This window comes from Nuphar pumila, chromosome 1 (assembly GCF_984573655.1).
Source record: "Nuphar pumila chromosome 1, dmNupPumi1.hap1.1, whole genome shotgun sequence".
In the NCBI taxonomy this organism is placed as follows: domain Eukaryota; kingdom Viridiplantae; phylum Streptophyta; class Magnoliopsida; order Nymphaeales; family Nymphaeaceae; genus Nuphar; species Nuphar pumila.
In genome coordinates, this window is record NC_143249.1 from 36,504,466 (window position 1) to 36,576,554 (window position 72,089).

Below are 72,089 nucleotides of genomic sequence, written 5' to 3' on the forward strand. Positions count from 1 at the left end.
GCTTAATGCATAGGTGCTGAACCTGCGCCTAATTATGCTGACCATCTATAGCGCGGGTTGATAAATGGTCAGTGCACAAAAGATAAAAAAAAAATGCTAATCAATGGCAAAATATGCAAAAAAACCCTTTTAGTGATACTTTTGAAAAAGGTCACTTGGATGCATGCCACATTACAAATTTTTAATGCCACACGTGTCCTTGTGAACCTTTAGCAGTGCTTTTTAAAGCGCCACTAAAAGATTTTTTGCATGTTTTGGTGTTGTTTAGCATTTTTTGATGCTATTTTTTTTGCTCGATCAATGTGCATGATGAACGGTGAACAGGATTAAGCATGAGTTCAGCACCTATGCATTAAGCACCTACCCATCACTCTAAAAAAGTTATGTTACACATTAAATGAGTGTCAATCTCATGATTTTTTTTAATTTATAACCTAAAGAAACTGCAACCTACACAAAGACCTGATCGCGCTGGCTCAGCCTGCCATACCTATGGTAGTCGTAAGAGTCTGAGGTTAGGACCCCTGCCCTCAGTACCTATGCTACGTGTTGGATTGGATTGCGCAGAGGGGCGACACCCATAGGAATCGTATCTTGACCGCCCCTCTAGCAGCCAAGGCCCCACCCCACTACACCAACCCCCCAGGGCAGTAATGTTCTGATGTTACCTACGAAAGTTTAGAAAGAGAGAGATGTTTCTAATTTGGATCAGGTCCAGATCAATAGTATGCATTGGGTTTTAATCCTAAAACATTAACAGTTCTATGTAAACTAATTGCGCTAATTTAAGTATATAAATAAGTTGAAACTGGTTTATAATTCTTGAAATTATTAATACATGTTTAACTACAATTTTGAATCTTGTATCATGAATTCACAATCCGTGAAAATATAAAAATGTTATTTTGTACTTTAAACAAATGTTTGAATATAAAGGCAGGTAGTTAAATGTAATATCTCAATTGTTAGCAGCTTTTTGTAAAATAGATGATAAGTTAGACAACTTTTGTAAATTACTCATAGTTTGTGTTTTTCTCAGTTTTTTATTCGATTTATTTTATGATTTTTCTTTTTTTTCCTTAATTTATCTGTTGTTTATTGGTGAAGTTAAGGACAAGAAATTGGGAGGTTGGACTGGGTTGGTGTGGTCTTAGGCTATGTTCAAAAGCCAAAGTGGGCCGAGATATGGTGAAAAGATCAGGTGCAATATGATTTTGTGCATTAAGCACCTGACCACCCTCCATCTTGGGGACAGGGCCTGTCAGGTGTGGGGCCAAGACTTGATGGAGGGCAGTCGGGTGCTTAATGCACATTTTTTGTGCAATCATATTGCACCCAATCCAGACTTGGAGATATGGGACTAGTGTGGTTGTTGGCAGCCACGTACATCAAACTTTTTGTGGCCATTGTGATTGCACCTGATCCTTGCACCAATGGGGGGTTGCTGTGCACATATAAAACATAAGAATTAGGTTTGCAAACGGATTGGACATGGATTATATATTTTGCTCCCTTCAATTTCAAATTCAAATTCTGAGCGGTGAATTGGGATCCAAGTTCAAATCCTAATATGATCCAATGAAGTAGGTTCGCAAATTTCAAATATATATAGTATTATTGGATCTAGTAGTAAAAAACCCAAAACAGGGCTTTTGCAGAAAAAATGTGCAAAAATCCAAACATAGATCCTATACTAAACGTTGATGACCTCCATCTATTTTTATCCAAATCTGATATGAATACCCTTCACTATGAAATAAAGTGTTGGGTTTACATTGGAGGTACAACTAAACTTGATCCATTTGCATCCCCAATTGGAAGTGTGTTCTTCCTCAATTGTGAAGCCTGCTTTCATAAGCATGAAACTACACACATTTAAGCTTATCTAGTAGGAGCAGCTAGTGCAAGTTGTTGGCATATTCTCAAATACAGAACCAAAATGTAAATGTGTACATGAAGATGCCATGAAAATGATATGTGGGTGCTCGGCATTCTCCTCAGTCGATCGACGCCCACGATGAGCCTAGGCCTTAGGTCAACGATGAGCAGGACCCTGAACCCAAAAATTTTGTATGTGGGCATTGTGGGGAGTTAGAGGAGCTGAATGCTCTCATCACACGTACAACCCTCTTCCCTTTTTATAAGGAGAACAATGGACAGTTACATGAATGTGGTCTTTCCACATTCACGTAACCTCCACCCACCTCATGCTACTTAATTTTTCACTATTAGCCCACTAACCCACCACTTTTAATGTGTCAAACCAGGTCACATATGGGTTGGACCCAAACCCGAAATGTTCAACATTCTCTCACTTAACCCATTAACACTAAAAGTGCTATAAATCAAGGTTCATACCATTATCTCAATTTTAATGAGTTCGCCTGATATCCTGTATCACAAGAGTGAATCATATGAGTTATGGAGATGAACACCTCTTTATGAAATGTCATATTTTCATATATTATAATACAATTCATTATCAGTGCTTTAGCATGTTAAGATTACCTTTATGAATAGGTTAGTCTCTAACCCATTATATTGGTCATTTAATATTATTATTATACTATTATCTCTAACCAAATGAGAGATCCTTTATACAAAATCAACAATACACAATCTCACTAATATTGTTATTCTGTTATTCTCTCTAACCAAATGAGAGATCATTTATGCAAAATCAATAATACACAAAGCCATAGAAAATCAATTCATTTTCACAAATGTGATTACATATAATGTATTGTCATATATCAGAAGAAATAAAAAAGACTCATCTCCTTTACATGTTGGGAATATAATCTCGATGCTAGCCCTTTAGTAAGGGGATCCACAGTCATTTTCTTCGTCTCAATTGTATCAATACATATCAGATGATTCTCAATCCTTTCTTTAACAACAAAATATTTTAACTCCATGTGTCAACACGAGGTTGAAATCTTGTTGTTATTTGAAAAGGACACGGCTGCTTCATTATCACAAAAGATCTTTAATGGTCTCTCAATAGAGTCTACAATACCAAGACCCATAATGAAGTTTCTTATCCAAATGGCCTGAGATGAAGTCTCGTATAGAGCAATAAATTTTGCCTCCATGGTATAAGTAACAGTTGTAGACTGCTTTCTACTTCTCCATGAGACGACACTACATGTTATTAGAAAGATATATCCAGTAGTGAATTTTCTACTGTCGAGACATCCTCCTAAGTCTGCATTAGAGTATACAATGACCTTTAGGTGGTCAACTTTTCTTTAGGTCAACATGTAGTCCTTCGTTCTTTGTAGATAGTGCATGACCTTCTTTATTGCTTTCCAGTGTGCTATGCCTGGACTTGACTCATATCTACCAAGCATTCCCATAGCAAATGCTATATCAGGTCGTGTGTAGGTCTGCGCATACTGCAAACTCCCAACCGCTGAAGCATATGGGACAGTTACCATCTGAGCCTTTTCAATATCATTTTGAGGACAGTTATTTAAGCTCAATTTATGCCCTTTCACTATGGGTGATGAACAAGAAGAACAATTCTTCATCCTATATCTTTTAAGAACCTTAAGGATATAGGATTTCTGAGAGAGGCCAATGACACCTTTAGTTTTGTCATGGCGAATCTCGATTCTAAGGACATAAGTAGCCCCACCCATGTCCTTCATATCAAAATGAGAGGAAAGAAAATCCTTTGTCTTATGTAATAAACTCAAATCATTAGTTGCAAGAAGAATATTGTCAACATATAAAACCAAAATTATGAACTTACTCCCACTAGTGTTTATGTAAATGCACTGATCAACAATGTTTTCAGTGAATCTAAAGTTTATAATTACCTTATTAAACTTTTTATACCACTGGCGGAAGGCCTATTTAAGTTCATAAATTGACTTCTTCAATTTGCAAACCAAATTATTTAAGTTATCTACACTGAAACCAGAAGGTTGTTGCATGTATACCTCCTCTTTCAGATCCCCATTAAGGAAGGCAGTTTTTACATCTATTTGATGTAGCTCTAAATCAAAATGAGCGAGGGTCATGATTATCCTCAACGGTTCTTTAGTTGAGACAGAAGAAAAAGTTTCATTATAATCAATGTTCTCTATCTGTGTGAAATATTTTATAACAAGCCTAGCCTTGTACCTCTCAACATGACCTTTAGGGTCTATTTTTGGTCTTATTAACCCACTTACAACCAAATGGTCTAACTCCGTCAGGTCGAGGTACAAGATCTCACACTTGGTTCTTTGTCATAGAGTCAAGCTCTTCTTTCATAGCATTGATCTAATATGTTGATCTTTCACTTTTAATGGCTTCTATAAAGGTGAAGGAATCATCTCCAATATTTATGAAATTATTGAATTCTTACAAATACACCATATAGTTCAGATAGATAGTAGATTTTTTTATCCTCTTGGACCTCCATACAGGTGCTACAAGTGGTTTAAAACGAATTTCTATATCCTTATCAACAACTAAATCTATTTGGGATTGATGTTCATTGACCGAACTTTCCCTAACTTTATCCAAAGGGACAATGACAGGAAAAACTAGGTCATTCTTCTTTGCAGGTATGAAACCTGAATCCTGCATTTCTTCAAAATCAATATTTCAATATGCATCTATCATATTTTCAAGAAATCTCGCTTTATCTGTTTCCATTATTTGTGGTGTACGAGATAAACAATAAAACCTAAAGCCCTTTGATCTTTCTGGATAACCAATAAAAAATCTACTAGTCGTCCTAGGATCAAAGACTTTTATATATGGGTTATATAATTTAGCTTCAGCTGGACATCTCCATATGCGCATATATAACAAAGAAGGTTGTCTACATGTCTATAACTCGTAAGAAGTCTTTTGAACAACCTTTGTAGAAACCTTATTCAAAATATGCACTATTGTCGTAAAAGCTTTACCCTACAAGATCAAGGAAAGATTTGAGTAATTCAACATCGCTTGAACCATTTCTTTAAGCGTACGATTTTTTCTTTTAGCTACATCATTCTTGTAAACACTATCAAGCATGGTATACTAAGGTACAATGCCTTCTTTTTTTAGAAATTTCATTAATGATTTTTTTTTTATCACATCTTAGTAAAATGACCATAATATTTGCCACATCTATCAGACCTAACAACCTTAATAACTTCACTCGTTTGTTTCTCTACTTCTTTCTTAAAGTCCTTAAAAAATTGAAAGATTTTTTATTTTTTATTTTTTATTTTTTAAATAATAAGTAGAAATACATATACCATGAGTAATTGTCTATAAATGTGACAAAATATTTTTCACCCGTATAACATAGTGAAAAAGAGCCGCAAACATTTGTATGCACTATCTCCAACTTTTTATTATTGTGTTTAGCATCTTTCTTATATGTGTTAGAACATGACTCTATATCTGTGAAATCAAGGGATACAAGAATTCCTTCTTTCACAAGTCTTTGGACTTTCTCTTTCGAGATATGTCCTAACCTTCGATGCCAAAGTAAGTATGATTGATCTTCTTTTAGACCACGTTTATTGTCAATTAATGTGTTCTCAACAGAATGAGATTCCAGAATTTGGACTTCGGTTTTTAACTGATACAAACCATCACACACATATGCAAAACCTACATTAATAAAAATTTTAATAATCACAAGTTTAGAGTTTTCAAATTTAAAACTAAAACCAAACTTATCAAGTTTCGAAATTGAAATCATGTTCCGACTATAGGATGAAATATAAAATGTATTAAACAAATCCAAAATAAATCCTGATTCTAATGTTCTTGACATGCGAACGCATCTTATTTCTTGAGAATATGCTTATTTCATGCTCTGTTGGTTCCCTTTTATTCAAAAATGCCTGCAAAGAGTTGACAATGTTCACAGTGACACCAGAATCAATCCATCAACTATGCAATTGAACATGAATCAAGTTGCACTCATGAGAAACAAATAACTTAATACCTTTATTTTTAAGTCATTTCTTATGTTTCAAGCAGTCCACGAAGAAACACTTTATAGAAAAGCCTTCTGCCTGGTATTTGACTTTCGCTTGAGAGTTAGAACTCTCCCTAGAGGCCTTCTTGTTCTTTCTTTTGAAGAAGCCTTTCTTTGGCCCCAACCTCTGTTTTTCCTTATAATAGGTCATATGTGCGCTTGACACCCTCTTACCCTTTACTCTCTCTTTTTCCTTAACACACTTGGACAAGAGGTCATTAAAAGACCACTCATCGTTATGTGTGTTGTAGGAAATTTTGAAAGGTCTATATTTAGTAGGCAACGAGGTCAAAATCAGATGGACCAAGAAAGAAGAGAACTTCATGTCATTCAATTGAGATGTAATATTCTTTATTTCCAGAATGTGCTGTCGGATGTGACTGTCACTGATATATTTCAGAGATACTAATTTGGACATGACTAGCCATTGCCTTATTAGAACTGATAAATTGAGTCTCAATGGCTCCCATAAATTCTTTCATTGTCCTGTAATAAGGAATGACGTCTCGAATATTCTTAGCCACTCGAGATTACAAAAGCAATAGGCTAAGTTTGTTCGAGCTCTCCCACTTCTCAGAGGCAGCCTTCTGTTCAGTTGTGCTCTACTATGTAAGAGCAAGAGGTTTCTCAATTTTAAGGATCAAGTCTAGGTCCATATATCTCAAAGTGAATAACATAATTTCTTTCTAATCTGAAAAGTTAGATCCATCTAAAAGAGAAATACTATTAGAACCTTCGATAAAGAAAGAATCTGATACAAGGAACAAAAGATAAAACTTTATTATTGCTCAGACGAGACTTATGATGAAAAGGTAAAAGTGAGACCCTTTATTTTCATATTTTTTGAGACAAGCATAGTTGAGTCATTATTGTTCTACTTTGGTGAAAACGACAATACTCATAGTTGTTTCGTCTCTTCAATTCACAAGGAATTGACTTCAGTTGGTGAAATTAGCAGATCATGTAACTAGAGGCAATTTAACACTGTACCTTTGGGTACGAACATGCTTCATGGGTTGAAAAACACATATACTATTACACCTTGTGTGAATTTGAAACACAATAACCTACCTTTGGGTAGAATCATTATTTCATAAAGTCACACACAATCATAATAATGAATCTTAATATGGTTCAAAGAATCTTCAATCAACATAACTCAGATCACTTTGGTGATTACATAAATCTATCAATAAAGATTTTTTACCGAAAACATATTCATATTATGGAGCATGCTCATGCACACATGTTGATGCATGTATATTCATGACAAAATATACTTTATATCGTCAAAATACAAGTTTGTACTTTAACTTATATGAATAAACCAATTTTGATGATAAAATGTTATGAATTTAGTCATAATTCATGCTTAAAAACATCATGCATAACTTAACTAACATAAAACAGATAAATTAATATGCATACATCATGCTTTCTTAACAATGAACACTTATACGGCATGAAAAATAACAAAAGCAAGCTCATACAGGTAAAACCCAAGGTCCTCAAGTTGAATCTAGTTTTAAAGCACCCCGAACCGGTCTGAAACAACTCTGAACCGGTCATCTAAGGGTCTCAACAGGTTCTGAACCTAATGAACTGGTGCAAAACATGAACAAAAGCTTATAAAACCCTATAACCGAATGAGAAAATCCTTGTATTTTCATGGATTCATGAAAAACAGGGTCTCTACATCTTGAAACTGGTGAAAAACTGTAAGGAATCGATCAAAAATGGCTTTGAACTTGTCGTAGAAAGAGTGTATCGGTCACTGATCTGGTTCAGGTGTAAATAGTATATGGACCCTGTTACGAATCCAATATGATTCAATTCGGATCTAAATTTGATCCATGACTGTATGTGAATCTAACCCGATCCAAATACGTTCTGGGTCTGAACCGATCCAAACAGAATCTGGGTCTGAACCGATCCAAACAGGATTTGGGTCTGACCCGATCCAAAACTAGATTTGGGTCATTTGGATTAGATCCAGACCCGAATACATTATGGGTTTGAATCTAGACACAATCTCATATGGATCTGGATCAAACCCAAAATCCATATAGGTCCATATAAGGACAGTTATGATCCATTTGGATTTGGACTAGTCAATAACATGTTGATCGAATCAGACCCAAACTCAAAAACTTAATGGGTCTGAGTCTGATCCTAGAACATGGTGATTATATGGATCCGGGCAGACCCGATCCACCCAACTAGGTTTGGATCGGGTCTGCCATCGGGTCAGAATACCCTTACCCGGGTCACCACTTAATAAGAAACATGCATTCGGCTTCTTAGAAACCGATTGCGAAAACTAAATGCATGTGATTCTTTCAACCGTGACCCACGTCGCAGCACAACGACAGTCACTGACGGCCAGCCGTTTGCCAGTGATGATCAACGCTTTCAGCTCCCCAGCGATGGCCACCGTCTGAAACCCTAGCCCGACGACTGTAGAAAATGGGGGTTTTCAAAACCCTGGTTGACGCACGTCGACGATCCAACGAAAACATCTCTCCCCCCCCCCCCCCCCCTGTTGATGTTTTGCGATGACCCCAGCACCGATCGACCACCCTGCAACCCGACGGCGCAGGTAAAACAATCTGATCCTCTATTTTTTTGTTGGATCTACTGTCACTACCAGCTATAGTTTGTCGGGTATCGACAAGCCACATCGCCCCACAGCGACAGCTATCGGGAAACAATGTCGCGCATTCAGTTTCTTAGAAATTGAACGACAACAAACACATGTGACTAGCTTCAGGGTTCAATCAATAATCTGTTGTCGCTACCTTCCGCTAGCGGCATCGGCGAAGTCGTCGTCGGCCACTAGCCTCCACATGTCACCTCGGCGGCACTCAATCAACAGATAAAAGAATAGAATCGAGAATGTTGTCGGTCACCTAGTAGCAGAACAGGCATACACATATGTTGGCCCTGATTCTGCTATCCGCCTGGTGACCGCAACGAGAATGCAACAGCAGGGCAAGGACGGATACGTCGACATCAGCGAGCATAAACTGAATGCTCTCGATGCACCCTCACACGAAATGGAATGCGTGATATGTGGGCCCATAATCCAATGTTGGTGTATTCACAAATACAGAACCGAAATGTAAATACGTACCTGAAGATGTTATGAAAATGACGTGCGGGTGTCCGGCGTTCTCATCAGCCGGTCGATGCCCACGAATAAACCCAGGCCTTAGGTCGATGGTGAGCAAGACCCTCAACCCAGAAATTTTGTATGTGGGGGAGTTAGAGGGGCTGAATGCTCTTATCACACTTACAACCCTCTTCCCTTTTTATAAGAGGAACAATGGGCAGTTAGGTGAATGTGGTCTCTCTCTATTCACGTAACCTTCACCCACTTATGCTACTTAATTACTCCACTAACCCACCACTTTTAATGTGTCAAACCAGATCACATATGGGTTGGACCCAAACCCGAAACGTCCAACACAAGTCACCTTATTCTGGGGCGTTGCAAGTTCAAAACCCAATGGTACAGTTGTATAACTAGTGGGAGTCTGCTTGCCTATCAAAAAAGAAAGAAACTATACACTTTCAAGTTTTATGAGAAGCTCGCTCACGAAAATAAAAATGCTTTACTTCTCTAAGCACAAAAACTTTCATGATATTAGAATTATCCTTCTGATATTAAAAGTTTTTTTTTTTATATTTATACCGAAAAACTGTCCCCGGATCCAAGACCTAGCCGCATTGGTTTTGCCTGCAGTACTTATGGTCTCTCCGTGGGCATACCCCTGGATCCCAGGGAGTCGGCACGCTTAGACTTGCGCAATGGGTGACGCTCATCTGATATTAAAAGCTTGTACTAGTTTTTCTGATATTTATGTTTAGATTATAAAGTGTGTATATAGTGAACATTGCTTTTTTTGGATAGGATAAAAAGGCTTAAAATTCATTTTAAACAAAGAGGAAAAAAAAATGTTTTAACTACGTCTATATATGGTTTCCTGTTTCGTTATTCCTTACTCTCTTTCCCTTATGTCACATTTCTTAAATACTCGCTTCTCATTTCATGTTTTGTACCATTGTGCATGGCTTCCATATCTGCTTCTTACTAGGCTAAGCATGGGTTCATGTATGTTCAGGGTCCATATCCGGATCCAGGGCATGACCTGTATTGAGGCTGGATTCGGCCTAAAGAAACATTTGAATTATTGGAACTCATGTTCAGGTTAGGAGGACCCGGATCCGGGTACCACCCAATGAGCATGGACTTGATCCATTTAAAATCGAAATGCTTTGATTATATAATTAAAAGTAAACAAATATGATGCTGATAATAAAAAACCTAAACGTGTTCTTCAGATCAGGTGCAGAGATCTGAACCATACCGATATTTACACGGTCTCAATCTGGATATGTACAAGATCCAAATTAGGTCACTTAATTCTTTCTGCCACAAGTATAGTCAAGAAAAAAAACATGGTTAGATCACACTATCATAATCAAGGGCTATCCGGTTTATCTCCTCGGGATTACACCCAGCTTGCCTATCGAAAGAAAAAAAAAAGATTATCAAAGGATGTGATCGTTTAAGAGTGCGCATCAGGTCAGAGTGACCTCTGATGGTAATCCGTCAGAGATCACCTTGTTGCTGTTCATCCATGTGATGAACAAAAATGTCATGGTTGGACTCCACATATCTTAGAAGGGTTCCACGTTTTATTTATTTTTGTTTTTTTTTTCAGAGCCATTGATGCCTTAGATGAACGGCATTTAGAGCTTGCAAAATGAACGGCTGAAAACATGGACTTCAACCATGGTGTTTGAGATGCAGTTCATGGCATGGATGAACGGTGCTAGGATGACCTCTGATATATGACCCTTAGAGGCACTCTGACCATCTGATACCCACTCATCTTTTAATACCATGACAAAGTCCAGATCCGTATTGCACGGACATGTGATTCGATGCATAGGGTCCTGTATGATATCATCTCAATGGAAATATGTACTTGAATTTGTTGAGTAAAGTTTCTTTACTCAGACTTGTGTAGGAGCTTTGCATTACCCTACATGACCAAAGCAGATATTTTTTTACGGTCAACAAAGTCTGTCGATTCATGCAGGATCTTATAGATGCATTGGAGGGTTGTCAAGCGTATTTATAGATGCATTGAGGGGGGCTGATAGATAGCAAATCGGGTCATGTGAAGGTGGTGGATCCAATTCGATAGAGTCCAGCTCGTCCAATGTGCAGGATGAAGTGTCGTGCAAGGCAAGATCAAAGCAAGGATCTGATCGAGATGCATTGATCCCGGAAACTAGTCTTAATCAAGGAATGAAAGCCTTAGAGTCCAAGTTTAAGCCTATCAACAATGATGAACAATTTAGGCTATTAAATGCAATTTGAAATAAAATTTATTAGAATATCATACCATAAACCGTTATTGTTTTAACCATCATTTCATTGGCCACTTCATCGACGAATAGCAATATGCAGGTTGAGAAAAGAGGTGATCCCAATATTCCTCAAAAAATTAATGGATCGCCAATAAAGCAGCTTGGTTCTTTCTGATTTATGGTCTTTTACACTCTCCGTGCGTGTTTGCGTGTAAATAAGAGAGAGAGAGAGTTCATAACCCATGAGATATTTAAAAAAAGAAAAGAAAATCATTAACCCTTTGTTGCAGTGATTTCTCGTTTGTATTTATAATTTATCAATCGAATTTATAATCAAAGTCGGTACGATAGAATGGAAAAGAAAAAGATAAAAGGCAAGCAATAAGTCTATGATTCTGGGGGTGGTTTTTCAGTGTAAATATCAGCTACAAAAAAATTTGACTTTTTTTTTATTAACTTTAGTTTTTTTATCTTCTCATATGTACATGTGTTAGGATCTTGGGGGTTAAAGGGCTTGACTTTACGCACCTTAATCACTTTAAGATATTCGGTAGTTTCTTGGCTGTTAATGTGTTGTGATATTTCAAAATTTTTATTTTCTCGGATTTGTATCAGTAAAATCTTGGCAAAAAATAAAAGCCAAATAATATTATATCAAAATCTTGGAAAGTTTTAAAAAGTAAATAAAAAATAGTTAATTATAAAAGTACCGCATTTACACAATTAAAATTGCACATGCAGAAAAATTATAAACAGTTTATTTAAAGATGGCTTTATAATTCAAAACCCACGGAGGACAGTTAGGGAAATATCGGTAGGCGCTCATGACTAACCTGATATTGAATCCAAATTTTGCATAATGGATCTGGTTCCAAGTCTGCATTCAACCCAAATCTCAAAATTAACAAAGTCATTCCTGACTTTAACTTCGTCTGTAAACATAGTGGAACAAGTTGGAAAGTTGCACTTTTGAGCACAAAGCACCTTCCAAAGCTATCCCATTTATGTGGATAAGTAGGTTGACATAATATCAAAAAAAATTAGTGCCCCATTAATCACAAGAACTACTGTCCCTATTGGTTGATGACTGTCTTATTGGTGGGAGGGGGGCGTTGATCACTCAACAATCATATCACCAGCACTTGTTTCTCTGCATCTTTAGTAAAACATAACTACTGTAAAGAAAAAAATCAATTGGATGCTGCACGTTGGTCCATATTCAAATTCTGAAGTCTTCAAAAGTACCAAATCTGTTGGATACACCTTTTGAGCACAAGAACAGACGATTCAGATGGCTATAAAAAAGAGGTAATTCTCATTTTTTCCACTTTGTTTTAAAGAGAATTAAGAATTGCAGATTCAAGAAAGATACCTGTCTCTACACTCACCTGCAAAATTAACATGACATCCAGAAAGTTATCCCTTCAATGTTTCACAAATAACGGCTTCACCTTCCATCTATGAGATACATTTTCTACATCATCAAGTCTTATCCCAACTATATGGGGAAATAGTTTTTTTTAAATTTTGAATCGAAAAGAGGGAAAGGGATTTGAACCCGCCACCTCTTTGAGGTGAGACATCATAGCCACTTGGGACTTCAGTTGATTTCTTTTAGGAATGAGCATCCAAAATTATGCACACTGCTGGAAAGCAACTGTTGAGAGAGAACACTATTGATTTTTCTGTCAACTGCCCATTATCTCAAATTGACAAATGAACACATCAAGTTCAACATGTGAACCAAAACATCTCAGAGAAAGGAAAGCATAGCGTACATACATGAATAACTGAAACATTGTGAGTACATGAGATATTTGATATACAGTAAACATTGATATCATACATGACAAATTTTCTCAATTTCAAAAAATTTTAGTTGAGAACCTACAAAATTGACCGTGTTGCTGAATGTTACCCTTAGCACCAGACAATCTTCAAAGATGCACAAGCACATTGTTCAGTCATCCCAAGTTGAAGGTCCACCAGTTCCAACCTCTATTATCTGTAAGGCATTCAAGGAGGGTTTAGGTACATTTTTTGAGAGTTTGAGCTTCTTACCAGGGATGGCGACCAAGCTGTTATCTGGTCTCCCAGTATCAGCATTTCCACTCTGTTCGTCATTGTCTTTCTGATTAGCAATACTTACTGAGAAAATATGATCTATAAATGGTTTGTTTTTATCATCAATATCATCAAGTTTGGTTTCTTCTTTCTTATTGGACTTTTTTCTCTTCAGTTTCTTATCTACAGATTTGATTTCAGTATCAGGAGACTCATAACCAGCAACCATTTCCTTGGCTGGGTTCGGATTCATGTTCTCTCCTTTTGTCCGATAGTTGAAAACCTGCAAGTTAGGAAGCATTCCTCTGACCTGCAACAAGCAAAATTGGAGGCGCACAATTATATATCATGACTGGATCAAACTGGTTTCTCTCAAGAAACATGAAAAAATAGAACCACCTTTTCACCCAGCTTGTCCTTCTCAGCAATAGGATTTCCTTTTAGGTTCAAATTTTTCAAGTTATGTAAAGAGGAAAGTACCTGCAGTTTTCATTGAGTCAATTGCATGCAAATACAATTGTAAAAAACTTCGGACTATGCTGATTTCAATACTGTGAAATCTGATATTTTCTGCAGAACCAAAAGATGCAGTAAACAAAATAATGACCTTCAAGCCTGACCATTTTCTTATTGAATTGTTACCAAGGTCCAAGATTTGCAGCTGTTTATTATGTGATAACTCGGTAGGGAGCGCCTAGAAAAAGATCAGGAAATCTGTGAATTATAAACAACCAAAAGGGACGAATTTGGAATGATAATTCACAGTTGATAAGGAAATCAACATAGAACCAACATAACAAGAGAAATCTATAGATTTGAGCTTCCACATAGATCAAAGCAGGAGTCAAGACTTGTTTAAAAGAAGAATACAGAACTCATCACTGCAGCTCCATTGCATCCTTTGTCAGAGTTAAAACCAGTTGGGAATGCACTTTTTTTTAAAACAAAACAATATAATTTTTGTCATGGTTTAGAAAAGGAATGCAAGAGACAAAAAAAAGGGTCCGGTGGCTTACTCTGTGCACGTGTGTGTGTGTGTGTATATATATATATATATGTATATATATATATATAGAGAGAGAGAGAAGGATTATGATCTGTCAATCTTAACTTGTAGACACTGAAAGCATAATCTTCCAAGAATTTAGATCACATGAAGATAAAGCTGTGAAAATCGGCCAGCTTACTGGATGTCTATGTTGAATTAAAACTAAAACCATTGCAACATTGCTTATATTGAAAGTATTACTCATAGAATAAATGTACCCTTCGTAAAGGGTTAATATTTGGTGCTATTGAAAGCACCAAAATATTGAGCTGGAAATCATAGGTTCAAGCTTTTTATCAACTCAATCTGACCACATCGATATGTTCAGCATGGTTTGTTTACTAAGGATCAAACTTTGGATCATGTTATTTGGATCTAAAAATATGATTATTTGAGTTGTAAAATTTTAGCGCATTGTGGGCCATTTATTTTTGAAGCCTTTAAAAAACCTGGTTACTTGCTAAGTCACACGGACTCGGCTATAAGGTCGACGCACCCGCGTCGACACGATCCGACATGGGTGCGGACACGAGTGCGGCTTTGGACACGGTCAACCAAGTGCCAGACTCGGTCAACGCACCAGGGCTGAGTCCGTCCACATTTTGGACTCGGTTAACTTTGACCGAGTCTATTTTTGTCCATTTTTAAGGCAAAAGACGTATAAAAAAATTTAATCTTTTTACATATTTTTTAATATATATAGCCATGTCCCCTAATGGGCACAACTTTGACCAAGTCTTATTATTGTTATATATATATATATATATATATTTAAAAATATATGTACATATATATAGCCGTGTCTCCGTGTCCAAAATTTTTGAAATTGCTCCTCACCCGTACCCACACCCATGTGACATAGGTTACTTGTCATAATCACATGATTCAAAACTCATTTTCTACTAAACAAACCTCGTAGATCACATCCATAAGGTCCAATTAACCAAGAAAAAATATACAAAAATATGAAAAGAAGGTGATTTATACTCAACAGTTCCATGCTTTTAATAGCGCCAAATGTTAACCCCTTTGTAAATTTACATATAGAAGTACAGTTTTTGAATATTGAGGTCAGAGGTTGCAAGATTCATGGCATGACCACAAGCAGTTCACTAGAAGCCCACAACTGAGAATGCAAGGTCAGAGGATGTGAACTGAAGTCAAGAACCTGGTAAGAACAATCATAACGGAACAAAAACCCCTTCTAGAAACACAACATTTAAAATCATTCAATACAAATTTGACTGAACAGTTAGACATGGTCAACCAAGGCAGTTTAAGAAGCCTATTGCAGGAATAATTTATATAAATATGGACTTCACAAAGACCATTATATAGATACATTATCATCAGCAAATGAAAAGTACATCAGAAATTCAGAATCCAAATCATGGAACAAGAGGTGAACAAGCTATAAATAATCTCCCTATGAAAAAAACATCTAAGAAAAAACATTCCCATGCAAAAGAACATACCTTCATATTATTGTGTGCAAGACGTAACTCCTTCAAACCCACACAAGACATGAGAGATGATCCAATTGTTTCTAATTGACATTCAGAGATAGAAAGCTGAAACAGCAGAGCTCCCAAACTAAAATCCCCAAAAGGATGAAAAAAAAACTCAAAATGGAGAAAACAAAACTGACAAGGGATACAATAATAGATCTTACTTTAGTTAATGATTTTGCCTTCCTCAATGAGTTATGGATATCACTGATTGGGTTTCGAGAGAGAACTATTAAAAATTCAAAAAAAGTTTCATCAGAACTTTATACAGCAAGAGCAGTTAATTAGAGCCAAAATGAAGGAAATGAAAACAATAGACTGCATAGATGAGAATGAGACAATATGCAACTAATCATGCAAGAAAATCCAACTCATACACTGCAACAAGTTATTCAACAATATGTGAGCCAATCCAACTCATAAGCATACACTTTCTTAAGTTAAAGAGCATGAATAATAAATCTAATATGCATATACAAGTTGACACGATAAATAATCAGACTCAAGTTGATAATCAAAGTCATCCCAACTCAAGCCCAACTCCAGTTGTGGAATAGGAAAACCTACAGAAGACCAAAAGTGCAAATGAAATGGACAGAATGCAGCTTGATTTAGTTAGGTTGAAGACCCAGTCTTTCATAGATTTCTCAGATCAAGTGAAAATGAATAGTCTTGGCAAAGTAACTTAGCCTGTGGTGACATGGCCTTGAGTCAAGAAAAGGTGGAATAATAGACACAAGATTCTATTGATTCATCTCAGTGTAGACTCCAGCCTATGCATTGCTGGATAACTTAACAAGCCATGTAAGAGAGGGTGACTACAAGTACAAAGTCTGCCATAGTTGGAAAGATTGAACCATTACTTGAAACACTAGCATGAGAAAATGAAGTCTTCATGGAATCAGCCAAGTGAGAATCAAGCCTAAGGTTGAATTCCAAGTCAACAACTAACCTTTGATTAGAAATCAGCAAGTTCAATTCAGGTCTCAGAAGCACCATCAAGTCATGTCACGAAACAAGCAATTATGTCATACAAATGAAAACTATCCAGTTACATTTGGACAACACTAAAGCTAAAGTATTTGGATGTTTTCAAATTCTACTCTTTCTATTACTAACATGAAAACACTGTGAAATTTATTTATTATAAGGTGATAATATAATGAAATATTAGAAGTTCCTTGTTTTTAGGAGAAGGCTCAACTATGTCACATGGGTGCGGGTGCGGGTGCGGGTGCTGGTGCGACATGGGTGCGGCGCAATTTTAAAAATTTTGGACACAGGGACTCGGCTATATATATATATATATATATATATATATATATATATATATATATATATATATATATATATATATATATATATATAGTGTGTGTGTGTGTGTGTGTGTGTGTGTGTGCATATATCTATATAAATTTTGGACACAGGGACTCGGCTCGTGACTCTTCCGAGTTGTCTAAGATCCAGAACTAACCAAGTTAAAATAGTAGTATAACTGGGTTAGAACCAAACTCGGCTGAGTTTATCATTGACTTGGTCGAGTCTTAGCTACCATGGGAATAAAACATCATCAAGGTATTAATTAAAAGCATTAACTAAAAGCATGTTCTGGTAAATTCATTAAACATCTTTTGCAGTTTTGCTAAAACTTATAACATTAATTAAAAGCATTAAAAGCTTTTAATTTTTCAAAGCTAGATTTGAAAAAGAGAGAGAGAGAGAGATCTCGGTGGATGAGAAAGTGTTGCTACTCCTGGATGAGAATTTATTAGCTTTTATAAGAGAGAGAACTGGGTGGATGAAAAGTGTTGGTACTCGTGGATGAGAATTTATTAGCTTTTAAGATTGAGAGAGAGAATTAAATGATAATATTTAAGAATAAAAATTTTTTTGGGGCTTATGTTTGAGACTCATGCTATATATATATATATATATATATATATATATATATATATATATATATATATATATATATATATATATATATATATATATATATATATATATTTTTTTTTTTTTTTTTTTTTAAATATATATAAAAAGATCATTTTTTGCCCTAAAAATGGACATTTTTGGACTCAGTCAACGTTGACCGAGTCCAAAACAAGGACGGACTTGGCCTCAACTCGTTGACCGAGTCCGGGCCGTGTCTGAGTCCGCACCCGTGTCGGGGTGTGTCGACTCGGGTGCGGCACCTCCCTAGCCGAGTCCGTGTGACATAGAGGCTCAACTACCTTTTTATTTTCAAGGAAGAGAAAGCAAAATGGAGCGAAGTAATTTCCTACCATGAAGGTTTTTCCTGGATTGTAGCCTTGGATTTCAAATATTAGGTTTTAATAGTCACTTATCAAACTGTTTTGTTTTTTACATAATTTTACCCTTGAATTTAGGTATCGAAACATGCTAAAAGTTAGGTGAAATGGATAATGTTGCAATATCATTCAATATTGCAAAATGTTGAAATATTAGGCTATTTCACAATGCACCCTTAGTTAAGTTTCATATTACTTTGCATTGAAGATACTCTGATTTCCAGGACAGGACTCAGCATTAGGAGATTTAGACATTAAGTCAACTATCCTACTTCTATTCCATTTATCTCAATCCTAACATTTGTTTTTTGTGCTCATCTATTACTATAGCATGTCATCTCAACAGATACCAAGGGCCGATTGTGAGTGAAAGGGGCCAAAATCCTTTGAACCAAGTATAGAAAATAGATTGGGCACACATGACCCATCAACCGGACAAGACATAAATACACAGAGCTCGAATCTGTTATAGGTTAAGGCACTCCGTAGCCATCACTGTATCACGGTATAGAAAAGATTTCTAAGAATGCTATTCAATTAACCATGAAGAGGCTTTATATTTTACTTCGGTTTAGGCCATTTAATGCCACTGGATTAAAGGAAGAAAGAGGGTATATGTTTAAATTTGGCACTTCACCACATTCTTGGACCTTGACTATTGTTTTGTAACACTATAAAATATATGCAGTGATCTTTGTTTATTGGTACCATGCCGATCAGCTTGAGCAACTAAACCAAAGAAAAATTAAACTTTATAAAAGGTAGAAAAAGCTAGAAAAACCTTACCAAGCGCATTGAGAGAGGTAAGCTTATCCAATTGACAAACTGAGGATATGTCATTATCTGAAGAATCCAAATAAAAACCAGTTGGAGACAAAGCAGTAAAATATTCCATGAACAAAATTGAATCCCTTGACTATATTAAAAACTGCAATACGCTTGTGCAAATAAAATGCCTATAAAAGCATAGCAAGTATCGTAAAGATCATGAAACTTACCATTTAGGATCAGTGCCCGTAAACTTTTCAATGAACGAACTTCATCAATTGAGTCAATCATATTTCCGCCAGCATTTAGGACCTAAAGAAACAAAGGAGGAAATCAGAAGCATGTCTTTTAGCCTGGATCAATAGAAGATTAAACAGAATTATGCAACAGGAGAGAGAGAGAGAAATAAGAAGGAAAGAACAAAGAAACAAGCATCACTCAGAACACAGTGCCAAAAATAAATCATTCACTAACCCAACTTAGCACATATTATAATTCATATAGTGGTATTGTAATATCAATCCCTTCTATACCAAAAACTAAATCATTCACTAACCCTATTTAGCAAAAATATAATCTATCTCCAGTTTTTCTATCCTTTGTTTCGTAAGCTTTGGACCCACTTCACTGAAGAAATTTGTGCTTGCAAGAGGAGAACAGATGATAAGGTTTATTAAGGTGAAGTTGTTTTCCAAAAAAAGAAACTTCATTCCTTTGATAGATGCATTTGTTTTCAGAACATTGTTTAGAGATGAGTTGGTGTAGCTACTTTCCATTTCATTTTTATCCAAAATTGATCAACCAATCATTAAAAAGAAGCCAATGAGAAAAGCATATCTTTTAGGCCCATTTATCGATTATTGTTAAGGCCTAAACGACTTGCACTCATTTCAAGATTTTAAAGAAAAAATGCAACTGAAATTAAAATGTGGAAGGCAAGCAGAATAAGATATATAGCCACCCAACTGTAAGCTTTGAAAGGCCTCCAATCCCAGCTAAGCTTTGAAGTCTATTTTCTACCACTGAAAGCCACTTCAAATTGACGCAAGCACTTAATCCCTGCACAAGTGTGAGTATGCAACTACTTTAAAAATAGAGACACTCCAAGAAACGAATTCTAGGTCTAACAAAAGAAAAGATGTACCAGGGCAAAGCAAGATCAAGTAATACCAACAGCAAGATGAACACTTTATATAATCATGACAGAAGTATTTACAAGTAATGCAATATATATATATAGTGCATGTGTTTGTGTGCCTGTGGGCGGTACTGCATGCACTTGGTTAACATAGATTTAACCTTCCAAAAAAACTAGGCTTTGGATCATGTTTACCGTGCTCTAATTACTGTTTTATTGCTTAAAGTTAACTTTAAGAAGACATTTTAGGCCATTTCTAAACCATGTTTATCTTCATGAATTGTAAGCCATTGATTTTACACCATATTGAAAAGCTGAATTTTACATGGCGAGTATTAAAGTCATTAAACCTGCTAGCAATTGTGACAAACCACACCTGTAAAGTAAGATCAAACATTTGGCGGCTAATTTAGTTAAACAAAAGATGACACCACCATGGTGTATCATGGTTCAGAACCATAATAGCTTTTCTCACATATGTATACATGTATGTAAAAGAATAGAATGATAAGATTTATGATAAGTGCCCACAGTCATGAGTCAAGAAAAGCGGAAATCACATTATACAAAGAGCCATAAACAAGTACTAAATGAACATGAAACGGAGACATGCTTTAGACCTTACTGTTAGGAACATAAAAGCAGAGATTATTCACAGATTGGAAATTTTTTATTGAATTCCTGCCAACAATCATATGTGAAAACACATGATATATAGTGTCTCTTGGACGCAGTAGTTTTAGTGGTCCATAAGGTGAATTTGCTTAGATAATGAAAGCTAACAAAGTTCTCCAATTTTTGTAGTTATATGGCACATCTGCGGCATTTTTGTAGATCATTGGTTCTCCCAATTATATCAGGTCAGATTTATGAGTAAGGTATCTGAAAACCAAATTTAACAGGAAAAAAAATAATATAGAATTCCCGGAAATTGTTTATCAGTGAACACATTTAAAAGAGAGGATAAAAACTTTAATAATTATTCATTAAAGCAAAAAAAAACATCCTTACTATTTTTCAGACTTCCACTAACAAGCCTCATCTCTATATAAGCATAAAATACACTTACATTCTTACCAAAAAACAGAAACCATGTTAGAAATCAATAACGACACATCGGGATAATGCCTGACCTCCAGCGTCGTGAGATTGTTGCAGCTAAGATCAAGTTTCTCCAAGTTCTTGAAATCGCCCAATCCGAGTACCTGAAAAAAAAAGCTTACCCATGATGCAAAATCACACAAGTGCTCGAGTTCTGTATATCATATGCGGGAGCTAGGGAGGAAAGGAGAGCGACCTCCGTGAGTCCTCGGTTGGAAAGCTTCAGAGATTTGAGAGAAGCGGCGTCCTCGCTTCCACCCTTCTCCCTCAGGATCTGATCGGAGCTCAGCCGAGTCATGTCTGACACTGTGAATCAGGAAACCCTAGATTTGTGTGCAAAGGAATGTGGACGTTTTTCTTTGTATTGACCAAGGGCTAGGCAGTAGGGGTGTCAACGGGTCGGATCTGGTTTGGACTCAGGTGGCTATGAACCCGGATCAAACTGGGTACCGGGTTCGTACCTGGATATGATCGAGTCCACCATAAGAAAAACCATACTTGGGTCCTATAAGTAACGATTACATGAACCAGACCCAGTCTATAAGCCTATAAAGTAATGTGTTTTTATCTCATTTACATTGAAAAATCATGGACAACTCGGGTCGAAACCTGGGTTTGGTATAAAATTTCACAAACCATACCTGGCTTCATATACTGATCGGACCCTTCTGGTCCAACCTGAGTTCTAATCAGACTTTTTTATTTATCACCAAACCCTAATCCTATAGGGTTTGGTATGGGTCGAATCCAGGTAAAACCCAACCCATTAACACCCCTAGTAGGCAGGCAGTGCGCAAAAACTACCTGGCCGAAAGCAGATCAGATCATGCTGAAATCGTGGCCATCCGATTTGCATTTTAAAAAGCTAAATCGTGGCCATCCGATAGGCGTGAGTTATTTCGACTCCATATTACTTCATATATGTGATCTACTTGCTTTGTTTAATGTGGATCGACCTTTGGATCATTGTTGGGACTCAGGTCGGTTATGAAATTTCACAAAACATACCTGGCTCCATATGTTAATCGGATCCTTCGGATCTGACTCGAATTCTAATTGAACCTTATAATTTGCCACTTAACCCAGACCCTATAGGGTTTGGTACGGGTTTGGTATGGGTCATACCCAACCCATTGACGCCCCTTAATTCAAAAAGATATATTTACATCTCCAAGGATTGCCAACCATTGCAAACCGAATCCAACCCACCCACCATTTGTATCCTACTTGCTCCTCTTTGCGAGGGAAGTTTTATGGACAAAACGTTTTTATCCGGATTAAACTGGATAAATTAGGATATAACACATCGTACTGCATAATTCATCATCCCAACTTAGGGTTGAACATTTGGCTGGGTACCTGGTCTCGATTAAAGTTGTGTGGAACTCGGCTCAATAAAGTAATTATGATTGAGCTAGACCCAACCCATTTGCAAAATGATCATGGGCTCATCCAAAGATCGATTACAACAGGGTCGGGCAGGGCTTGGGCCTGGGTATGGATTGGGCATGTCGGTGTCAAGCCAGCCCGATATCTCCAAGGTCCAAACGCTCACTACTAGGGGTATCAACGCGTCCTGTTTACCTGAACCCGACCCAGACCAAACCCTATAGGTCTGGGTATGGTGACAAATAAGAAGACCAGATTAAGACCCGGGTAAAGCTTGTGAAATTTTATACCAGACTCGAGCCCCGGCCCGAGTTTCGATTAAGACCCGCAAATTTTCAATGTAAAAATAATAAAAAATTTATTATTTTATAGGATATGGTGTGGGTCTGGTTCATGTAGTTTTTATTGGGTCTGGGTCTGGGGTCTGGTTCATGTATTTTTATTGGGTCTGGGTCTGGTTCATGTAGTTCTTATCGGTCCCAGTATGGTTTCTCTTATAGTAGACTCGATTAAACCTGGGTCTGAACCCGATACCATATCAGAAAATCTGGTCCAAAGTCTTGTTTCACCTGGGTCCAAACCAAACCCGACCCGTTGATACCCATACTCACTACCATTCAAAGACACCAACCCTTCAACTCAAAGAATATTGATACATCGTGACTCAGGAAAGAACCCAAGAGTCAAGTTCTGTAACTCATACCACCATGCCGCCAGTTTTACCCTTTTTTAAATAGAAGTCCCACTTTTTTGGTTACGTGGAAGCAAATAACACGTAAAACTTACTTTTCAGATTAACATCATCAGACACTCTTTTTCCAAAGAAGCTCTCCGGGTCTCTCCTCCTCCTCGATACCATCGACGCCGTCGCCGGTCCCTCCGTCGCCGTTGCTCTACCGCGCCACCTCCCACGTGCGGAAACGCAAGGGCCGTACATCCCGCGATCGGAGGGCCAGCGAGTGGTGTCATAAACGCTTCCAACGAGAGCCGGCATTTTTTTACTATCGATCCTTAACACTTCCCCGCTTCAGATCTCTCTCTCTCTCTCTCTCTCTCTCTCTCTGCGACCATCGGTTCCAAACCCTAGAATCCCATATTCTCATCCCTCTTTCATTCTCTCTTCTGCTACATTCCGACGAGCGCTTCGTATCTCTGACAATGGCAGTGGGCGGGGCGAGGGGGCGGGAGGGGGACGTCCTGGAGTCCATCTGCTCCGTGTTCGCCATGGCGCTCGTCCTCCTCGCCTGCGTCGAGCTCTGCGGGGCCGCCGCCGTCGTCGACGTCTACCGCCTCATCCAGTACGACCTCTCAGGCGCGCCCTTTGGATCCCGCCGCGCCGCCCTCAACCATCACGCCGGCTCCTCGCTCGACGCCTCTGGCGTCGATCTCTCTCGCACCGTCGTCATCATCCCCGTCCGTGATCTCAATCTCACTTTCTTGCAAGGCGAGCCTCGGTCCTCTCTCTCTCTCTGTTCTGTTCTAATTGAGTGTCGTTGTTGAGTTCGCGTTCCGTAGTTCGAAATTCGGGTAGTTTTCGGTTTGTTTACTTCGTTTGTTTGAATTCCTTGATTTCGCCCTCTTTTTCGTCGTTTAGGTACTGGATCGCGCTTTAGAGCTCAGTTTGTAGCATTTTTGTAATTTATTTCCTTTCGAGCAGTTGGTCATTGGAGTGTTGTTTGAATTGTTCGTTCCTAGCTTGATCATTACATTTCGTGGTTCGCTCTTGTGCTTTGATTACTTATAAAGCATTCTGTAGGTTCTTTTAGTTGGATTTACGAGTTAGTGTTTACGGAACGGAATGGTAACGTGCCGATAATTTGACGGAATAATGAACGTTTTGACAGAGGAACATCAGTTTAGGAACTCCCATTAGGAATAAAGAGTGTAAATGTTGGGATTCTTTGAGTGAAAATATGCAAAGGATGTAGAAGTAGTTCTTATATTTCATTTTCTTATGGATCGTGTGCTAAACTATGAGGTGATTACTGCCTTGCTTATGACTAGAGGGGCTTGAGAACCAAAAATCAGATTGAAGTCATCTTTGGTGATGAAATTTGGGTATTTTGGTACAAAAAATATCTTGGTCCAAAACTGGGTGTCTACAGGTTCTGGACTTCTTTCTTTGTTTTTTTTGAAATTCTTTTGTAGCAATCAGATTCTATTGGAACCTGTCCTTGTTTTCATTCCTGTCTTTTCCCACATTTTCATATAACTGAGTCCTTTGACGTAGTTGAGACAATAAGAAAGTTCTGACAATGTAACCTGTCAACCAACTGGTCAGAAACATCAACAATCTATTACAAGAGGGCAGGATTTGAATCTTTGTACTTTTGTTGTGGACTTAAAAAACTGATTTCTGTTTTTGGCATCTGGAATTTTTTAGGACAACTAGGTGATCAAATTCTATGTTTCTTTATAAATCTTCCTTCTCATACAATAAAATCTCAAGGGTCTGTGTAATGTACTCAAGTCGGGCTAGCCATTTAAGGTAGTGGTATTCAACTAATGTTTTGTCATTCTTAGTCAGACAAGACCTAGAAAATGACTAGGTAAAAGTTTACTCATATGAGCCAAATTGATGTCATAGTTAAACACTATTAAAAATATGAATTGAATGCCCCATGTCTAGTTAAACCCCATTAATTCTGAATTTTCATGGTATGAGAAGGAAGCAAGATTCTTGAGGTGTAATGAGATGTCCAATTCACTACAGATTTCTTGCTGTGGCAATAAACGGACAAGTAGAGTTGGTAAAATATCAAAGGATTAGGCTTCCTCCACCTATATCTGGCCGTGTTGCCAATAATCAGCAGTCTCGTCCTTTTGCATGGATACCCTTGATGTCAGTTGCTGCATGAAACAGACCCTATTTGACCAACATCCTTTTGTCACTGGATTGGCTGGGAGCTCATTGTGTCCATCCAGACATCTTTTATACACTCAAGTGTGTATCATGGTAACACACACAGACACATGAAAATAATCTGCTCAGGTTTGGTTTTGGATCTTATTATTAATTTTTTTTCCTTTTATTTTGACTTGTTTAATACAAGAATGGTTTCATTGTGCATGACGTTGTTTTGTATTACTAACAACCTGCTTAAATTCGAAGATTTTCATGCTTCATGTTCTTTATTGGATCATGCATGAATCTTAAGAATAATTTGCTTTCATACTAAGCATTATTTTACCATTTGCTATTTTCTTTCATATTTAAATGTCATGGTTCTATTGACAGATCCTTTTATCTGCAGAGTATCTGACCAAGCAGCAACCCTTGGGGGGTTTGTTACTTCTCCTTCCTCAAAGTTCAACAGGTGAAAAAGAAAAAAACACTGAAGAAGATGGTCTAATACATGGAAATGAGCATTTGAGAAGAACACTGATAGAGATGGAAAAAATTCTTATACATGCTAATATTCCTGTGAGTGCAGATCAAATGTCACATTACTTGCCTTTGATGTTCATGTTAGTTGCTACTTACTATGTTATTCTTTTTTATTACAAGCCATATTGCTTCCCATGGTTATCTTGTACATTTTTATCATTTAGTTTCTTTCAGTTTTAATTGTTTTAAGTTTGCAGTTTATTTTCTTTTAAGGATGTTTTTTACCTTCTTGTATTGGTGATGCTTATAGGCTACCACTCAAATGTCGGAAATTAGTTTTCTTTTGTTAAGTTTTACCAAGTTATATCCCATCCAACACATCATGGCTTTGGGCATCTTTGTGAGATGTTGCTTTTTCTCTTTATAAGTTGGTTATTTTAATTGCCATTTTTCTGGTTTTTGAACATGATGATTGTTCTTTGTGCTGATAAAAAAAGATTTTGTCACCAACTCAATAACGAGGAGACTTTATTGTTTGATTTTAAAATAATGGAAATTGAAGCTTTCTACCTGAGCAGTGCTGTCAAAATCACTTCTTTAATTGCTCCTTTGAACATTGATAATGTCTATGGCAGTGTCATTCCTGATTGCAAAAGTCAGGAGCTTCCTTTACATCTTAGGAACCCTCAAATTAGAAAAGAATGAAATAATTTAAATTTCAGAAAAATGGATACTTACATGAATTAGATAGTGAAAAAGAAGGAAGCCGTCTTATTTCAGAGAAACTAAGTGAAGGCAACATTCACTTGCTGAAAAAATGAATACTTGTTCATGAAAAGTTGAAATAATTGGGTGGGAGTACGAAAGAAATTTGTAGTTTTCTGTTTCTAACTTGTGATCCTTGCAAGTGCCTCTAGGATAGGTTATAACAGCCTTCCAAGGGAGTGGAAAAGCCTATGAGCAACTGGATTTGCCATAATTTGAGAATTTTAACAGCAAAGTTTTTATTTCATATTGATATTAGATAATAGTAGAGGAAGTGGAGGTGTTTTTTGGAAAATCAATTGAACGTAATCAACAACATATGAATCTTTTCATATTGTGGCTTCTTTCAAGAGGATTCTAGTATATATTGAGTTAATTCTTCCTGAATATTGGGAAAAGGTTAGAGCTTGTTCACATAGTTGCATAATGATAATTATAATGTTTTTTTTTTCTGGTGATTTGGGTTTTCTTCCATACAAGTTGTATCTGGTTCTGCTGATAAAAGCTAATATAAGGAACTTTAGAGCTGCAGGCTCTTGGTTTTCATGTCAACTGTCTCTATTTGCTTTCTGCACAGATTGGCATCAACAGTCTGCTCATCTTGGCTTATTAGGCTATTGAAAGTTGAAAGAGAGCTTTAAGGAAAGAGGTTTTGAACTGCTTGCTATTGGAGATGAACATATATGGAAATCTTAGAAGTACTTTTAGTTTTAGTTTTATCGCTGAAATTTCATTTACTTTGTACAACTGTGCTGTATTATTCTTGCGCATGCATTAAATAATGTACATTTTGTTTCATTTTTCTACATTGATACCGTTGGATGTTTTTACATTTATTAGTATTCAAGTTGTTATTGTACATGCAGATTTTCTTCCATTAAATAAGGAATTCTGATTATTGTTTTTAAATTATTGCAGTATCCAGTATATTTTGCATTTGAGGAAGAGAAAATTAGTGGCATATTGGCCGATGTTATAAAGAATGATGCTACTGGTCAGCCTTCTACTGCAACCACTGGCGGGTGAGTGTTTCTTTTGTTGTTTACATTTAGTCATTGTTGTGATGACTTCGGAAAGTTGTATGCTGTACCACTTTATGCATCAGGCATCCTTACAACTTTCTTCTGATCTTACAAGTAGGAAGGTGATGGCACAATCACCAATATGGGACTTCTAATAATATTAGTTTGTGCAATAATTTGCTCAAGCAATGTTTTTCCCTTCTAGTGTCACATGTTGGTTGTAGAACAAAATTTTGTCATCTTTATTGGTCGTTTGTTTCCTTCTGTTGTTTGCTAAAGAAGGTTACTTTATCACATGAATATTGCTTTCTCTTTTCATGCCATGCAAGCTTTAAAATTTTGGTGTGCTGTCTTTATTTTGATGTTTCAAAGTACTGACTACTTTCATGATTCTTTCTTGATTCATTCCTGATTCATATATCTGTGTATGTATGCATGTATCAAATCATGAAAATATGGGAATCCTTAGATAGCATCAGGCTGCACATGCATGTGTGAATCAAATGGTGAAATTATGGGAATCCTTAGATGTCATCAGGTGGAAGCGGATATGTGTTTGTACTTTTGGAAGCACAGGCAACATGTTTGCTTTTTATGAGATCTCAGGAGTATAATAGGTTATGTCACATGGGTGCGGGTGCGGGTGCGGGTGCGGGTGCGGGTGCGACACGGGTGCGGCACAATTTTAAAATTTTTGGACACGGGGACTCGGCAAAAAAAAAAAAATATATATATATATATATATATATATATATATAATTTTATTTTATTTTATTTTTAAAATGCCACAGGTATCTGTGCAGTCACAGTGTGACTGTGCACAGGCACAGCACTGTGCACTGTGCACAGTCACAGACTGTGCACAGTGCACACTGCAAAGACTGTGCACTGTGCACAGTCACAGACTGTGCACTGTGCACAGTCACAGACTGTGCACACTGCAAAGACTGCACAGTCACAGTGCCTTTTTTATATATATTTTTTTTAAATAAAAATATAAAAAATTAGTTTTTTAGAGACATTTTTGGACTCGGTCAAAGTTGACCGAGTCCAAAATGTGGATGGACTCGGCCTGGACTTGTTGACCGAGTCCGACTCGGCGTTGACCGAGTCCGGGCCGAGTCCGAAGCCGCACCCGAGTCCGCACCCGTGTCGGGGCGTGTCGACTCGGGTGCGGCACCTCCTTAGCCGAGTCCGTGTGACATAGATAATAGGCTTGTTTTTTATTTCTGAAAGCTTTGAGCACTTCTCCACAACTTCCCCCCACCCACCCAACTTTTTTTCCTTTCCTTTTTGTGGCCTTTTTCGGGTTAAGAAAATGTGATTTTTTGGGCACTTCATAAGAAGGCATAGTAAGAATTGTTTCTGCCCTTTTAACAATGACAGCTGAAGGTATGGGAATTCTTAATCAGGCGGAATCTGATATATGTTTGTACTTTTGGAAGCACAGGCAATATACATGCTGTTTATGAGATCTCAGGAGTATAATAGGCTCGTTTTTATTTCTGAAAACTCTGAGCACTTCTCCACAACCCCCACCAACTTTTTTTCCCTTTCCTTTTTGTGGCCTTTTCTGGGTCAGGAAAATGTGATTTTCCCCCCCTTTAACAATTACAACTGAAAGATTTTGACATCGATTCAAGTCAAAAGTTTGAGCCTTCAGACATTTGATTCTTCATATTGCGCAGTCACTGTCATTGGAAACTGAAAAGTAAATGATCTGAACTGGAAATCAAGGCTTGAAATCTATCTGAGCTAAATGTTTTGAAGTCTATCTATACATTTGTTTTATAAGTTTTCTTTTATTGTTGTTCTTGAGATTTTGTTTTGTAAATTTACTTTTGTTGCTCTTGTTGGCATGTGATACAAATTATGACAGGAATAACTTGTTTAAAATTTCCTTCAATCTTGTTATCTTTATACTTTCTTTTGAACCTTAAAAAAATATCTGAAGATTTAATTGATACATTTAGAACATTTTATTTTAGAGACATTTGTGATTTGTAAGTTGTTGGTCATGACAATTGCAGTCTATATGACATGGCATGATGGTTCTGGTTATTTGTACGTCAATTAAATTTATTCTGCTCTGATTACTGCTGTGTAGTGGCTATTTTTTCGTTGAAATTTTGCTACACCATTTTCTGTGCATTCATTTTATGCATGTTAAATGTTGCAGGTACAAACTTGTTTTGTCTGCTCCAGACCCTAAGAGACTTGCATCTCCTTTGCTTACAAATATTCAGGTCTCTCTCTCTTTCGTGCACACATGCATTTAAATATGTTTGCTTAAGGACAACAGTTTTCTTTCTGATATGGAATGAAGATTATGTTCATTTTTGTCCTTATGTTATGGAACTTTGTATGATTCTTTACCAGCTTAGTGAACTACCCTTTACTGCAGAAATTTAATCATGAATTTTAGCTGCATTCTTATTTTTATTTGTTTATTTGTTTATTCTGTCCTCCGGGCTGATACTATGTGCATCAAGCTTCTATAACTTTCTGATTTAGCATAATGAAATGCTCTTTAGTGCAGAAAAATGGCCAATCGCTTTTAATATTTTATTTGAAGGTGCATTTGTTGTGGTTGAGGTTTGGAGTTTAGGAAAGTCTCAGCATCTGTGCTGCACATGCATGTGTTCCCATGTTTCCTTGGGTGCTATGTAGAAAACATGTTTGGCTGGTTCCCTTAGCAAAGGTTTTGGGTGCTGAGTGCCAACCTGAGATATGTTATAGAAGTGCCTCAGATCCGAGGCTTGATAACCCTTGGCACATGGGAGTCACGTTATCTAATGCTGGATATATCATATGAGTTGAGTGGTGGATCTGATTGTTCAGCAAAATCCCGTATGCTGTCAGAAGACTCAGAACACACAAAGACGAGGAAAACTGTGTATTCATGTTCAGATGTTCTCCTATCCCTACAGAACATGAAAGTGTGATCAGTGATTTTTTTATTCTGGCGGTTATTTTTCTTATTACAGTCAATATCTCCCCAAACAGGCACTAAGGCCATGAAACATGTCAAAACATTTGTTTGTGATTGTTTATTCATTTGTTGACTTCATTTGACAATTATGAAAATGTATCAGGGATGGTTGCTAGGATCAAGAGGGGAGGGAGATGCTGTTCAGCTCCCAACTATTGCTATTGTTGCATCATACGACACATTTGGTGCTGCTCCAGTAAGTGTGCAACTTGTAACTTGTTAGTTCACTTGAACCTCCAATTACTATTAAGTAGTCATATATCTTATCGTTGTTAAAAATGTTAAAAAATGTTAGGCACTCTCCGTAGGAGGTGATAGTAATGGAAGTGGAGTAGTTGCATTGCTGGAAATAGCCAGGCTGTTCTCTCGCCTTTATTCAAATCCAAAGACAAGAGGAAGGTTCAATTTACTCTTTGGATTAACATCTGGTGGGCCTTACAATTACAATGGGACCCTGAAGGTATGGTTTTCCTTATAGTTTTTATTGTTTAATTTCATCATTTCAAGAAATTTTTCTGTGCTTTTAATCTAAATCTTTTGTAATCATAATATGCAGTGGCTTAGGAGTTTTGACCAACGTATACGTGAGAGTATTGATTATGCTATTTGCTTGAACAGCATTGGATCTTCGAATAATGAATTATGGCTTCATGTATCAAAGCCCCCAGAAAATGCCTATATAAAGCAACTTCATGAGGTAAGTGTATCGCTGTCATCACATTCCTTAGATTGCTTTTGAAATTAAATGTATAGAAACCCTTCAATTGATGCTGCTGATGTTGCAGAGCTTTGCAAGTGTTGCAGAAGAATTGGGAATGACAATTGGTATCAAGCATAAAAAGATTAATATTTCAAATTCACGAGTAAGCATGATGCAAGCAAAGTTTTCAATTTCATGACCGTCCATTATGGTTTGTAACTTTGTATGACAGTTATTGTGCCATGGTGATGAACTTCTTGATTCTTTTCACAATGCTTCTTGCATTATGTTTAAAATGTAGCATCTCAGATTTGGCATTCTCATATGTAATAAATGTGCAGTAATTCCTTAATGGGGCATTTGGATGCCACACTAAACCCCATCTCAAATAGGGTTTAGCGAGTTATACTTTTGAATCAGGTCGAACTGTCATTTGGGTGAGGCAGCAACCTGGTAATTCATAAATTGTGTTCCTTGAAACAATTTCATGTTGTGTACATACTATAGGGTTGCCGGAAACGGTCAAACAGTGTGTCCATGTCAGATGCATGCATGCCCACTTTTTTCCAGCCACCCTATGCCTGAAAAATCCAGCTCTTTTAGTTGGATTCTTCAACTATTTACTAAATTTTACCAAATTTTTTGGTTCGATCTTTCAAGAGTATTGTTAATGGAAGTATGCTGAAAGTAATTTGCGGATCACACTTGATTGTGCTATCTTAATGCTCTGTGGCAGATAATGTTGATAAATTCAGTCCAGTTTCCCTACTAAATAGTGGTTTCAAGATGATCTCTAAGGTTCTGGCTTTAAGACAAATAAATGCTGCCTTATTTAATGCCCCACCACATCATCAAGCCTTTATCCCATTGCAGGCTTATTCATTAATGTGTAATTTATGTGAATTAATCAATTCATTACACTTGCAATAGGAAAATCTAAGTTTTTATGATGAAAGTCAATCTCCAAAAGGCTTTTGATTTTGTAGGCTGGAATTTCCTCAAGTAGTTTGTACTTTCTGATGAGCAAAGGTTTACACCAATTTCACCAGGACTATCCTATTTCAACCATGCTTTTGAATTTTGATATTGCACGCAATGTGCTTATTAAGGAAAGCTGCAGAGAGGGGCTTTGTAAATGGGGTAAAGATACCTGGCCTGCTGTCCTGTTGTCCCTAGTGCATATGCTCTTTGCAGATGATCTATTGGTTTTTGGGAAGGCAGATGAGAAACAAATGTGGAGAACATGGCTAACCCCTTAAATGTTTCTCGTTAGCATCCAGGTTGCAAATAAATGATACCAGAAGTAAGCTGATTCTGTTTTCTGCTAGGAACAACTGGGCTGGATCTGATGTGACCCTTAATCTGCTGACAACAAATGGGCTGGATCTGATGTTACTTTAATCGGGTCAAGCAGATTGGTTTGAAAACATCATGTCAATTATTTTCCCAACTGGTCCACTAAATGTTAAATATTTTTAAATGAAAGATATGTGCTTATTAATGCAAAAGTAATCAGTGACAAGTAGTCACCAAGGATGAAATAAGTTAAATAACATATGAACAAAATGAGATTTATGAAAAGAAACATAAATAGCAAAAAAATAATAATTGTGGCATGTTTGAGGACTGAAGTGGAACATCATAGCATTCTACAGTTTTAGCCGAGATCCTATGGATAACCATTGTACTTCTTTGCATCAAATATAGGAAGATTCTTGTTGTATTGTGAAAATAGGAGCGCTATGGCTATCTCTGCCAATCCATTAGAATATGGAAAAATAAAACATAGAAATGCTATGACAATATAGGATGATATTTGTTCTATTGCTCATTTTTTTGTCTCCTTATATAATACCATAGTATTTGTAAATATTGATCATCTTGCCATAATTGGGCCTTCCTGATTCTAACATTCATAAGTACTGTTATATTCTTATATATGTTTGTTTTGTTTTTAAGCTTGTTATTGAACATTGCGAAATATGCTGATGTAGGTAGCATGGGAGCATGAACAGTTTTCAAGACAAAGAATTACTGCTGTCACTGTTTCTGAACTCACTGTTGCCCCTGATCTATTTGAGAACACTGGAGGCATATATGGCACCAGGTGAGGGTTTAAAAATATCTTGTGACAATATCTTCGTTTCTCTTGACAGCAGTTGCTAAATGTTCTTAATCTTTTTCTTCCCTTATTTTTCCCTCCTGGCTTGCTTCAGACATTCAATAAATGAAACAGCAGTCATCAAAGGTGTCAAGCTGGTTGCTGAAAGTCTTGCAGTAAGTAACTTTTGAGTGTATAAGATTCCTCTTTTTGTAGTTTGGTGAATTATATGGCTAAAAAATATAAAGTTGACTACTGTGCAGTCTGCTATCAGAGTGACTTTTAGATGTTACTGGTAAAAAATAAATCCACTGGAAGTGAAATGATTAACTATTTTTTGAAAATTTTTAAGGTGTACAAGTCCCTTCATATGTGCTAGTCGATAAAAGCAGTAAGATGTTTAGGTAGGGATGTCATGGGATATTATCTAACATCCGACCTGAACTCGAATTTGATTAGTTGGATCTGGTAGCCAAAGTTGGATCTGATTTGGATTCATTATTGAGTTTTGCATCTGAATCCAAGTCTGAGTCCAACTAAGATCTGAATCCAGATTAGTTCAACCTTGGTAGTGCCTAGATCCGACCTGAGTCCGACCCATTTACATCCCTATGTAGGCAAAGAGAAATTTTAAGCTAAACACACTGAAGGAAGCATTATATTCTTCATTCTTGATATTAGTGATGCAGTTTAGTAGCATTCATGAATTTATGTTTTACTTTTGGGAATTCATGAATTTGAGGATTTGTGCCCTTCTCTTATGTGCAAATGGCATACTTAGTGGAAGTGTTGGGAATCCCGTGATGTCCGAATCTGAGAAGCTTTGATCGTTCTTTGAAGTCCTTTTCAAATTTTCACTCCTTTTTCTATGAGATGTTTGACAGCATGAACATCTTGGCATGCTTTTGGAATTCATGGTGACCACTGTGACCTATTATTCTTATTATGATTCTTCCTCACTTTTACAGTAAAAAGAAAACAATTAAAACTACCATTTGTTTTTTAGGTCTTCATAGGGTGCAATGTTTTATCTGTAAGGAGTAAACGAGTCCCAATTATGAGTTATGTAGATTCTGAATCTTTGGTTCATAAAATAGTTAATGTGTCACTTTATCTTGTGAAACTCCTAAAGTCAACCTCTGTCTCAGTTATTGAACTTATTCATTTCTCGCTTGAATCATATATGAGGGTAGATAGCAGGGGATGAAGGCTCTGTAGTCGCACCCTGCAGGTGTGCAGCAGTGTTTTATTTGTAATCAGTGTGAACTGGTAGTTTGGTTGTCATATTGAAATGCTTCCATAAGTACATGAATTATTTGGACATGGTAATTGCTATATATTTATTTTAGAAATGTATTGTGGATTTAACGAGAAAGCAAATCTTAAGCTTTCAAAATAGAAAATTGAAGTATGAGCTTGGAGTGACCCAGCTCCATATGCAGGTATTTATAGTTACCTAGGCTTTTGGAAGGGGTCCTGAATTCACACAATCATGAAGAAAATGCTGTGCCAGTGTGCTGCTTCTCAAAGCTACTGTGGACCAAACCTTTGATGGCCCCTAAACTGGATGACTCATTTCTTATCTTGTTAGGGTTTCTATAATTTGGTATTGTTGGAAGGCACTTTAACTGGGTTAGAGTTTTTTAGTATTGCCAATAGAGAGCTTGTCCTGCTCACTTTCAATCCTTAATCTAGTGGATAATGGCTTTGGCATTGATTTGGTTAAGTGTTGGATAATGAATGCATTCCATAGTTTCAAGAAAAATTCTCCAAATATTAATGCTCTTTTATTTGATGGTTGGTCAAAGATAATGTAACTCTATAAGTTACAAACTTGGTAATCTAGAATGGAGTTTTATCAGCACATCAAGAGACGATTTAACAATATATTTGGAAAGATAACATGTCAGATATTGTCTATGGGGACCTTTTAGTTTTAGGTCCATGATAAGGTTTACAAGACTAATAAAAAGTTAAAAACTAAACAATACCTACATACTTGAGAAATTGGCTGTACCAGTAACCATTTTTAAGTTTAGTAGCAGACTGGAACAATATTGAAAATCATTGACATTAATTCTACTCCATTTTTCTGCTATTGTATCTGGTCTTGCTTGTCGCTTAGAAGAAGTTTAAGATTTGAAGAAATGTACAAAGTTCATGAATAGTACTGCTTATATTGTTTCAAGGGTCTACTTTTGCTTTGTTCACTATCATTCTACTTTCTGCTTTGTATAGGCCCTGACACCTTCTTACCATATTTTTTCCCTTTTATTTTTTCTTTTTCCTTCCAGAGGCACATATATGGACACCAGCAATCAAAAGTTCAAATTTTTGCAGATGGTAGTAGTTTAGCTGTTAACCCTTCCTACATGCGCTTGTGGCTGGACCTTTTGTCAAGGACACCTCGAGTAGCACCATTTCTATCAAAGAATGATCCATTTATATTAGCATTGAAGAAGGTTTTCTTACCCACTGTTCATCTGAATTATTTGTATTTGTTGATGGCTTGTCGTTTGTGCTGGTTAGCATATATTGGTAGGATTGCTTCTGGCTTCATCTGTGAATACTTGAAGAATGATTTTTGTTTTTTTTTCATACTAGTGGCAATTTGGATGGTAAACTGCTAAACACACTGATAATTGCCTTACATATTTTTAGCAGACTGCACATATGGTAAAGAAACCTTAACATATGTGTTGATGGCAAGAATGTTTTCTATTGCAGAGAAAATAAATCCATTGTCTTGGACGCCAGTGGTATATGCATCATTTGCTCATATAATGGTGGCATTTAGATGTCAAAACTAGCATACCTGAACAAAAACATTAAAAGCGTGTACATGTATTTGTCTGCTGTTATATTTACATGCTAATGCTAGTTTTATCATGTATGTAGTTTGTGCTTTCACTTTTTTTGGACAATGGGTGTTCCATGACTGTTAAAACATCCAATGGTGTACATATCTGTATATGCATGTATTGAGCAATTGCATCTTATGCTTAAGGATGTTCATTTCTTTTTAACATCACAGATTTCCTTTTCTACAATTTCTAGCAGCTTTTAGTCTTTTGTATGTTAAAAATGGTTGAATATATAATAGATGGATATAGTAGTCAATTAGTCATGAATTGCATGTGCCTTTTCATAGGAGTTATGGACCTGTGAATTAATCTCCTGCGGTTTTATTGAAAAATACTGTTTATTCTTACAGATCAACAAAAGGTTCTTTTATCAATTTAGGGTCTGAAATTGTTGTTGACTGGAGGTTACTGGACTCACTTGAGTGTTTATTAATCACATGTGAAGCATGATTCAACAGATTCATTCCCTTTCAAAATTTATCAATTTTATCTTTGGTTCTTCTCACATCTAGCAAAATATTTTGGACAACTGGATTAACCATGTCTAGTAGAGGTGGCCTGATCTTTTGTCCTCTGCAAGAAACTTAACCAAAACCAATGTGTTTTTTGACCTTTTAGCAAGTTTCAGATGATTGTTTTACTGAAAATGGAAAAAGATATTGTGAAAAGTTTCTTATATTTGAATTTGGAACATTTTGTTAGCTGGGTTTTTTTTCCTTGTTTTCTTTTTATTATTGATTGTTTCACATGGAATATACGTTTTTTGAGCTGTCTTGTGGGACATTACATGGCATATTAGACATGGTTGGTGTATATGTTGCCATTTTAATAGTGTCTCTTATTTTTCAGACTTCGTAAATTAATGTTGTCTTGACTTCAAAACACACACACACACACACACACACACACACACATATATATATATGTATGAAAAAATGGTAGCTGCCTACCACCAGAGATTAGGTGTTTTTGGGTTGTTTTTCGCAAATCTGACCCTGCAGATGTGTTCGGCATGGTGGATTTGCTGGGAAATGACACTTGGATCATGTTTTTCGGATAAAAAACATGATCTTAAGCATTGAATATTTATACAAATAGTAGACGAACGATTTTTAAATTTATAAAAACCTACCTGTGTCGGAATCGGATGATCGAAGAGTTGATTCCTGTAAAATCAAACATGCAGATCGCATCTGTATGCTCAGATTAAAAAAAAACTTCAAAAACCCGGTAGGCTAGAAAAGTGGTAAGCAGCTACAACCTACTCTCTCTCTCTCTCTCTCTCTCTCTCTCTCTCTCTCTCTCTCTATCTATCTATATATATATATATATATATATACATGTATTTTTGTATATTTTTTTTGTCTATGATTTGTTTTAGTGAAGCTTGGTGAGCAAGATATACCGGTGAATGATTATTTCAAATATTTGGGATCCATCATTCAAAAGTATGGAGAAATTGATGGAGATGTAAATCATAGGATAAAGGTTGGGTGGATGAAATGGAAAAGTGCTACTGGAGTGCTGTGCGATCGTAGAATGCCATTGCGGTTGAAGGGAAAGTTTTATAGGACGACTATTAGACCCGCTTTACTATATGGTACGGAATGTTGGGCTGCCAAGAGACATCATATTCAAAAAATGAGTGTAGCTGAGATGCGGATGCTTAGATGGATGTGTGGAAATACAATAAAAGATAAGATTCGGAACGAAGAGATACGTAAGAAGGTAGGTGTTGCACCCATTGAAAATAAGATGCGAGAGAATCGTTTACGGTGGTTTGGACATATTCGGCGAAGGCCTAATGATGCTCCAGTTAGAAGGTTGGAGAAATGGGAAAATATATTAGTTAAAAGAGGTCGGGGTAGGCCTAGGAAGACTTGGATGGAGATGATAGGAAAGGATATGAATGCTTTGAACCTCACCGAGGACATGGCGTTGGATAGAAATGATTGGAGGAAAAGGATTCATGTGGAAGACCCAAAATGAATTTCTTTTTTGGTTCATATCGCTGACCCCAATTGTTTTGGGATGAAGGCGTAGTTGTTGTTGTTGTTGTATTTGTTTTAGTGAACTTTATTCTCTCCCTGCAACCCAACCAGAAACTCCCAAGATCATTAAAAATCTATGTAACATGGGCACTTCTAAAAGGGTAATGCACTCCCACCAATGTGGGTGTGACACTTGGACACGACTTCCTCTGTGTTAGGCGAGACCAATGGCATTGAGGTCTATTTCTGTCCGAAAGTGGATTTGGTTAACCCTAACCAGCCTAACCAAGTTCAGTTTTATCTGTATTATATAGATAAATACATGAATGCACACACACACACACACACACTCCTATATATATATATATATATATATATATATATATATATATATATATATATATATATATATATATATATATATTGTAAAGGGTAGCTGCTTACACCGATCCGTGCTTATTGCATTCTATAGGGCTTTTGAAGGGTTTCTTTGTTTTTCTCAAATCTGACCATGCAGATGCGTTGTATGTGCTTGATTTTATAGGAATCAACTGTTGCATCGTCTGATACTGACACACGAGTAGGTTTTTATGAGGTTTGAAAATTGACAATGTAAATTTTTTATAAATATCATAAATATCATCCAAGGCTTAAAAATTCATGTTTTTTTTCATCGAAAAAATGATACAAGTGTCGACCATGCCGAATGTTGTGCGGTCAGATTTGCGAAAAATAACTCAGAAACCCCCCGTCCGCTTGCGGTAGGCTGCAATAGGCACAAAAAGTATTAGGCAGCTATTCCCTCTACTCTCTCTCTCTCTCTCTCTCTCTCTCTCTCTCTATATATATATATATATAGAGAGAGAGAGAGAGAGAGCTAACAATAAGCTAGTTGTATTTAACATTAGATGGATTCAACTTTACGAAAATGATTAAAATGCCTTTAAAAAAATGATATTTTTTAAAATACATGGTTACTTTTTTAGGTCAAAATTGTAACTTTGATACATTATAAAATTATTTTTTTTAAAAGGTGTTTGACTTTTCATTTCTCTCAAAGTTCAAAAAACTTGTGATTTAATGTTAGATAACCACCCCCCCACCCCACCACACACACACACCTAGTTGGAACTCATAGGGGGGAGATTGTTTTGACCAAATTTGACCACATGGATGTGTTCAGCATGGTCAAAATAGTAGGAATCGCCCTTGGATCATACATGTTGACGTAAAAATATGTTTTTTTTAGGTGTGAAATTTTGGTACATTGTAGTCCATTGAGCTTTTAACTCTCATAAAATCTGACATATGCATCAGAAAAGCATGATCCAGAGGTCAGGTTTTAGTTTCTACTAAACTTAATATGTAGATCACATCTGGAGCGTCAGATGGGCAAAAAATTGAAAAAAAAATAAAAATATTACATTTTTTTACTAAGGGGTTCCTTACCCACGAGGGTTGCAAACTTTACACCTATACACACACATTCACCCTTGCACCTAAGTTTTTTGAAATTGCCGTGCCGCACCCGCACCGGTATCTGCATCTGCACCCACACCTACGTGACATAGCTAAAAAGTGTTCCGATATAGGGTTATCTGCACAAGGCTGAGAATTGCAAAGGCATTATAAAAGACTTTTCAAACCATGTACAGTGTCAGTTACAAAGGTGAATTGTGTGCCAACTTTTCTGCAATAGACTGGAAAGCATTTGGGAAATGGTTGGAGAGAATGGTGAGATTAGTATTTGGGCAGCCAAAGTGAAGTGATCAAAAGAAGCATTGCAGGAGTAACAAAATATGAGGTAATATCAACTGCTCTGCAGGCGATATACCTAGAGGACTGCAGGCATATTTATAAGGTTTGTATTAAAGAACCAAACAAATTGGTTCCTGCAAAGACACATAATAAGCAAATTCTCAAATCCAAACGAGCCAAACTTTCCTGTGATGTTAGCTTAGGAAAATAGTTAATGAAAATTAGAGTTGTACAAACATATAAATATATTGCAATGACTGTTAGTAGCGGTGGGCATCATTCAGGTTTCTGTACCTGGTCTAGGCCCAGGTTTTGCCCTGTATTACCAATAATATTATAATTATGATATTTTTTAATTCTATGCTGACATCATATTGTAAATGGAATAGGAACAAATTTGTTCTTCAGTTCCAATTTTCAAGTTCAGTTCTCTGTTCTTTTATAACTTTTTATTTAGCTGGACTAGGTTGGGCAGGGAAGAGCTAACACGTTGTGCTTGTGAGTGCAAGTCTGCATTCCAGTACTGTAGGTAAGTTGGGACTGAGGTATACACGTCCATGCACAATTTAGGTGTCAAGACATCCTCATGTAGACTGATGTCTAGCATATATAGAACTTGGGCTCTATTCCAAATTACATATAACTAATAATGTTTACCAGCTTGGGGGGGGGGGGAAATTCTATAACCATAGACTGTTTATAACCTGTGTTTCTTAACTAAGTTTGTGTACTTGTTTTGAACATATCTTCCTTTTCATTCCAACTTCTTTCTGAAGTGTCCTGTCGTGATATGTTTAGCTTGGATGGATTGGGAAAGGTGAGAGTGTCTCCTTAGTAATGCCATCACCAGCTCTTAATAGGGACAGTCAAATGGGGAATTAATAGTTAATGACTTTATACACGGCTATACTGCTGCAAAAGCTAAACAAAGTTTCTTTTCAATTGCTTGTAAATTAGATAAACTTGATGCTTCTGTGGAATACTGTGAATATATATGGATTTTTTATTATGTATACTCTGTCATTCATAAGGACATGATGCTATTGGTTTCCTGTCAAATGTAGTCTTTATACAAGCAAAAGCCTTTTTTTTCTTTGTTTTTTTTTCAGGAACTCTCTGATCACATTACTGAAGTAAGCGTGCATCATGAGTCGCTTGATGGGGTCTTCAGTTTCTATGACTTGATAAGCGCCAAACTTGACATATATCAGGTACTGGCTTTTTTCTATCTGTGAGAAGTGGAACCTATCACTAGCTCTGGCTATTAACTTATCTGCAACACCATAGACATATTTCTAGTACACTGACCTTTCTATACCAATCTTCCTTTAGGTAATAACTACTGCTAGGGCATAACTTTCAGGAAAGAAAGGTATTTTGTGCTGGTTTCCGCTGCATCTTGTATTCAGAATGTGAATCATTAGGATTCACCTGTTTCGTTTCAATTAGGTAGTGAAAATATGACTGACAGTGATGCAGCTGACCAATGTGGACTAGGTTTAGGTTTCTTGGATGCTTGCAACTGTAATGTCCTATCTGCAGCTCGGCAATGATAATATACATCACCTAAAGTACATTATTCTTCTTGCTAATACCTGCAGATTCTAGTACAAAAGCTAGAAAGCATGTTTTACTAGTCACAAAGTTCCTTTTGCCTTTTGTTCCTCCGATCCAAAGAAGGAAGAAAGTTCTGTGTTTCTTTCATCCAAACACATTTCGGTGTCCAACCTGCAGTGCTATCAGAAAATTGATGGACTGAGCTTGTTTCTGAATTGCAGGTGGCAAGCGTGACATTTGATCTGCTCTTACTTCTTGCAGTGGGATCCTACTTGATTCTCCTTTTCTGCTGCCTCGTTATCACAACAAGGGTATTTCTTATTTCTTTCTTCATCAAACAGTTGCTGCTCTTTTTCAAGAGGGATTTTTTTTTCTTAATCATCTAATGTCTTTTTTTTTCTCTTGCAGGGTTTTGATGATCTCATTAGTATTTTCCGCCGACCTCCATCACGGAAAGTCAAATCTACTTAACTGCTAAGTCATTGTTTCCAGAAACATGTTTCTTTTTCCCTTGAAAAATATCCTTAGGATCCTCAAATTTTTTGTGCATGCAAGCAATTTGGAGATTGTTAATTCAATGAAAATTTGTATGTAACATGCAAAAATTGTCTTTTCCTATCTAACAAAATATGCATGGAGTATTCAATCGTCACTTGGTGGTGGGCCAAGTTATTTACATGTATGAGATAGCGTTACGCATCAGGACAGGTTCGGCTTGGATCCGTTGAAGCTGATTAGCCCAAGGGCGAAGGGAAACTCGGCCAAGTTGGGTCTAGCTGAGCACTGACATGCTCAGGCTGAAGACTGACCCTGGCTATCCGCTAGGCTTGAACCGGGCTAAGAGATCCATTGAAATGTTGCACTCCATGTCCAAGCATAGCATTATTGTCGGTCCTAGGTCTGGTGTTTAGGGCCCAGACCGAGAGATTGGGTCGTGCCTGGTCCATCTTGGACAAATCCCTGATGTCCAATGTCCATTGTTGTGCTGGAAGGTAGGCGTTGGAGTTGCAATTTACCTTTCCATTAAATTATGTGTGATGCCTTGTTGAGCTTCCTTTTTTAACGTAAGTGTTACAAATTTGAAGCCTTTGGATCTGTCAGGTGCTCTCGCCATTATCGCTTTCGCTGCTACTCCATGTTAGCTCAGTGAAACTAAGGGAGCGTTTGTTTCACGATATTTTCATACGAAACAGCTCTGTTTCATATATAAATGATCATTTTCTGAGCGGGTGAAACAAACACGCTGAAGCTTGGGATTTGATGCCAAAATACCGTTTGGTTTTATTTTAAATCCGTTTCATATGACACACACACACCCTTGGGAACAAACTTCCCACCATCTTTTTTTAGACAATGAGCTCGTATCATAAATGGGAAAAGCCTACTTTTTTTTTTGCATGTGGGACTCGTTAACTTTTTCACTCTCTCATTCAAAATGAAACCATCTCTCTTACGGCAATCTTGATAAGTAGGGGTGTCAACGGGTTGGGTTGGGTTGGGTTTGGACCTAGATTGAACTGGACTTGGGAATGGTATCTGGTCCAGACCTCGGTCTAATCGGGTCCACTATAAGAGAAAACATACCCGGGCCCGATAAGAACTACATGAACCATACCCGGTAAAATAATATTTTTAATATTTTTACATTGAAAATTTGTGTCTTAATGGTAACTCGGGTCGGATCTGGTATAAAATTTCACAAACTATACCCAGATCCATGTATTAATTAGACCTTCAGGTACGGACACGGGTCTTAATAGGGTCTTATTATTTGTCACCATACCGAGACCTTATAAGGTTTGGTCTGGGTCCGGGTAAACCGTGACACCCTTAGGGGTGGCAATCGGGTCGGGTTGGCGGGTCGGGTTGGCGGGTTGGCGTGTCAGCATACCTCAACCCGAACCTGACCTGTTTATTAAACGGGTCGGCTGTGGCAAACACAAACCTGACCCGTTTAATAAACGGGTAACCCGACACGACCCGCCAACCCATTTAATAAATGGGTTGGGTCGGGTAAACGGGTTTTCAGGTTGGCGGGTCGGGTTGGCGGATCGGGTTGGCGGGTTGGGTTGACGGGTCGGGTTGACGGGTCGGGCAGGCGGGTTGACCCACCCGCCCAACCCGTTTATTAAACGGGTCAGCCGGGTTGGCATACCCCCAACCCGAACCCGACCTGTTTAATAAACGGGTTACACGGGTCAACCCGTTTATTAAACGGGTTGGCTTCAGCCCAACCCGAACCCGCCTAAGAGGCGGGTTGGCGGGTCGTGTCTGAAATTGCCACCCCTAGACACCCTCGATGATAAATGCAAAAATTTACTTTTTGCATGTGGGGCCCACCTTACCTTTTGAGTTTCCAATTAATGTGAAACAAACACAAAACAAGATTGTTTCGTATGAAAATTATTTAAATTATTTTGGCAGGATTCTGCCATCACGTCAAACACAAATTTTCTCTTACTCACGCATGAAACAAATGCCCCCTAAGAGTTCAAATAAGCAAATTAAACTAACCATCAGAAAATGTTAATGAATAGTGGCCTTATTTAACTCGACCTTTGCAAAACCATCAGAAATGCCCTCTTGATTGTGTTAGATACACTAAAGAATAAAAAACTAAAAATGATTGTACTGTGCAACAAATATGACACATTTTTTTTTTAATTTTTGAAATTCGTTCCCCTCCCAAAACCGCAAATAAAAAAAAATTTAGGGCCTTTTTACCCTTATCACGAACGAACCACATGAAGTTTACGCAATATATCATTCTGCTCATCGGCTAAGGGAAAACCTCACTTAAATGTATATCTGCACATATTTTTTTGAAGACCTCAAGAAGCGGACAAAAATTATGTTATTTATGTGGTCTTATCTGTTAATTATAAAATGACACATATCTTATCATATATTTTATACTAAAGTTGCAAGAAACTTTGCAAACTTCCCTTCTTTCTTTAACCATCACTTAAATGTATGTTCACACCTATTTTTTTGTTGTCTTCATGAAGCACGACAAAACAAGTTTTGTCAATCTCATGATCATAACTTCACAAATATCTTAGTAAAATCATATATTTTATACCAAAGTCGTTGGAGATCGTGTGAACCTCCTTTCTCCTTTAGGCAGTCCTCACTTTCTGTAAAGTTCACACTCATAAATGAACTTCACAAATTAGGTATTAACTTTGCAAATCATGTCATTGTGAATATATTCTTTATATGTGGATTTCCCGATACATCGTAAATATTAGAGATGAATACAACGGAACTTTCTTCTTATTAGTGGATTTTCAGACAAGCATTAAATGTGACATTCATTATATAAAACAAGGGTTTTTTAGAAACATCTTTAACGATTGAACATGTTATTTTTCTGAAACAACTGCTTGAATTATATATTTTTATAAACATTGACATGAGTTACTTATTTTGTTGAAGAATTGCATGACTTTTGAATTATCTTTGCATGTTCAATAACCTATTTTATTTTTTCTTTGATTAAATCATTTATGTGTAAGTGTTCGTCTGATTATATGTGTGTGTATCTTGTATTATGCAACATCGTTCTTGCTACGTGCTCAAATTTTTTTTGCCTTCTTCTTGTGATTATTTTTCGGCGACAATTAATGATGGCTTTTGAGAGGGTTAAAGTACACTACCATACCTATCACACTAATTGGAGATCTATATTGGTCTCAAAAAATAATAATTTTAATGAATTTGTAGCTTTGATGTCTCATAAAATTGCTTATGCAGAAGAGTTATTAAGCCTCAGGTATAATTATTCTTCAAACATAGATAGCTAGATAGATGTTTTGGATGATGATGTAGAAGAAATGTTATTTAGTGGTAATATATACTTAATTGCTTTCTTTAAAGCTGAAGAAGATGTCATTGGTTGCAAAGTTAAATAAGCACTTGTCGATTAACAAGACTTTTGGGAGGTTAGAGTTCGATCATATGGTATGGGTGAAATAGAAAAGCAATGGACGAATATCAATTGCAATTTATCAGTTAACAATTTCAATTGGATGGGTAAGTTCATTTTTTGAATGAATGTAATGTATGATCAAGTTCATTTTTAATGAACGAATGATCGGATGAGCATGTTTATTTATGAATGAATTGATAGAATGCATGTAATGTATGAGCATGACATAATTTTGAATGAATGAAATGAATGTAACTTCACACATACCTTAGTAAAATCATATATTTTATAACAAAAAAATAAGTGGAAACATATATTTAAGTGACTCAAAGATAAATATAACTTCACAAATACCTTAGTAAAAACATATATTTTACAGTAAAGTTGCGAGAAATTGTGCAAACTTTCCTTCTTTCTTTAACCATCACTTAAATGTATGTTCACACCTATTTTTTTTTGTCTTCATGAAGCACGCAAAACAAGTTTTGTCAACCTCATGATCATAACTTCACAAATATCTTAGTAAAATCATATATTTTATACCAATGTCGCTCGAGACCGCATAAACCTCCTTTCTCCTTTATGCAGTCCTCACTTTCTGTAAAGTACACACTCATAAATGAACTTCACAAATTAGGTATTAACTTTGCAAATCATGTTATTGTGAATATGTTCTTTATATGTGGATTTCTCGATACATCATAAATATTAGAGATGAATACAATGTGAACTTTCTTCTTATTAGTGAATTTTCAGACAAGCATTAAATGTGACATTCATTATATAAAACAAGGGTTTTTTAGAAACATCTTTAACGATTGAACATGTTATTTTTCTGAAACAACTGCTTGAATTATATATTTTTATAAACATTGACATGAGTTACTTATTTTGTTGAAGAATTGCATGACTTTTGAGTTATCTTTGCATGTCCAATAACCTATTTCATTTTTTCTTTGATTAAATCATTTATGTGTAAGTACTCATTTGATTATATGTGTGTGTATCTTATATTATGCAGCGTCGTTCTTGCTACGTGCTTATTTTTTTTTTGGCCTTCTTTTTGTGATTATTTTTCGGCGACAGTTAATGATGGCTTTTGAGAGGGTTAAAGTACACTACCATACCTATCACACTAATTGGAGATCTATATTGGTCTCAAAAAATAATAATTTTAATGAATTTGTAGCTTTGATGTCTCATAAAATTGGTTATGCAGAAGAGTTATTGAGCCTCGGGTATAATTATTCTTCAAACATAGATAACTAGATAGATGTTTTGGATGATGATATAGAAGCAATGTTATTTAGTGGTAATATATACTTAATTGCTTTCTTTAAAGATCATTGGTTGCAAAGTTAAATAAGCACTTGTCTATTAACAAGACTTTTGAGAAGTTAGAGTTCGATCATATGGTATGGGTGAAATAGAAAAGCAATGGACGAATATCAATTGCAATTTATCAGTTAACAATTTCAATTGTATGGGCAAGTTCATTTTTTGAATGAATGCAATGTATGAGCAAGTTCATTTTTAATGAATGAATGATTGGTTGAGCATGTTTATTTATGAATGAATTGATAGAATGAATGTAATGTATGAGCATGATATAATTTTGAATGAATAAAATGAATGTAACTTCACACATACCTTAGTAAAATCATATATTTTATACCAAAAAAATAGGTGGAAACATATATTTAAGTGACTCAAAGATAAATATAACTTCGCAAATACCTTAGTAAAAATATATTTTTTATATCAAAAAAAATATGTGTGAACATACATTTAAGTCACAGTTAAAGATAAATGCAGTTTCGCAAATACCATATTAAGATCACATAATTTATATAAACAATAAGAATATATTTAAGTAACAATTATTAATAAATGAAACTTCACAAATACCATAGCAAAATTGCATATTTATACCAAATTGTAAATACAAAGTGCGCAAATATAACTTATGCAAACCTCTTTTACTCATAACTTCATAAATAACATAGTAAAATCACATATTTTATAAGAGGACTGCATATCTAATTATGAGAAGAGACGCAAATATGTTACTAATAATGAAGTAAAATTACATATTTTCTTATTATTTATTATAAAATTCTAAAAAAGCGCAACTATTGGTTATTGATCACAACAATTATTTACAGAGTTCTCTAAAATCACAAATTCATCGTTCACCTGCTATAATTTAGCAAACATATTTAACCAACAATGATGAAACTCATAAAGGAGGTCTTTAAGTTTGACAATTCATAAAGTTTGACAAATTTAAACTTATTAAACATGAAAATTTTAATCAACTATAAGTTTTAACTTAGTTAAATATGAAATATTTAAAGAACAAATTTAAACTCATAATTTACATTATTAAAGTTTCAAAATTAATAAATTATAATATTAATCAACATATAGTTCCCAGAATCCCCAACAATTCTGGATCATCCGTTTTCGTAGCCTCTGCCTCTTTGGTTTTCATTGTTTTCTATGCAGTCTTTTTTAGTTTATTGCCTTCTTGTCAACAGTCTTTCACATTTTCTTATAAAATGATATCATATGATTCCTGAAGTTTGCGAAATCATTATGAAAAAAAGATTATTAGCAAACAACTAATATAAATTACCTTCCATAAATATCACAAACATGGACATATAAACACGTACCTGAGTGAAGGTAAATTCTTCATTTTTGGCCAATTATTGCATGTATAAAATGATAAATATACCACAGTCGTACTTGTAATAATTATATTCTAAGTAAACAATATGTACAAAAAATTAATTGAATTAACAAACATATAAACAAAGTAATTATTCATTTTCTTGCTGAGAAATAACATCCACAAGTGAAACCATTCACTCAGAGTAACAGTTGTAGCCTATTCACGTTATAAAAAATCTAACCTGCAATAAAACATTAAACTTATCGAGTACGATATAGCAATAAGATCATGATTGAATAAGTAATTTTAACTTACTATATTGCAGACATTTTTATGTATGCAAGTTGTGCTACGAATTGAACTGTACAACTTGAACTCCTTTGCCTTCAGGTCCATTTCTTAAAGAGTCCAATGCTTACTGCCCCATTTGACAAGAAATAAGACCTGCAATATAAATCGAATTTAAGGTCGCTTTGGGCACCCAAAATTTATGTTTACTACATATGCAACATTATCCAACAAATACCTTGTCAGCTTCAAACCAAACATAGGGCATGTCATCAACCTCCAAGCATCCTACAACCCTTTAGTTGTGAGTATTTGTTGTGACCAGCCAATGTTTACAAGTTAGTTTTTGTTAGTGGGTAGTAAAACAACATAAACATCGGTTTTCAGAGCCACAAAGAAATAAAGGGTAAGGTCAATGGTCTTTGGCAGATTATATTAATTTTTCATGTCTCAGTTGTGCGCTTTTTTTAGTCTTTTTATGAATCTTACTAAATGCTACATATGAGGTATATTCATGTTATATTTATTTGAGTATACATAAAAACGTAACAAAAGAACAAACAAATGAACATGCAAACCTTACACTTATGTCACTTGTCATCAAAGTATCTTCGTAAAATTCATACTCTTTCGACTCATTTTTTTTCTCCTATACATTTTGACTTTCCCGACCAACTTATTTTCATCAAAAATTAAAATTGAATATAAATACATACATGTCATAACCGCTACTTGAAATTAAATATCAATACATAAACATGACTCAGGACATGTACAAGTACCTTAAGTACCACAATTACTTCCTTACTTTGGATTAAAATTGTGGGTTTAAGTAACTTTTTGTTGTGATATTTTTAGTATTGTTTATAAGTATTCATTATGAACTACCTAAGATATATGTAGAAGACATAAGATATTGGAACAATTCATTAAAAAAGACTATATAAATACAAAGAAATAATTCATTAAACACTTTTGACGAATACATATTTTGCAAACAATCAATACTCTAACATACTGTTACAAGTACTTTCACATGTTATAGCCAACTTCACCATAGTGATTACACTTGTATGACATAACATCATTGTATTTTGTTTTTCATTTTTTCTTCTTAGCGCACCTTAGTTTAGGACCCACTTTTGGTGGTAAGACGAGAATAAGTTTCGAAGGAGCGATGTGTGGGACATTATTCATTACTGACATAAATGAATAAGTATTATATGCAACTCGATATGATTCAACAATATAAAACTTGTCGCAATAATCCTCTAATAGCTTGCTTTCATACAAAATGCATGCATTCGCATGTTGTCATGAAATCCCACTAACCTGACACACTCTATAAGAAGAGCATGTATGTTTATTAAGATCAACACTGCAATTATGAGATCAGTCACGGGCTTTGTACTAATGATGAAAGTAATGCTCTACTTACACATGTAGCCTTTGTGTTTCTTTCTTACCATCCTCCAGCTTTTTTACATTAAACACCACAATTTTTGACATGTTCTGCCCATTAGTCCTTCGGTTTTTAAAAAGTTTCAACACCATGAGACGAAGATTTTTAATAAGATAAATTAGGGGCTTATCACGCATTGTGAGAATCTATGCATTGAACCTCTCTACTATATTTGAGGTTAAGCATCTATACCTTATAGCCGGAAAGTGACTGTTTGCCCAAATGTTTCTCTTTTATATTCTCGATTGCATATTTGTATGCATCTTTTCTTTGCTTCTAGATCTTTTCAAGAAAATACTTGCATTATTGTCTCATGGGTGCTTCGGTTGTACTCTACAAAAGTTGATTGAATGGTACCCCAAATTTGTGTTTAAAGTTTTATGTGAAATGCTTTATGCAAAATCTAACATGACAATTTGACTATATATTGGGGTCAATATATTGTAGCCGTATGTGCCTATTTGAGATAACTGTCAACTATGATTTAGCTCTAAGTATTTTATCATCATAGAGTCTCAATTGTGCCTTTATATGCACAAAAAAATATGTCTATGATTCGTTCGACTCCTTATCCACAATTACAAATACAACCACAAACATCTGACTACAAGGATCAATATCATGAGACGACAATAATTACCAATATGCTTTTCTATTAGAAATGTGTCATCTACCATAAGAAGTGGAAGACATCCTTTTAAAAACCCATTGGTGCATGCACAAAAGGATATAAACATGTACATAAATCGATGTCACCTATCGATCTCAATGTACATCGTAAATCCTTGGTTAGTCATTATCAAATGATGGTAATATGTGAGAAGCTTACTGAAAGATGCTTCAAATGAACCATATAGCACTATACTGGTCAATTCTTGTCCACGTCACGCTTATTTGTACGTAACCTCCACACCTTCCTCGTGACTAATGTCATTCATGATTTCTCTTAAAGTCATCTTCTGGTTATCATGCAAATGTTCATGAATAACACTTGAAATCCATTGGTAATGCACTTTTTTACTACGAGGTTGTCTAATGATCCCCACATATATACTCTCTTTTATACTTCTTCACTTGAAAGAACACTGCTCCCCGAACCTTTGTACAATGGATCTTCCAAGTGCAATTAATCATAGTCTATAGGTTCTTTCTCGTGCATACTATAATGACTCTATTATTGTAGTTCTTCATGAATTTTGTTTTATAGTTATTTCTAATCACATGATCTTTAAAAAATTTATGATAATGATGAAGATTATTAAATCTTTTGCCGATAGTAACTTTTCAATCATTTGACTTTGTTGATGGCCACTGAAATCGTTCATAATCATTACGTCTTTTGTTACATATCTACTCATACAACTGAATTGCTTCCACGTTAATGATTGTCAATTACTCTTTATTGAAATTGAATTCATTGAGCGAGAACTTAGTAAAACCTAAACATTAGCATAAAAGCATAAAATAATTTTATTGCCCAACAAATGCTCATATAGCTCATACACCATACATTGGTTTTTTGCTTTCCATATGTCATTAGTGCATCATTTTTAGTAACAATTATTTGTTCCATGTCATCAGTATCTTGATCAACCCCTATGTTTCTTAGTATGACTAAGTAGAGATAATATAGTTATCATCAATATTGTTGTCACTATCTACGTTATCACTGCTATCATCATATTTTTCACCATCTGCGTCATCACTGTTGTTACTAATTAATTGTTCAGTTGTACAAAATAGATCAAAATTTATTGCCTCCTTCTTTACTTTCATGCATGCAATAATCCTGCATTTTCAACTGTCAAAATTAACCATAAAAATATCACATTCATCATCACACTTACATCTAAAATATAAATTTCAATAGCCAACAACTTGTACCTAGCTTTGTCTTTAACTCTGCAAGGCTAGATGTTAGTCACATTGTTGTATTGATAATCACTAGCACTAGGCTGCCTATATGGTTTTATATACTCTGTAGTGGTCCTTTGATCTTATATAACATCAATTGTTTGTGAAAGTTATTCATTGTCTGCACATCGAACATCTATATTCCTAATTGGTTTGAGAAACTGAACACCCTCAACGTGTACAACATTATTATTGTTCATTGTTTGGGACAGTTGCATATTTGGGATATCAACATCGTTCACTGTTTGGGATGTTTTAATTGCTTATTGTTGCACTGTGTGAATTACTACTAAATGTCACCACAAAATAACATCACTTTTGTATCATCATCGTAAAAAATACTTACCAACATTTGTTCGTCACTCGTCTTTGGATATTAAGTATGCTCGAGGTTGACTAATTATTCACTATATGTGGTTTTACAAGACAACATAGCCACATATTCCTTAAAAATAATATTTTTTGGGACCACTAATGATCTACAGTTACGATCATAAACGAGACGGTAGCGTAGTTTAAAAAATATTGAGGCTATCATTAACTATCTACAAAGAAAACAAATACATATTACACTAATACAGTCAAACCTAACCCCATTATACCAATACAGAAACACCAAAAATTTAATTAAAGACAAGCAAACACACATAAATCATCTATAACATGTTAAACCCTAAATGATAAATCACATGAAAAATATTAAATAAAACATAGGACAAACAAACAACCATACACAAATACACATGGGCCTAGATGATGCTCATTTCTACAAAAAAAAAAGTTTAGAATGAAAATAAAATAAGATGCACACACACACACACACACACACACACACACACACACACACACACACACACACACACACACACACACACACACATATTGTTTGTATAAAACTCACCTTTCAACCTAACTGGGGTAGGGGTGTCAATGGGTCGGGTTTACCCAAACCAAACCCTATAGGGTCCGCGTAAGGTGACAAATAAGAAGACCCAAATCTCAACCCAAAGATCCGATTAAAAAATTGGACTCAAGTATAGTTTGTAAAATTTATACCAGACCTAGGCTCAACTCGAGTTCTGATTAAGACTCATAAATTTTCAATATAAAAATGATAAAAAATATTATTTTACTGGGTATTGTCTAGGTCTGGTTCATGTAATTCTTGTAAGGTCCAAGTATGGTTTCTCTTATAATAGACCTTATTAGACTCTGGTTTGGACCTGATACCATACCCAAAAATCTGGTTCAAGTCTGGTTTCACCTAAGTCTGAACTAAACCTGACCCGTTGACACCCCTAAACAAGAAAAGATGATGTGAAAGATGCCACAACCTCGTTAGAATGCAACAATGAAGTGTTGTTGATGAATTGCCAGAAAAGAGTGGCCGAAAATAGTTGTTGTAAGCAAGTTGGGGACTACAAAGAAACCATAAAAAATACGAAGATAGCCTTAGGGTGTGGACAATCACTTTTTATATCATAAAAAATTGCAAACATGAAAGAACATCGTATTTTATAGGTATCCGATATTTGCATAGTGAGTAACATATTTGGGTTTCTTTGCACAATTAGATATGTGATATTCTTATAAAATATGCAATTTTACTATGTTATTTGTGAAGTTATGATTAAAGGAGGTTCACATATGTTATATTTGTTCACTTTGTGAGGACTGCAAAAAATTATGAAAGGTTTGCAAAACTTGTTTATGCGCGCTTCATGAATACCGCAAAAAAATGTACAAACATACATTTAAGTACCAGTTAAAGAAAGTAGGAGGGGTTCACACAGATTCTCATGACTTTGGTATGAATTTAGAAATGTCATTATGTTATGTAACCACTGGGGGTATTTAATATTTTTATAGGCAATGAACATATTCACTGGTCAAACTCAAGGTCTACTAGGTATGGTTTAATATGCTTCCTTTGTAAATTTTTTGAAATCTCTGACGGTGACCATGAACATGAAATAATCATATCATGCACGCGAACACACACCTTTAGTAAAAATAACAGGCTCAACGTCAGATGAACTCTATATGGTTATGTTTGTGTGTGTGTGAAAGGACAAGAAAACATATTTATCAACTGAAATAAATGTACATTAATATGCAATACTTGGGTACTAAATTAACAATCATGATTGATGAGTTGTTGTTGTCACTGTCTTCTGTACATGAATGCGTGCAAGATGTCATGCATATGTTCATTGTATACTTAAGGTTATTGGGTTCATATAAATTTCATAGTGTCATTTTCTGCTTTCAGAAAATTTCCTAATGTCCACTTCAATGTATCAGGGAACCTAAACCTTTCCAAGATGGTGATATTCACAGGAACATAGTAAATACTAGATGATGCTATTATGCTCTTTAACCTTTCTTCTGTTTATAACTTTATATTCTGAAAGAATTTCACTTGCAAGAAACAAAATATTTTGATTATGTATGTTCAATTTTTCTTTGTTCCCTTTTTACTAAACTCTTTTGTTTTGAAATTTGTTCATAAATTGGTGAAGTTGGTGTCCTATGAAATCTTTGCAGTTAGTGTTTTATGAAATCTTGTTTTTCCTTTTTTTGGTGAAATTGTGTCTTCTGCTTGGTTGCTTGCTTGAATGAGAAAAGTGTTATGAGTATAGATATCTTAATCTGCTCATATGTTGATGTGTCAGATGATGCAGGTGTTAAAGAACATAAAAACTATAAAGAAACACCACATAACAAAGATATATGTGGTTCGACATATACAACCTATATCCACGAGGAAGAGGAACTCGTCTTATTAAGAGGTACTCACACACCTGCAACAAGACACTCACAACATATATATACAGAAGTTCAAAAATAGGTTTTCTTCTCTAATATGTGATAAAGGAGGCAACCCAACAACCAAATCTATGCCAACCATATCAGGGTAACTGAATGCCACTAGATAAGGAAAGATCCATAAACTACCTACCGTGATGGTAGGTCTCCTCAACAAGGCAACTTCAGGTGCATATCCAAAGATAGATATGCTTAACACTCCCCCTCAAGTTAAGAGGCATGAAGATTCACAATTCCCAACTTGGACATTGTACTAAGCAATTTTTCCTTTGTCACTGGTTTAGTGAGAATATCTGCATATTGATCTTCACTTCTGACAAACGACATTACAATTTCTTTGTTTTGAACTTTATCACGGACAAAATGGCAATCAATTTTGATATGCTTGGTCCTTTTATGAAAAACTGAATTGGCTGTTATATGTATTGTCGTCTGATTATCACAAACAGTTTCATGGGGTTATCTTGTTTCAACCCCATTTTTTTAAGGAGAGCATTTAGCCATGTGAGTTCACACGCTGCATTGGCCATGGCCCTGTACTCAGCCTCGGCACTGGATATTGAGACAACCTTCTATTTTTTGCTCTTCCATGAAACCAGATTTCCCCCAATCATTATACAAAAATCAGTAGTGGCCCTGCCCAATCGGCATCTGCATGCCCTTCAATAGTAGTGCCGCCATTTCTTTTCATCCACAAACCACGTTCTCAAGCCTCTTTTAAATACCTAAGTATTTGATTTACAACCTGATGATGAGCTAGCCGAGGAGCATGCATGTATTTACTTACCTCACTAACGGCATATGTGATGTCTGGTCTAGTGACATTCAAGTAGATGAGCTTTCCCACGATTTGTTGATATCTCTTTATGTCTTTAACTTCTCCTTTGTTCACCATATCTAGCTTGTGATTGACTTCAATAGGTGTCACAACTGGTTTGATTCCAAGTTTTTCGGTATTTTTCAAAAGATCTGAAGTGTATTTTCTTTGAGAAAGATATAACCCTCTTTTTGAATGACTTATTTCTATTCCAAGGAAGTATTTTAACCTTCCCAAGTCTTTGATGTTGAACTTTTGATATAAATATTTCTTTGTTTTTTCAATCATGGAGGCATCACTTCCTGTAATAACAATATGGTCAACATACACTAGTACTAGAAAAATTTGGTTAGTGGATCTATATGTAAAGAGAGAATTGTCTGACACGCTTCTTTCATTTCCAAACTCTAATATAGCTAAGCTTAGTTTTGAGTATCAAGCTCGAGGAGACTGTTTAAGTCCATAGATAGACTTTTTTAGCTTGCAAACAAGCTCACCTTGTTTATTATATCCAAGCCCTTGTGGTATCATCATATAAACCTCTTCTTGGAGATCTCCTTGAAGGAAAGCATTTTTCACATCCAACTGAAATAATTTTCACTTTAAATTGCAAGCAATTGAGAGTAGAGTTCTAAGTGTGGTCATCTTGGCAACAGGGGAAAACGTGTCTGTATAATCGATTCCCTCAGTTTGAGAAAACCCTCGAGCAACAAGATGAGCCTTGTGTTTGTCCAATGAGCCATCACTTCTGAATTTCAATTTAAACACCCACTTACAACTGACCAGTTTTTTTCCTGGTGGAAGGGAAACAATATCCCACGTTTCATTTTTAATTAAAGCATCTAACTCATTTTTAATAGCTTTTCTCTACTTTGGGTCTTGATAAGCTTGATCAAAGGTTTCAGGCTCAATCATATTTGACAAGTATGTAAGAAAAGCCGTGTGTTCACAAGAAAAATTGTCATACTTAACGTGAGATTCAGTGGCATATTTGACAGAACTATACATCACATAGTCTCTTAGTCTAGTGGAAGGTTTTTGTATCCTTTCTAACCGTCAAAGATGGACCATGTTGTTTTCATTCTGCCCAATATTGTATTCTTCAATAGTAGACTCAGTATTTTGAGTCTGAGTTTCTTTTTGAAGAGGTATACACTTAGCTTGAGGAGTTATATTTAGGAGAGGTAATTGATCATTGTTGGTAGCTTAGTACTCCCCCTGACCAACAATAGTGTTAAAGTAGATTTGAGATTCATCAAATCTTACATCATGAGAAATAAACATTCTTTTTAAAATTCTATCATAGCAACGATAGCCCTTTTTTGTTGGGGAATAACCTAAAAAAGCACACTTGATGGCCCGAGTTTGTAGTTTATTTCTATGTTTTAATGACCTCCAAAGATAGACCACATAATCGAATTTTCTAAAATGCTCGATGGAGTGCTTTCTTCCCTTTAGGATTTCGATAGGAGCCTTATTTTTATGGGCACATCTAAGGAGACGATTTATAATGTAGTTGGCAGTAGAAATAGCTTCATTTCAAAAATGCTCAGAAACTTGACTTTGAAAAATCAGAGCATGGGCAAGCGCTAGAAGATGACGATTTCTTCTCTCAGAGACCCCATTTTATTGAGGAGTCTCACTGCAAGAGGTCTGATGGTCAATCCCATTTTGATTCACGAACTTTGTGAATTGTTGATTTATATACTCGGTTCCATTGTCAGTGCGAAGAGTTTTAATCTTGATTCCAAACTGAGTGACAATCTTGTTGTAAAAAATTTCAAATTTGGAAAAGACTTCATCCTTTGTTTTTAAGAAATATATCCAGCCAACTTTAGAATAGTCATCAACAAACGACAAATAATATTTGAGGTCGTTATACGATTCAATAGGGGTTGGACCCCAGACGTCAGAATGAACTAAGTCGAACATATTTTCAGACGTGCTCTCTGAGGAATAGAAAGGAGGCCTAGTAAGTTTGGCATACCGACATGTTTCACATGAGTTGCATTCAAAGTTCAAATTTGGCTTCAAATTTTTTAGCACAAAGTTGGATGGGTGTCCCAGCCTGTAATGCCACACTTCATCATCAATTTTATTTGAATTGGCTGCCAACGCCTTATTTGATAGGTAGTAAAGTCCGCAAAACTCTGAACCTTCACCAATCGTCTCCCTGTGATCCGATCCTGAAACACAACCTTTGAGGGCAAAAAAATTACATCACAGTTATAAACCTTGGTTATCTTGCTTACTGACAAAAGATTCGAAGCTAATTCTGGCATAAACATAGCATCAATGGAATTTTTCTTTGCAAAAAACTGAACATCTTGCCACTATTAGCTATAGTAATGGGTTTGATATTTGAGTCATTTTTTACGTTAACTATAGCCTCTCTAGAACCGACCATATTATCCAATGCCTCTGAATCAATAACCCAACTATTATTTTCAACAAATTGAGAGAAGAAACCAAAGTTACCTGTCTCGTCGGTATTCTTGTGAGTTATAGCCAATGTTGCTGAATTTTGCCTAGTAAAATTTTTCAATAGTTGAGTAAGCTTTTACATCATTAGTGGAGTCTCACCTTGCTCTTCATGAAAGGCTTGAGCAGCTTTGTGTTTACCCTCATTGGATTTTTTATTTAATTTCCAGCACCTCTCACGAGTATGGTTTTCCTTCTTACAATATGTGCAATATAATTTTTTCTTTTTCTTCAACTTACTGTCAGACATGGAACTATAGTCCTTTTGCTTGGTCAACATAGTTGCTTGAGACTCAAGTAATTTCTCTGGTTTACTTGAGGTGTTCATAACTTGTCTCCTACATTCTTCACGCATAACAATGGAGCAAATGGCATTAAGTTTAGGGAGATCAGGAGTCATAAGTACCTGGCTCCAGAGTTGTTCATATTCGGGTCCCACACCAACCAACATTTGGAAGGTCTTATCGTGTTTTCTCCATTTCTGAAGCATAGCGACATAGACGACCAAGGGGGTATATGACTCCCACTCGTCCCATAGAGCTCTAAGTTGGCCAAGGTATTCACGGAAGGTCTTGTCTCCTTTCTTCGAGCCATTGATTTCTTGAACGATTTGATATCTTTGAGCAATATTTAACTGTTGGCCGTAGAGTTCATGAGCAGCCTCCCAAACGTCTTTGGCTGTCTCAAGAAAAAGAAATTCTCGAGCAATCTTCTTGTCCATCGAGTTCAAAAGCCATGACATGATCGTATGGTCATTTGACTCCCATTCTTTTAACTTTGGATCTTCTGCAGGTGGTCTTGACTTGCTTCTGGTGATATGACCAACTTTTAACTTTCCACTCAAGAAGAGTTTAGTCGATTTAGCCCATGTCAAAAAATTGAACCCAGTGAGAGGTTCGGTAGTGATTCTGAGTGCAGGATTCACATTATCATGCATGCTAACCTGCTGCTCAATGGTTGAGCTATCTTTTTTTTGTGGTGATTGGTCCACCATGAAAGAAAAATGCCTTGAGTTTATTCACAACCTGGCTCTGATACCATAAAGAACAGAAAAACTATAAAAAAACACCACACGACAAAGATATATGTAGTTCGGCATATACAGCCTACATCCACAAGAAAGAGAAACTCATCTTATTAAGAGGTACTCACACACCTGCAACAAGACACCCACAACATATATATACATGAGTTCAAAAACAGGTTTCCTTCTCTAAAATGTGATAAAGGAGGCAACCCAACAACTGAGTCTATGCCAGCCTTATCAGTTACGGTAACTGAATGCCACTAGATAAAGAAAGATCCATAAACTACCTACGGTGATGGTAGGTCTACTCAACAAGGCAACTGCAGGTGCATATGTGCATATCCAAAGATAGATATGCTTAACAGGTTTCGTGACCCTTTAACTGGACTACCTTATGCAACAAAAGAAGCCTTCAAGATCATAAGAGAGCGGTAAGTCTTCCGATTGCATCTCTAGTGCATACTTCTAATTGCCATTGCATTTTAACTGAAACAAAATGTCAAGTTGTTTGTGACCAATAGGATCTGATCGTCATCCAATATTTTTTGGAATTTGTGCTTAACTTGAGATCTTACACTAACCACCTGAAGTATTAAAAATGTGTATTGAAATACTTCATTGGGTTTACTCTTGCTGATAAATTATTTTGTTTGTAAATTAATTGATTGATGTAGAGCGTCTGACATATCCTTGGGCTTCAGAAACAAAGCAAATAGTTCCGATAACTTGTTTTGCACATGAAGGACAAGTTTGAGCCTAAAAAATGATAAATGACATCATAGCTACTTAAATGTTTCCTTGTTTTTAAATAGTAGCTGCTGTAAGTTTGTGAACATTTGTAAACATTTGTAAACTTAGGACGCAACACTCTATAGCCCTTGTCTTTAATTGAGCTGAACGTTGGTGTCTCATAATATGTGAGGAAATCGTCCTTTTGAAGGTTAGTATAGGTATTTCTTGCATCCCTTGTATTGCTGTACTTGTTGCTTATTTGTAAGCGATAAACTGGTAGGGGTCTTGCCAACCCCAGCATTGCCTAATGCATGCTTTGCATCTAAAGCCAAGGCTAAGAAATGGAGGTATAGTTGGTCAGAACGGCACAAGACATGCTAGAAACAGGAAGGATTATAAATTGAAAGGCGGGCGCTTTGTCTGTTCAAACTGATGAATATTTCTTTGTATATGTTGAAATGAATTTGACTTGCGCCCTAATGGCTGGGTTTTTAATAGTTTTAGATGTTATTAACTGAAAGAAGATTGTTTGTCTTTTTGCAGATTTTCCCAGGCTGAAAGTGATAAAAACAAGAAGGTGGATATGGGGGGCTCTCTTTGCGTTGGTTTCAGGGCAAGGATTTCCAACGAGAAGGAAAAGGTAAAGGTTTTCTAATCCACAAACTAGAAGCTATCAAAGCAAGTTATTTTCTTATAGGCAGATTTGATGTTAAGTATTGGTCTTCTCCTTTGTAAATATGCTAGTCTTGCCTCTTAATAATTGGAGTATGGTGCATCTAATTCTGGCTCCTGCAAAGTGTAAAGTATATAACTATTTTATCCAAAAGATGTTCCTGTTGGAGTCAGCTGTTGGTGCTGCTTGCTTTCTCAGTATAATTTTTCTCATTGCTCTCTGGCATTTTTAAATTGCACACTCATAACTGCTTTTGTTGCATCTTCAGTGGTATTCTGAAACTGTTTTACGTTGTGCTGTCAGGGCACCTCGTGGCCTTGATGTTGTAATAGATGGTAGTTGAACACGGATCTCTCTCTCTCTCTCTCTCTCTCTCTCTCTCTCTCTCTCTCTCTCTCTCTCTCTCGTGGCTCTTCGAGTGTTGCATGAGAAAATATCAGGAAAATGTCGGTATATTTTAACACATAAAATATATAAATAAAAGTGAAAATATGAATAGGGGGTACCCCTTATGGGGTCCTTCGCACTATCATAACCGAGAGATCCCATGGGGGTCCAGCTTTCCTATCCAAAAGAAAAAAAAATGGCTAATATGAAAAACAATTCCAACAGTATATATTTTTTGAAAGGCAAGATGGGGTTAAGCAGAACCCTACCAGTTATACAACTATACCATTGGGTTTTGAACCTGCAACGTCCCCAAACACAAGGTGACGTGCACCAGACAAGCGGAGCCCCCGTTGGTCCCATGGCCAGATATTTGATCTAATGGTTTTTATCTGCCACTTGGCTCTTGTACCATGGATCGATTTCATCATGCATGTAGTATGTTGCCACCAAGGATTCCTAGCCTATTTTTTAAGTAGTGCATAAGCTTGCATTTTAGATTGTACTTGAGTTATTCCAATTTAAAAAGGAGGCAGCTCATCAGGTCCAGCTCCGGCTGGTAAAGTGTAGGGGTGTCAACGGGCCTGGTTTGCCCAGACCCGATCCGAACCAAACTCTATGGGTCCGGGTATGGTGATAATTAAGAAGACCCGATTAAGAACCGGGTCGGGAGCTGAAGGTCCGATTAATTATACATGTTCCCGGGTATAGTTTGTGAAATTTTATATCAGACCCGGACCCAACCGGAGTTTCAATTAAGACCCACAAATTTTCAATGTAAAAATGATAAAAAAAATATGATTTTACTAGGTATGGTGCGAGTTTGGCTCATGTAGTTTTTATCGGGTCCTGGTATGGTTTTTCTTATAGTGGACCTGATTAAACCTGGATCTGAATTCAATACCATACCCAAATTCAAGTCTGATTCTACCTGGGTCCGAACCAAACCTGACCTGTTCACACCCCTACTTATGTGTCTAATCGGATGCTGTTTGTATCATCGGATATAGATGCCCATCAGGATATTGAGCATGGCAAGTGCAACTATAACAGTAGGCTGTCAATGGGTTAGGTTTGTCTTGAATTCCGGACCTGACTTGGATCTGGATATCTGGCTATGAGCATAAAAAATGCTGGCCCAAATTTATTTAGGTTGACCTGAATCTGACTTGAGTAACGTAGGACAAGTTTGGGCTATGATATCTAACCTTTTTTTATAGGCAAGCTGGGTTAGGCAGACTCCTACCAGTTATACAACTATACTATTGGGTTTTGAACCTACAACATCTCAACAGGGACCGTTGCACTAGCTGCTCCTACCAGAAAAGCAGAGCCTCCTGTCGGTACCAGATATCTAACCTGATACAGCTGATCCAGTTGTTTTTTACAGGTATTTTTATATAAAACTCTATGGGCTTGCCGCTCGCCCGCAAGAAGCTACCCATCTTTGGCTTACACAGGGGGTCGAGATTTGAACCTAGACCCTAAACCGCTTGGGCTGACCTCAGTGGTATTTACTTGACCTCAAAATTGTGATGGGAAGGCAATAACTCGTCTTCACAGTAACTCAGTGGACCTCTTCACAATTGCTGGTGCAAGGCTTTATCTTAAGCATACAGCCTAGGGACTACTAATCAAACCCCTTCCAGGAGGAGAGAGAGAGGCGTAAAAACTCAAAACCCTCAAACGCTATATATATATATATATATATATATATATATATATATATATATATATATATATATAAACGCCTCTCCTGATCATTATTATTATTATTTTGTTTTTTTGACAATGAGGAACCTTTGCTGAGAACCGGATCACTTAATGGGCCCACTCCTGCATGGTAAACCCCGGGTAGGGTCACTGATACCTAAGCCCTTAGGAAGCCCACCAGTTAAAGGCACTCACACACCTGGTAGGAGTCAAACCTGGGATGAAGAAATCAGTGCCTTAGCCCCCACCTGGGGTTTACCTTGCAGGGGGCAAGCCCATTAAGTGAGCTGGTTCATGGCAGTGGCGGAGCCAGGGGTTTTTCGTTGGGTGGGCAGACCTCGGGTCTCGGGGACAATGCTATGGTCTTGAAGGACGATCCATTTATTCGGATCAATGGCGGAGCCAAAAAAAATTGGTTGGAGGCACAGTTGTGGGTGAAGAGATAAAACTTAAATAAGTCTTTGAATTATATTGAAATCTATTGGTTATCAATGTAAAAAAAATCAGCAATATTTATCACAATATACTCAAATCATTTGAGATCAGTCTTGCATACATTCAGCTCAAATAAACAGCAAGGAACCAGAACATTAGGCTGCTTTCCGAAAGCAGCTTCTAAAACTTAAAACGCACAATCCAGAACCCGGTTGAATGCAGATTCGAACTCGGGGAATGACAGACGCGGGTCCAGATTAGGTGGAAGCTTAGGGTGTATGTGATACCGCTGCCACAGGAAGACATAAATGTGTCAGCACCACTTGCTGATTGCTGTCCTGGGCGAGTGCTCGCCACCTAAAACAAACTGCATCTAAATGACAACACATCACGGACGATAATATCCAGAACTGATTGCTGGATTAAAAGTAAACATACACTTATTTTCTGTTTGTCACACACCAGACAAATTAAAACACACATAGCGGTAGGCATTAGCATACAAGAGTTAAAATCAGATTCTTTGTTTCTTTACGAAATATCGTTGGAGGCACAGTATTTTTTTTTTCGGTTTCAAATTCTGAGGTGGGCAACTGCCCACCCCTGGCTCCGCCACTGGTTCATGGCGACGGTTTCTCGCCAAAAAAAAAAAATGAATAGCAGTCGCCTTTCGCTGATCATTACATTCTTCTTTCTTGTCTTTCCTATTAGATAGAAGTCAATTAATCCTAGCGATAGTCTCCAGATCCATTTGATCCAGTCTAGCAACCTAGGCCTAGTATGGCTTATTCATCAAATGGAAGATTAGGCTCAACTTAACTGAGCAAGACTGCAGTTCTTTACCAATCGAGGTGGTATCTCATCTGGTAAGCCGAATCCTGTGTCAAGCTGAAAGCCCAGGATCAAATCCCTCTGCCACATGGGCCGGCTGTTATTTTGGTAGGGTCCGCCTAACCCCAGCTTGCTTATCAAAAAAAAAAAAAGGCTGCAGTTCGTTACGTCCCTTTCTGACCTTGAAGCTTGAAGGCCAAGTCAGTTTAGCTTGTTCGTTCATTGTATGCTCAGCTTCAGCTTTGTGACAAGGGATGCCACCCGTGAGTTTCAAACTTGTGACGTCCTGTCAACTTGGTGTCATTTACAAGTCCCCCCAACCAGATAAGAGTTCAGGTTGGTCTAGTCAACTTGCAGCCAAAAGGCCAAGTCCCTTTGATGATAGTCACACCACTTCCGGTCTAAACTCTCATCTAACCACTATCTTTCTTGTGTTTGGATATGCTGAACTTGGGTCGTATCTAGGTAAACCCAGGTCCATGTCCTGGTTCCCCATTGTGAAGGCGAAGAGGCCTGGTTGTGTTCAGTATTACAGCATGTTGGTGATATTGAATCTCAACCATTAATCAAAATTATTGGAAAACAGGTGGTGGCACCTATTTTTTCCATCTTAAGTTCAGACGGTTGGGGCCCACTCAGGGCATCACAATGGTTGAGATTCAATATCACCAACATATTGAGCTAAGCTTGACTTGATCTCTTCTCCTATCACCTTGATCCAATGAGACCCTGTGTTGGACCTGTTTCTGACCTAATGGAGTATATTCTCTTTCAAAAATTACACAGAACATTAATATCCGGGACTCGAACTGATCCATGACCGAAATACCCAAATCAAGCCCCTAGGCAGATACGAGGCTGGCTCTATTGGATTGATCTATGTGCTCTGATCTGCCCCATTGTCACCCACAAGTGGGTTCGGCCCTGCCAATTGGTTTGGATAAATGGCCCAAACTATTCAGATCAATTTTATAAAACGTGGCCAACTTGGGATTGCATCAAGCAAAACGTCAACTGTTCGGATTTGGGTCAGATATTTGACCAAATCCAAATTATTTGATCAGATTTGGTACATTCAGTGTTGGTTTTGGATAAGATGCACTTTAGATAGACAACAATTTCCCCACCAAGTTTTCATTAATTCTCCCACTCTAGAGGGTTTTCATTTGAAAATCTTTTCATAGCCGCGGAAAATGTGGGGTCCACGTGGAACACAGTTGTACGAAAAATGCTTCCTTTCCCACCCCGTGAATCTTAGCATTTGTTACATGCCCACTGACAAGAAGGCAATTAATTTTCTATGAAAGGGATGCTGATGTGAGAAAGTGCTTCCCCGTGAGGGGAGAAGTGACCTCATTTTCATAAGACGGAGTTTTTGTAATAACGAGTGTGCCTGGCCCCACCTCTTTCTCACGGAGGTGTTTGTTACACCACATGCGAGAAAAAAAGACCATTTTCATAAGAAAGATGAACGCTTTCACGAGTAAAATGCTGAAACAAATGCCCCTTTGAAATGCATTTTCTCATAACGAGGAAAATAATGATGATGATGAAAAAATAACAACATTGCTTGGTGTGTGTGTGGAGGGGTGTTTGGTTGGTGAGGTTGGTGATGGATTTGTTTTCCCCTTGACCTTGCGAAAAAAAAGTCTCTTGAATTTTTTCGATCTTTCAAGGATTCTCTCATACGGGAGGTACGACTTGTTAATGACAATAAGTCGGTAAGCATAGCCAGCGCGACTAGATCTCTGATCCTTGGGGGCTGGTTTCTCCGTATAAATATTAAAAAAAATGTATCAGGCATTTTCTTAATGCATTATTAAATAATGTAGATAACTAGATAGTAACGGATCTTGTTTTTTAAGCTGATCATTCAATAAAGCCGTTTGTTACTTTCTCACAATTTGCATAAATTATTCAGGATTCACACTATGTCCTCAATCTTGTAAAATTTATAGATTTTATTGGGACTAAAATACTGCAAATTTGGCCCATTATGGGTGTTATCTACTCCAAGAAAGTGACATTAATCTACTGTTTTTTACAACTCTTATCAACAACAAAATTTAGATGATGGCACAGTTTCTCTCTTGTTTGTTATGTCACAAGTTTTTTTATGCAATGCACATGCAAGCATTTGAAGTAACAGATACAGTCTTGTCCCCATGAGATACGGAAAAAGTTGGGAAGATTTCATCTTTAACTGGGATTGCTTCTTTTGTTTCTTTGCTATGCATCATGTCTTTGCAGAATTTTTTTTAATCCAACCTCCTAATAGAATTCAATTACTCGATATCCAGTGTATATCAATAATACACGTCTTCTTCTTCTTCAAAAATTCTTTACTAAAAGATTGCATGGAAATTGATAATACCGTTTAAACATTCCAAAAAATAACCACCAATATGATATTAGGATTCAAAAAGTAGTTTTCGTCTTTAGCAGTAATTAGAGTTTTTTCAGCATGATATTGCAATTTTGGGGCCTTAAATCCTCTTATATACAGAGAGAGAGGGAAAAAGATCAGGTGCAATGTGATTGCACACTTTTAGTGTGCCTCTGCACCTGCTTACCCTCCATTTCGGGGTATCCTTCCTAGAGAGATCCACACATGACAAATGAAAAATATGCTAAATGAAAACTGTTAAATGGGTTTTTTGGGTTATTTTATTTTTAAATTTTGACCGTACACGTGATCTACGTGCTTGATTTTATAGAATAAAGTCGACTATTTATCAAAGATGAAAAGAAGAGCACTCATTACACTCGTTAAAAACTGCGGATGCCATAAATATTATTTATTTAAATTAAACAAGAACAAGGCCGGTCTGATACCTCCTAAGTCGTTTTAATCACCAAACTCTGCAAGGCTTTATGGAAGTCTGTCAACCTGGAGACGACAGTCGGAATCTTGTCCTCTTGGGGAAGTATGGTACACCTGAAGTGCCATGTTCCCGGCACCTTGTCTAGCCAAAACATAGTTTGAGGCACCGGCAAAACAACAAAAGCCAGGGATTCAATGACAAGTTTTGGATAAAGCTGAAGACCAAACCACAGTTTCCTAAAGAAGAAAATCAATCAAAGATGGTGCTTTAATGAGAGAGAGAGAGAGAGTACTGTTGGAAAAAACCGTGTGGGCCCATGTACAGTCACATTACAGGCTGTCTAATGCTTAGGCCCATATTAAGTGAGATCTAATACGGTTGCACCATGCGGTATCTCACATGGTATGATGGGCTGAATTGAAAATCCATCATAAGGTGGTTATAATTTATGATCCCCAAACCTTATATAGTGGCTATTCTTTGAGGCTCTTCATTATCATCATCAAGAGAAATGAGTCTATCTCATTAGATTTAGAGAAAGGCAAGGTCACATATAGAGGTTTTAGAAGATCATACCCATGAGCGATCTACTGGAACACCAATAGATTCAAGTACGCGTCCGCATTCAGATTTGATTTTTGTTTTGCTTTCAACGATTTAACGCGAGCAATATTAACAATCTATTTAGTTTTTTTGCTGGATTCAAAATCTAACAATTGGTATTAAAGCACCTTATTCTCGTTGAATCATTGAAATATGATTTTTGCCATTGAATGTTTTTTGTTGAGTTGCCAAAATTCCATCTAATTCAGTCTTTTTCTTTTTCGATTGCCAGCATTAGGGGCTAATAAAAAAAAATTTGTTTGTTGCGGCTGGTGATGTCATTGGAGGACTGATGTGACTGACGTCCAACGGCTTGTTAGATATCGTTCAGCCCTTGGCGCAAGCACTGTCGGGTGCCTGCACAAATTTTTTTGAGGAAGAGGGAGGACCGAATGGTCCTCGAGGCCCTTTTGCCAGTTTGGTGAGGCCCAGACCCCCTAATTTTTTTTTTAGTTTTCTGTCAATACGCTGGCGGAGGAGGGCCGATCGGCCCTCCTTGCACCGTTCGACTGCACTCGGACAGAGGGAAGGTCGATTTAGTGCTCCCACTTTAGATCTAGATGGTGGAGAGGCAGATCGACCCCTTCCCATTTTGGTTTTGGTCAGAGTAAGGGCCGATTGACCCTTTCACGTTTCAGGAGACCAGGGCAGGTGTCGGCTGGACTGCTGCCTGATCACCCTTGTCGGACGTCGATCAACGCCCGACGATGGTGGTCCAGGCATTCAGATCGCCCAGCCACCCCCCGGTTTCAATTTCGGTTATAGGAAGGGTTGTTCAACCCTTCCATCTTTCAGGCGACCGGGGCGAGGGTGCCATCAGGCCTCCGACTGTTCACCCATGCCGAACGTCATTCAGCGTTCGACAACGGTGGCTTGGGCTTTTGGTCTGCCCCTACCACTTGTGGGTGACCAAATCAGATTGGCACCCAGCGGTTGGGGCATCCGCTTCGCCCCAACCGCCACCTGGGTGGTCCGGGGCTGGCTACTTTCAGTGATGGTGGTGAGGCATTCGGTTCACCGCAACCACCATCATCGGGTGGTTTGGGGCCGGCGGTAGGCGACACTCAGTTCAGGCTCCACCTAGGAAGGCGACAGCTGGGGCCATGCTTGGCCTCCACTTGGAGCCAGGCCAAGTTCAGCATCACGGGGGCTAGATCGGGTTCGCCCGTGGGCTGACCCGGTTCGGTCCCCATTAGGTTGAGGGGACCGAACCAGCTCGGGTGGAACCTGACCCATGTTGAGCCAAGTATGATTAGACCCGAGGGCCCAACCCACACCTGGTGATGGTTACTTGGGTCCCTACCGGATCGGGTGGGGTCTCACCCGTGTATGGCCAGATCTGACCTGACCTGCTGGTGTAAATTTTATTAAATAGATTTGTAAAAGATATTTTTGATGAAAACAATTTATGCAATCCAGACACCAAATAATAAAAATTGGCTCACACTAGTGGTGAATCTGAGTCAAAATCAGGGAACATGAGAAAACTTGTATTCCACAAAAATCAACTCTTTATTTACTTGAAAATAAAAACAATTAATTAACTAATAAAAAATAAAAATATTATTTAACAACTAACCTATTCTAACTCAGCTGTACGATATTGACAAAATGTAAAACATGAAACAATAATAATAACTAACCTAACTAATTTATCATGAACAAAAAAATTAACGAATAGCAAAATCGACTATTACTAATCTAACACAACTAAATCTATTGGCCAGAAAAAAAAATTAAAGGTAAATAAAACTAACACTAACATGAATTAATTTAATTCAAACTACCTAATAAATTCTAGAAATAACTAAACTACCTAACTTATTGTATCTATTCTAATTAAATAGCTATAAATTAAAAGGAAGCAAGAAATCAATTAATATTTTAACCAAAATCTAAACCAATGAATGGCTGCTGGAAGTAATAATTAATTATGACAAAGCTGGGAATATAATAAAGAAATTACTATGCTATCTAATATAACTAATTGACAATGAATTAAAATAAATAATAATCGGCAACTAGTTACTAATTAACCACCATGCAAAACAAACATCAAAGAAAAATTGCTGAACTAAAACCAAGTGATGTGAATCAAGTTAAAACTAAACTAAATAACTGAATCAAAAACTAACATTAAACTATAAAAACTATGATCAATTTAAAATAGCAAAATAATAAATAATAAATTAACTATTCAAGAAAATGCTAATTACACTAAAGACTAAATCGGCCAATTTATTTTAATCTAATCTAAATTTTAATGAAACTAATTTATGTCTAATGAAAGTAACTAATTAATTATGATGAAAACCAGAATTGATGTGAATTCAAAATTAAAAACTAACTATAAAAAAATACTACTATCTAACTCGGTGCACAAATCAAGGAAAATGGCTAAACTAAACTATTATATATATATATATATATTTATTTATTTATTTATTTATTTATTTTTAGATATTAAAAATAAAACTAATTTAATCTATATACACTAAATATGCAATGATCAAATAAACTATATGCAATGATATGATGTATGTATGCAGGAACTAAAACTATGAAACTACAGAGAGACGGGGGAGAAGAAACGTACCTTTCGATCCATTTTCGATGGAGAGGTTGATAAGAAGAAAGTGGTCTTACCTTTGAGCTGCACGTGCCTCTGTCGAGAGAAAGTAAGAAGAACTGATGCCAGAGAAAGGTTAGAAGCGAGACAAAAATGAGGGAGAAAGGAAAAGATCGAGGGAGAATCGATTGGGAACAAGAAGGAGAAGAGGCCTACATTTTCTCAAGAGGCAAAAACATCTTCCATGGCTAGAAAAATAGAATTTATAATAAAAAATTAGGTCACATGATTTTTCAGAAGAGGTCCAATTAATTTTTGAAATTTTTAAAAGACCACTTCTAGAAAAACGTGTTTTCAAATAGAGGACACTTCTAAACCAAATGAAATACTAATTAAATTATTCTAAACTAATTAGACTAATATTTAAAATGTTCTAAACAAAACTAATCACTAAAAAATGTAAGAAAGAACTTGAAATATGCAATTTTTTCTTTTATTTTCAATTTAAAGTAGTTTCTCAAAAACACTGATAAGAATGAGTTTTTAATGCAATTTTTTTACAGAATCATGCATAAAATAGTATGAATAAAATATAAAACTTATGCATGATCACCCGCTAGTTGGGTCTGGCCCGATTCTCGTGTGTCGGACTCTCGCATGTTCTTTAAAACTCTTAAAAAAAATTTATGAGATTCAGCACCGTTAAGTATGTATTTTGGGTCCCTTTAGAGGGTTGTCTTTGGTTACTTTTCAATCCTATACGGATTATCGTTATATTTTTCTTTTGTTTATATGCATGTATTGACGTATTTGAACCTTGGTATTCTTTTGATTTAGGGTCCAATATTCTAATTGAATTGATTGAAACAATATATTGCCAAAGTAACCTCTATTGTGTAGATTGACTCGTTTGGAATATTGTGTTGGTTATGTATTTAAGGTTCATGCGAATATTTATCAGCTTAAAGAAAAATTACTATTTGGCCGAACCCCAATATATATTTTTAGTAATAAATATGAGACAATTATACAATTTTCCATATAAATAATGAGTCGGTCTAAAGAAAGGCTTGTTGTTTGTCAGGATTAATTATCCATATTGGATTACTGTATTGAGAGTACCACTTACAAGTTGACATTTTTGTCCAAAGACTAAATATCAATGTTGTGCTAAGTATCTTGTGATGTGGTTCACCACAATTTAACTATGTTATTTTATTTTAATGCATATGAAAATGTATATTGATCATGAACTTGTTTTATTTTTATTCAGTTAATACTTCTTCTTCTTTGATATCTGCAAACATTAATTTTATCCATGTTTTGAGTGGTTATAATTTCAAAAACTGAAAAGAGAACATTATGATTATTCTCGAATGTATGGATTTGAATCTTGCACTACGAGAGGATCAACCACCTGCTCTTATGGATAGGAGTTCTGCTGAGAATAAAAAGAACTCCAAGCGGTGGGATCGATCCAATCGCATAAGTCTCATGATCATGAAATTTGCAAATTTTGAATCCTTAAGGGGTACTATGTCTGAAGAGGCTAATTGTAACGCCCCAAATATTTAACTCGAAAATTTTGGAATAATTTTTTTTTCTAAAACCACAGCAAAAATGTTTTATTAATCCCTCAGTCAAATAATTTGGGAAGGGTACAGGTGATAGCACAGACTCAATAACATTAGGCGAATTAAAATCTCGCCTTAGAATCTTACAAGTCATAAATAATAAATTTAATGAATTTCTTAAAGTCAGAGTTCCACAAGACATCCACAGAAGATATGGTCTCATGGCACTGCCCACAGCGACGATCGCAATTGCCTCGATATCTTTATCTGTTTTCTGAAAAATAATAATTCAGATGGGGTCAGACTATACCTCGTCTGAGTAAGAAGCATAATATCAATATGAATGTGCTCAGTGTTATGTGTACAAGTATATGTGCAAAACATTGATATAAGAAATGCCAAACATTCAAACGAATTCTGAATGTACAGTTCACTCAATACAAGCATTTCATGATTTATTACATAAAAGAAAATATCAATGAATGACACATCATATGAATGAATCACATTTTGAATGTAAAAGAAAATATTGGTAAGCTATGCATCACACGAGTGA

The 72,089-nt window shown here is 36.4% G+C and overlaps 2 protein-coding genes across 4 annotated transcripts; one reads left to right on the forward strand and one right to left on the reverse strand.

Moving 5' to 3' along the window:
- Positions 1–13,033: 13,033 nt before the first annotated feature.
- Positions 13,034–21,603, reverse strand: LOC149848691 (Leucine-rich repeat (LRR) family protein). Of its 3 annotated transcripts, XM_089996933.1 has the most exons (11): positions 21,495–21,603; positions 21,331–21,402; positions 20,026–20,118; positions 19,290–19,371; positions 19,078–19,134; positions 16,144–16,208; positions 15,947–16,042; positions 14,031–14,117; positions 13,823–13,903; positions 13,509–13,733; positions 13,034–13,364 (listed from the first exon to the last, which is right to left on the reverse strand). In XM_089996933.1, exons 1-11 carry the CDS (start codon positions 21,594–21,596, stop codon positions 13,320–13,322), a joined length of 1,005 nt encoding a protein of 334 aa, XP_089853059.1. In that variant the 5' UTR covers positions 21,597–21,603; the 3' UTR covers positions 13,034–13,319. The 3 variants fall into 3 exon arrangements, with proteins under 3 accessions (XP_089853059.1, XP_089853043.1, XP_089853051.1); XM_089996917.1 differs by having other exon boundaries at positions 13,034–13,733; XM_089996925.1 differs by lacking the exon at positions 14,031–14,117 and having other exon boundaries at positions 13,034–13,733.
- A 2,114-nt stretch (positions 21,604–23,717) lies between these two features.
- On the forward strand, positions 23,718–42,370 carry LOC149848692 (M28 Zn-peptidase nicastrin). Its single transcript, XM_089996946.1, has 14 exons — positions 23,718–24,131; positions 25,942–26,111; positions 27,699–27,802; positions 29,982–30,048; positions 30,898–30,990; positions 31,090–31,254; positions 31,351–31,491; positions 31,580–31,657; positions 33,489–33,601; positions 33,711–33,771; positions 35,890–36,057; positions 41,318–41,419; positions 41,987–42,076; positions 42,174–42,370. The coding sequence occupies exons 1-14, from the start codon at positions 23,846–23,848 to the stop codon at positions 42,234–42,236; spliced, it is 1,701 nt and encodes a 566-aa protein (XP_089853072.1). The 5' UTR covers positions 23,718–23,845; the 3' UTR covers positions 42,237–42,370.
- The last annotated feature ends 29,719 nt before the right edge of the window (positions 42,371–72,089 follow it).

Bases quoted from the DNA above. Each gene is read 5' to 3' on its own strand.
- LOC149848691 (XM_089996917.1), bottom strand. From the start codon at position 21,596: ATGACTCGGCTGAGCTCCGATCAGATCCTGAGGGAGAAGGGTGGAAGC. The intron at 19,372-20,025 runs GTTGGGTGGCTA...TTGTTTCTTTAG, and splicing joins GAGGCCTTTCAAAGCTTACA to GTCCTAAATGCTGGCGGAAA. The intron at 16,209-19,077 runs GTAAGGTTTTTC...AATTTTTAATAG, and splicing joins TACCTCTCTCAATGCGCTTG to TTCTCTCTCGAAACCCAATC.
- LOC149848692 (XM_089996946.1), top strand. From the start codon at position 23,846: ATGGCAGTGGGCGGGGCGAGGGGGCGGGAGGGGGACGTCCTGGAGTCC. The intron at 24,132-25,941 runs GCGAGCCTCGGT...TTTTATCTGCAG, and splicing joins CAATCTCACTTTCTTGCAAG to AGTATCTGACCAAGCAGCAA. The intron at 33,772-35,889 runs GTAAGTAACTTT...TTTTCCTTCCAG, and splicing joins TGGTTGCTGAAAGTCTTGCA to AGGCACATATATGGACACCA.